General features: G+C 44.6%; 2 pseudogenes; one reads left to right on the top strand and one right to left on the bottom strand.

Moving 5' to 3' along the window:
* The first annotated feature begins 2699 nt into the window (after positions 1-2699).
* Positions 2700-2818, top strand: LOC134913157 (5S ribosomal RNA; annotated as a pseudogene).
* A 48906-nt stretch (positions 2819-51724) lies between these two features.
* Positions 51725-51843, bottom strand: LOC134912819 (5S ribosomal RNA; annotated as a pseudogene).
* Positions 51844-72089: the final 20246 nt, after the last annotated feature.

Raw genomic sequence — 72089 nt, 5'->3', positions numbered from 1 at the left:
GATAGGCCCCGCCCCCTATTTCGGCGGGCTCTTCTCCCGGTGTTTGTGAGACCTGGCAGGGGTTAAATACATCCATATAGCCCCAGGGGCTATATGTGATGTATTTTTAGCCAGAACAAGGTATTATCATTGCTGCCCAGGGCGCCCCCCCCCCCAGCGCCCTGCACCCTCAGTGACCGCTGGTGTGAAGTGTGCTGACAACAATGGCGCACAGCTGCAGTGCTGTGCGCTACCTCATGAAGACTGAAAAGTCTTCTGCCGCCGGTTTCTGGACCTCTTCACTTTTCGGCATCTGCAAGGGGGTCGGCGGCGCGGCTCCGGGACCGGACTCCATGGCTGGGCCTGTGTTCGATCCCTCTGGAGCTAATGGTGTCCAGTAGCCTAAGAAGCCAATCCATCCTGCACGCAGGTGAGTTCACTTCTTCTCCCCTAAGTCCCTCGTTGCAGTGAGCCTGTTGCCAGCAGGACTCACTGAAAATAAAAAACCTAATAACTTTTTCTAAGCAGCTCTTTAGGAGAGCCACCTAGATTGCACCCTGCTCGGACGGGCACAAAAACCTAACTGAGGCTTGGAGGAGGGTCATAGGGGGAGGAGCCAGTGCACACCACCTAGTCCTAAAGCTTTTATTTTTGTGCCCTGTCTCCTGCGGAGCCGCTAATCCCCATGGTCCTGACGGAGTCCCAGCATCCACTAGGACGTCAGAGAAATAAAAGATTATTTGTGCCAGACAAGGGGGCACAGAATGTCATATACACAGGGGTAGGGGAGAACAGGGTGACACACACACAAAGGCAGCGGGCAAACGGTGTCAAACATGGGGGGGGTAGGGGGCACGGGCGACACACAGAGGTGCAGGGGGTGCAAAGTGTATCAAACATAGGGGCAGGGGACACAATGCACCACACACGGGGGAGCACAGAATGTTATACACACAGGAGTAGGGGGGGCACAGGGTAACACACACTCACAAAGGCAGCGGGCATAGGGGGCCACGCAACAATGTGGGGGGGGTAGATGGTGTCACACACACATAAGACAGGGGGTAGAGGGGCCACACACAGGGGATTGGGGGGAAGGAGGGCGCAAGGTTTCATATACACACAGGGGTCCACACACCAGGGTGAGGGAGGAAGAGGGGGCCACACACACATAAGGCGGGGGTACATGGGGCCACTCACAGGGGGGTGGGAAGCAGGAGGGCACAGGGCTCTCTGGTCACTCACCGCTCCAGCGAGGGAGGCCCGCAGAGCCAGGCACAGGCTGAAGAGGCCGGTGGCAGGAGGATCAGAGTGCCAGCGCCAATGCAGCACCATGGCACTGCACGATAGTGTGAGGCCGGAATAGAGGACACTCCTGGAACTGTGCCCGTAACTGCTTCACCCCTCCCCCCCACACAGGGCAGCGGCTGGAGGAGGGAGGGTGCCGGGGCCGCTGGGGCGTCTGTACCTGCCAGGTAAATATCTTAACCCTCTACCCTCCAAACTCTCCCTACCAGCAGTCTAACCCTAACTCTTCCCCCCTGCACTGTCTAATGCACCCCCCTTTAGTGCCTAACCTTAACCCTCCCCGCAGCCTAACCAGCACCCCCTTAGTGCTTAACCCTAACCCTCCCTCTCCACGGCCTCCCCCGAACCTGACAGTCGGGATTCCGGCATCAGCATTGTGATCCATGTCGGGATCCCGACTCATCCCAAATGCCAGTATGCTGACCAGATCCCTATTATAAACACTTACCTTTTCCTACTTCTTCCACTTGATTCCCTGGGGACCTTTCTTCCAAGATGTTGCTGCTGCTGTTGTCACCCCTTAAGCTCCTGTTCTCTCCAGGATCCAGGGTTTTAGCCACTCCTGTGTCACTATTATCCCGGAAGTGAACAAGCCCGCGGGCGAAACGCGTTTTCTACGGATTCCACAGCGGGACCTGCGCATGGAGGCTTCTCTATTTATCATCCACCTGCTGCGTCTGATCTTTTGAGTATTTTGGCTTTTTTGCCAACATCAATAATCGCTATATTATTATTTTTTTGACTAGATGTCTCTATAGGTCCTTATTTTCAACATAAGCCTAGAATGTGCTTAATTTCTAATATAGGCACTCATTGTTGATGCATGATATATTCATATATCTCTTAGGAGGTATCTACACACACAATAATAATGACTCTGTGTGTTTAACCCAGTTCATCTGTCTGGGTGATTAGAGGGTGATCCCTAATTTTTGATACTACATGATTCTATTGGCCTTAAGCAATATACTTTATTATAAGTGCTTATTCCTGTGATCACTTACTTTCTGGTTTTCTTATATCAGCCTCACACAATATTCTTATCAGATGCAGCAATCCCCATTTTCAATCGCGCACGGGTTATTTATCTTTGTCTAATATTGAATGCATACAAAGACTGCATAGTCAGTTTGTTTCTGGTTTTTGTAACTCACTTTGATTTTTTTCTTCGTCATTGTATATTTCCATAATATTGAATGGTTATTTAACTCCATCTATATACTTTCTTTCTTCATTTTTCTAACTGATTACTGTCTAGTGGACTCTCATCCCCGATTCAGGGTACACGGCGCCACGGTGTGACAGTCATTTTACTCTACCTAACGTGGAAAGCAGATCCACCTATTACCTGTCCTATTTTTCTATCTTCTTATACTTTCATATATAGGTGCACTCTCATTGGTAGATATCCCTCCTACTACCATACCACGCCTCTTGTGCCCGATCTCGTCCGATCTTGGAAGCTAAACAGCGTTGGGCTGGGTTAGTACCACGAGGGGAGACTCCCTGGGAATACCCGGTGTTGTAGGACAGGAACTATTCCCCTTCCTCTGAAGGGTGGACACCAACAGCAGTATCACCACTATTTACACTTTCTTCAGCCTCTTCTTATTTTTCTTTCTTTCCTTTTATATCCTCCTTCATGAGGATCTATTTCTCATGAGCACAGCCAGACATCCAATCTGAATTTATGCCATATGATTTCATGGGTAACTAACAAAGTGTTTAGTATTGACCCAATGTATTCAGTCTTTCTATGATAAAATATGTACACCGACCTCCTCCGTGGGTCCTATTAATACAGATTATCTGTACTGGTCAGGAGAAACGGGTGTCAGACTATACAGTGTCTGCGACCTTTCTAAATCTTCTCTTTATGATTTACAGACCAGAACATTTTAACATAATTTTGTAATAAATCTCTTTGCACTCTTTGTGCATTTTTCTTTAGGATCGTAGAAGGATAATTATTCTTAAATAATTAATTAATAAACTTATGTTTTAACATAATCTTTTTCTATCTAAGAATTTTCTTTTTCCTTTTCTAAGAGTGCGCCCACACAAGAGCTTTCTTTTTCTCCCACTGCTAGTCACTATTACAATAGCCCAGTAGTCATCTCACCACTGGTCACGTAAGGGATGAGATAGGAGAGGGGGAGGGATCAATGGGTGCTGTTGTAAAGTCTGCTCTGTTCTATCGCTGTCAGGAAGGAGGGGGAGGGGCTTGTTTGACATGTGATCCTCTGCTGCTGTGGCACGGAGAAAGCCTCTACAGCCCAGCAAAGAAGGAAAGGTCCCCTGAGGTACAGAGCTGCTGTGTAGCCTACAGCAAGAGCTGCTCCACTCTTTATCATACAATATACTGTCAGGCAGCAGGGGATCAGATGCAGCATTGGACAGCCTGTGCTGCCTGTATAATCACAACATACATGCTGCAAGGATTGAGTTTTAGCCATGTGTGAGCTGCCCCCCCCCTTCATATCCAAAAGTGCACCCACCCACGGATGGGGGTGTGGAGGAGGAGCAGAGCACACATAGTTAAAACTCAATCCTTGCACTGCAGCATGTATTTTGTGATTATACAGCACAGGCTGTCTGATGCTGCATCTGATCCACTTCTGCCTGACAGTGTATTTTATGATAAACAGTGACCCCGGCCCCAGAACAAACCCCCCCCCCCCCCGCGGGTGCCCCCCCCCTTCATATCCACAAGTGCACCTACGGATTTTATGATAAAGAGTGCCGGCCCCCGGATATTCCCCCCCCCCCTCTCTCCTCGCTGGCAGACACTGACTGCTCTCTGCTGCCCCCTTCTCTCAATCAGCGGCAGCGCTGATGTTTATGAGGAGCAGCTGAGCTGAGCTGAGCAGAGAGAACTTAGCATTGCTAACGTAACATTCATAACTGATCGCGGGTGGCACCGCCGGGCGGCGCCCCGCCGCTGGGCAGCGCCCCTGGCGAGTGCCATCCTCGCCAAACAATAGATACGCCCCTGATGGCACATTCTTGTAAACTGTAAAATTACAGGGGTGTTGTTCAAATACAGAGATGCTGGCCCTGTCCTGTATGCTGTAAAAGTACAGAAGTGCTATTGTTAAAATAAAAGTACACTGGCCCTGTCCTGTATGCTGTAATAATGCAGGGCTGCAGTTGTTAAAATAAAAGTACACTGGCCCTGACTTGTAAACTGATAAATTACAGGGGTGTTGTTCAAATACAGGGGTGCTGGCCCTGTCCTGTTTGCTATTAAAATATAGGGGTGCTGTTGTTAAAATAAAAGTACACTGGCCCTGTCCTGTATGCTGTAAAAACACAGGGGTGTTGTAAAAATACAGGGGTGCTGTTGGTAAAATAAAAGTACACTGGCCCTGTCCTGTATGCTGTACAAATACAGGGGTGCAGTTGTTAAAATAAAAGTACACTGGCCCTGTCTTGTATACTGTAAAATTACAGGGGTGTTGTTCAAATATAGGGGTGCTGGCCCTGTCCTGTATGCTGTAAAAATACAGGGGTGCTGTTGTTAAAAAAAAGTACACTGGTCCTGTCCTGTATACTGTAAAAATACAGAAGTGTTGTTCAAATTTAGGGGTGCTGTTAAAATAAAAGTACACTGGCCCTTTCTTGTACACTGTGAAAATACAGGGGTGTTGTTCAAATACAGGGGTGCTGACCCTGTCTTGTATGCTGTAAAAATACAGGGGTGCTGTTGTTAAAATAAAAGTACACTGGCCCTGTCTTGTATGCTGTAAAAATACAGGGGTGCAGTTGTTAAAATAAAAGTAATGGGGAAATTTTACAGGGGTCAAGCGCAGTGGAGAATGATTCCGTGTTGTGCAAGGTTCTCCAACCTTTCAAACTTGCCACACGTGAAGTCAGTTCAGAAACTGCCAGCTTGAGTCAGGTCATTCCCCTTATCAGGCTTTTGCAGAAGCAGCTGCAGAAATTGAAGGAGGGGCTAAGACAGAGTGATTCCGCTAAATATGTGGGACATGTGGATGGAGCCCTGCATTCGCTTTGTCAGAATTCAAAGGTGGTCAATCTGTTGAAATCAGAGCACTGCATTTTGCCCACCGTGCTTGATCCTAGGTTTAAAGCCCAACTTGTATCTATCTTTCCAGCAGACACAAGTTTGCAGAGGTGCAAAGACCTGCTAGTGAGAAAATTGTCAACTCAAGCAGAGCCCTGAAGAAGTTAATGGTGAAACGGCCGTAGGCTATCTTTCCGGCAGTTAGCTAAAACTGTGAACCTGACTGTGCATATTAATTATATGTAATCATCACTATAATCTCATAAATGTGTTAGCGCAGCCTCATCTTTACTGCCGGTGGCGGCTATTACATCTTAGCCGCACAGGGATGAAGACTGCAGCTGTGAATACCACACAATTGTAGCGCTCACAGTAGCCGCGCTGTATAGCTAAGACACAGCCTCCGCATCTCCACTGCTGGTAGCGGCAGGCCTGTCCAAGCCGTACCAGTGAGACGGAGACGGAAGGCGGCTTTACAGATCAGCTACTGTGCCTACACCAGCCGTGCTGTTGATAGAAAACTTATGGTGGGCGAGGAGACAAGAGGGGAATGGGAATGCCTTCATTGGTAATATAGGACGCCTGTGAATACACCCATAGTAATATAAGATATTTGTAGATACACCCAAAGATATATAAACTGCCGCACAGTGTACCCCATAAAAAAGCCTCAGAAGGGAATCTAATTCAAGGATATATACGGTATATGAGGACCATAGTCTAAAGGAATAGTAATGTGATTTGGCTGTATGGCATAATTATACATTGATACACAGTGCATCCGGAAAGTATTCACAGCGCTTCACTTTTTCCACATTTTGTTATATTACAGCCTTATTCCAAACTGGAATAAATATATTTTTTCCCTAAAAATTCTACACACAATACCCCATAATGACAATGTGAAAAAAGTTTTTTTGAGATTTTTGCTAATTTATTAAAAATAAGAAACTAAGAAATCATATGTACATAAGTATTCACAGGCTTTGCTCAATACTTTGTTGATGCACATTTGACAGCAATGACAGCCTCAAGCCTTTCTGAATATGATGCAACAAGCTTGTCACACCTATCTTTGGGCAGTTTCGCCCATTCCTCTTTGCAGCACCTCTCAAGCTACATCAGGTTGGATGGGAAGCGTTAATGCACAGCCATTTTCAGATCTTTCCAGAGATGTTCAATCAGATTCAAGTCTGAGCTCTGGCTGGGCCACTCAAGGACATTAACAGAGTTGTCCTGAAGCCACTTCTTTAATATCTTGGGTGTTTGCTTAGGGTCGTTGTACTGCTGAAAGATGAACCGTCGTTCCAGTCTGAGGTCAAGAGCGACCTGGAGCAGGTCTTCATCCAAGATGTCTCTGTACATTGCTGCATTCATCTTTCCCTCTATTCTGACTGGTCTCCCAGTTCCTGCTGCTGAAAAACATCCCCACAGCATGATGCTGCCACCACCATGCTTCAGTGAAGGGATGGTATTGGCCTGGTGATGAGTGGTACCTGTTTTCCTCCAAACATGACGCCTGGCTTTCACATCAAAAGGTTCAATCTTTGGCCCTCATTCCGAGTTGTTCGCTCGCTAGCTGCTTTTAGCAGCATTGCACATGCTAAGCCGCCGCCCTCTGGGAGTGTATCTTAGCTTAGCAGAATTGCGAACGAAAGATTCGCAGAATTGCGAATAGAAATTGCTTAGCAGTTTCTGAGTAGCTCCAGACTTACTCAGCCATTGCGATCAGTTCAGTCAGTTTCGTTCCTGGTTTGACATCACAAACACACCCAGCGTTCGCCCAGACACTCACCCGTTTCTTCAGACACTCCCGCGTTTTTCCCAGAAACGCCAGCGTTTTTTCGCACACGCCCAGAAAACGGCCAGTTTCCGCCCAGAAACACCCACTTCCTATCAATAACACTACGATCACCAGAACGATGAAAAATCCTCGTTATGCCGTGAGTAAAATACCTAACTTTTGTGTATAATAACTAAGCGAATGCGCTCTCCGAACCTTGCGCATGCGCAGTAAGCGACTAATCGCAATATAGCGAAAATCGGCACCGAGCGAACAACTCGGAATGACCACCTTTGTCTCATCAGACCAGAGAATTTTGTTTCTCATAGTCTGAGAGTCCTTCAGGTGCATTTTGGCAAACTCCAGGTGGGCTGCCATGTGTTTTTTACTAAGGAAAGGCTTCCGTCTGGCCACTCTACCATAGAGGCCTGATTGGTGGATTGCTGCAGAGATGTTTGTCCTTCTGGAAGGTTCTCTCCTCTCCACAGAGGAATGCTGTAGCTCTGACAGAGTGACCATCGGGTTCTTGGTCACCTCCCTGACTAGGGCCCTTCTCTCCCCATCACTCAGTTTAGATGGTGAGCCAGTTCTAGGAAGAGTCCTGGTGGTTCTGAATCTCTTCCCTTTACAGATGATGGAGCCACTGTGCTCATTGGGACCTTCAAAGCAGCAGAAATTTTTCTGTACCCTTCCCCAGATTTGTAGCTCGAGACAATCCTGTCTCTGAGGTCTACAGACAATTCCTTTGACTTTATGCTTGGTTTGTGCTCAGACATGCACTGTCAAGTGTGGGATCTTACATAGACAGGTGTGTGCCTTTCTAAATCATGTCCAATCAACTGAATTTACCCCAGGTGGACTCCAATTAAGCTGTATGAACAGCTCAAGGATGATCAGTGGAAATAGGATGCACCTGAGCTCAATTTCGAGCTTCATGGCAAAGGCTGTGAATACTTATGTACATGTGATTTCTTAGTTTTTTATTTTTAATAAATATGCAAAAATCTAAAAAAATACTTTTTTCACGTTGTCATTTTGGGGATTTGGGGCTAATTCATACCTGATCACTGCTGTGCATTTTCGCACAGCAGCGATCAGGTCTGAACTACGCTGGTGCATGCTAGACAGCCGACGGCTGTCTTAGCCCTGCGATTGCCTGTGTCTGATTGACAGGTAGAGGCATTCGCTGGGCGGGAGGGGGCGGCCGGTGGCGTTTGGACACCATTTTTAGGAGCGCAGTCCAGGCAATGCAGGCATGCCCAGACTGCATGGGGGCAGGCCGTGGTGGCTGCGTGATGTCTCATGCAGCCGCTGCGACCCCCAGAGCGATGGGTAGCTCCCTGCCAGCGCGCAGGAGTTGGGCTGGTGGGGAGCTACTCTTCAAGTACAAAAGCATTGCCACCGTGTGATGCTTTTGTACTTGTGCGATGGGAGAGGGCATGACATGCTGGGTGGACTAGCCCTGTGCTGGGTGTCCCCCCGCATGTCAGGGAAGTTGATCGTAGATGTGCTAAATTTAGCACATTTACAATCAGGTCTGAATTAGGCCCTTTGTGTGTAGAATTTGGAGGGAAAAAATTAATTTATTCCATTTTGGAATAAGGCTGTAACCAGGGCCGGTGCTAGGGTGTTCGGCGCCCCCCTGCAAACTATAAATTTGAGCCCTCCCATACTTTTCAAAGGTACAGCAGTGACGTTTATACACATAATGCTCCCTGTAGTAATGCCGCTTACACACGTAACGCCCCCTGTATCAGTGACGCTTACACACATAACGCCCCCTGTATCAGTGATGCTTACAAACATAACACCCCCTGTAGCAGTGACACTTACACATGTAACGCCCCCTGTAGTAGTGATGCATTCACACGTAGCACCACCTGTAGCAGTGACGCTTACACACGTAATGCTCCCTGTACCAGTGATGCTTGCACATGTAACATCCCCTGTAGCAGTGATACTTGCACATGTAACACCCCCTATAGTAGTGACACTTACACACACAACACCCCCTGTACCAGTGATGCTTACACATGTAACACTCCCTGTAGCAGTGACGCTCTCACACGTAAAGCCCCCAGTAGTAGTGACGCTTGCACACGTAACGCCCCCCTGTAGTAGTGACAGTTACACACGTAACGCCCCCTGTAATAGTGACGCTCACACATGTAACACCCCTTGTACCAGTGATGCTTGCACACAAGCTAAGCGACACAAGTGGACAGCACAAACACCTGGCCCATCTAGGATTGGCACTGCAGTGTCAGACAGGAGGGCAGATATGAAAAAAAGGCCCCAAACAGCACATCATGCAAAGAAGAAAAAGAATAGCAATGAGGTAGTTGTATGACTAAGCCAAGCGACACAAACAATTGGCCCATCTAGGCATGGCACTGCAGTGGCAGACAGGAGGGCAGATGTAAAAAAATAGGCCCCAAACAGCACATCATGCAAAGGAGAAAAAGAATTGCAATGAGCTAGTGGTATGACTAAACCAAGCGACACAAACAATTGGCCCATTTAGGCTTGGCACTGCAGTGGCAGACAGGAGGGCAGATATTAAAAAGGCCCCAAACAGCACATCATGCAAAGATGTAGAAGAGGTGCAATGAGGTAGCTATATGACTAAGCCAAGCGACACAAACAATTGGCCCATCTATGCGTGGCACTGCAGTGGCAGACAGGAGGGCAGATATAAAAAAAAAAGGCCCCAAACAGCACATCATGCAAAGATGTAGTAGAGGTGCAATGAGGTAGCTGTATGACTAAGCCAAGCGACACAAACAATTCCAACTGGAATTATACATCCAAATTACTGTAATTATACGTCCAAATGACTGGAATTAATTGGCAAAATCACTGTAATTAATAATTATACATCCAAATCACTGGAATTATACTGCAAAATCACTGTAATTATACGTCCAAATCACTGTAATTAATTGGCAAAATCACTGTAATTATACGTCCAAATAACTGGAATTAATTGGCAAAATCACTGTAATTAATAATTACACGTCCAAATCACTGGAATTAATTGGCAAAATCACTGTAATTAATAATTATATGTCCAAATCACTGTAATTAATTGGCAAAATCACTGTAATTATGCGTCCAAATGAATGGAATCAATTGTCAAAATCACTGTAATTAATAATTATACGTCCAAATCACTGGAATTAATTGGCAAAATCACTGGAATTAATAATTATATGTCCAAATCACTGGAATTAATTGGCAAAATCACTGTAATTATACATCCAAATGACTGGAATTAATTGGCAAAATCACTGTAATTAATAATTATACGTCCAAATGACTGGAATTAATTGGCATAATCACTGTAATTAATAATTATACATCCAAATCACTAGAATTAAGTGGCAAAATCACTGTAATTATACGTCCAAATCACTGGAATTAAATGGCAAAATCTCGCTATCGCCTGCCTAGTGAAGTGGAATCTAGATGGGATTTGGTACCAGGGACACAATACCTCCATCAATTGTCTAAATCCCACTGCACTAATGGCAGATACCGGACGTACGTCTAACGCCAACATAAGTGTCAAGGACTCAGTTATGAGGGCTTCCATCGTCATGTGAAGCTGAACCACTAGTCATGAACATACTGTAGGCCAGCGCCTCAGCCGTTCATTGCCACTCCGTGTCATAAATAGCCTATTGGCAAGTTTATGTTTCTCCTCAGACCATTTAAATTTATTTATTTTTTGGTCTTTTTACTGAACTTTGGCTTTTTGGATTTTACATGCCCTCTACTATCACATTGGGCATCGGCCTTGGCAGACGACGTTGATGGCATTTCGTCATCTATGTCATGGCTAGTGGCAGCAGCTTCAGCACTAGGAGGAAGTGGTTCTTGATCTGTCCCTATTTTATCCTCCAAATTTTGTTCTCCTTTATGTTTCTGGAGTTATATAACACAATATGCGGCACAGGAAATACTGATGGCTAATGGCCAGGACACTACCACTGCTCTGATGCAGCACAACACAGCAACACTGTAAGGGACTTGTTGTTGTTGTTGTTATTATTAGTTTTATTATATAGTAGCAGTGGACATATAGCAGCAGTGTATACCACTGTGACTGCCTGGTCACTGGACTGACTGATGCACAGGACCTAGCACTCGGTTGATGCAGGACATCACAGATCATTATACAGTAGCACTGGGCATATGGCAGCAGATGACACCACCACTGTGAATGGCCACTGGACTGACTGATGCCCAGGACACTACCACTGGTCTGATGCAGAACAACACAGCAATACTATAAGGAACTTATTATACAGCAGCACTGGACATATGGCAGCAGAGGACAACACCACTGTGAATGGTAACTGGACTGACTGATGCACAGGACAATAGCACTGGTCTGATGCAGGACAACACAGCAACACTGTAAGGGACTTATTATACAGCAGCACTGGACATATGGCAGCAGAGGACAACACCACTGTGTCTGATGCAGCACAACACACCATCACTGAACTGATGCAGCACAACACAGCACCACTGGACAGCACTGGACATATGGCAGCAGAGGACACAAGCACTGTGACTGATGCAGCACAACACACCACCACTGAACTGATGCAGCACAACACAGCACCACTGGACAGCACTGGACATATGGCAGCAGAGGACACAAGCACTGTGACTGGACAGATTCAGCACAAGCCACGGACACTGAGGACAGTGAGAGAATGGAGACACTTCCTATCTGTACACTCTCCAATGCCGGAGTGAAAATGGCGGGGACACGCGGCTCCTTATATGGAATCCAAACCCCGCGAGTATCCGATAGCGGGATGATGACGTTTTGCCTCTTTCGGGTTTCCAAGTCAGGCAGGAAAACCCGAGCCTGGCTCGGAACTGGAATGGTGAAGTTTGGTACGGTTCGGTTCTCTGAGAACCGAACCCGCTCATCTCTACTTTATACCAGTAATTTATCCTTCCTTTTTCTCTTTTTGTCTTGCTTTATAACTCCAGATTTGACCTCATACATAATGCCTCAATATGTCATGTAGCAGCAGGGCTGAAACTAGGATTTTCAGCAACCGGGGCAAGGCAGTAAGTTGGTGCCCCCAATCCCCACCTAGCGTGTGACTGTGTGTGTGTGTATACAGAGCCGGCCTTAGGCATAGGCAAACTAGGCAAATGCCTAGGGCATTTTGAATGCCTAGGGGCACAAGCAGCTTCTGCTGATTAAAATTATATGCAGCATGCCTATATTCTGTGTGTTACTGCGGCTCTATCTTCATACGAAATGCAATACTAATGTGCGACATTATGTGTATAAGATGTACTACAGTACTTGGTGGTGAAATGTATAGAAAGGGCACTACTGTGTGGTCTAATGTGGATAAAGATCAATATGGTGTGGTGTAATGTGAATAAGATGCACTACTGTGTGAAGTATCGTGTTAAGAGACACTATTGCATGATATAATGTGAATAAAGTTGCACTACTGTGTGGCGTAATTTCAACTGGGGGTACTATTGTGTGGACATTCCCCTTCCTAGCAAGAACACGCCCCATGTTGGGCTGTGCACCAAATGTATGCACTGTTCCTATTTACAATATAGAGGGTAGGAGCACCAAAAGGAGGACTGCTGCGGGTGAGGGGTGATGGTGCTGGGAAAGGGGTACAGGGTCAGAGGCGGAACTACCGGCCGTGCTAGGGGGCACCAGCCAAAATCTTGCCTAGGGCATCATATTGGTCAGGGCCAGCTCAGTGTGTGTGTATATATATATATATATATATATATATATCCTTCATAAGGGCAAAGGGCTGGTAGCTGCTGTACAGTTTTTTGGGGGGTGATAGCTAAACATTTATTAGGGCTATGGATGAAGAAAAAAAGGAAATAATAACCCATACATTGATACATACTTAAAATCACACACCTATACACATACATACTGTCACACACCTGAGCACATACAGGCACGTATACATTCACTCACATAGATACATATAGTCACACACCTCTATACATACATATATAGTCTAACATGTATACATACAGTGGCACACAAGCACACATATATGTAGTCACACACCTATTCACATACAGTCAGAGGTAAACGCAGGATTTGCAGGAGGGGGTTTCCAGAGGGGGGAGTGGCCAAGCATGGGGGTGGAGACTGAAGTGACCCAATCTATGCTGTGTTCGTTAAACTATTGTAGATAGACAGACATACATGAGTAGATAGATAGATAGATAGATAGATAGATAGATAGATAATAGACCAAATATATTTTGTCATAGACATACAGTAAAGCAGTCTCCATTCTAAAAACGCTTTTGAAAATCACTCAGGCGGCACTCATGGGCTGCCTATATGGAATGAATAAAGGACTACAAAGCCAGCTGTTCTTCCTAATGGTGGCAACAACGAAACATTGAAGTTGGAACTGGCTTGGAAGTCCTTTATTCATTCTGTATGAAGACCCGTGAGTGCCAACTGATCTACATTGCTATACATGGGCCTCGATTAACCCAGGGTGGCACCAGGGCAAATATGCGGACTTAATTTCATCTGGCCTTACATTATATATAGATATATATCATAAATATACATACATACATACATATGTGTGTATGTGTGTATGTATGTATATATATATATATATATATATATATTTGAAAAGATATAAGACCTTTATCGCACTAAAGATGTGAAAGCTTCAACTTAGGAAAGATACCCCCTGTTAGATGGGGTATGAACAACAGATAGTGAAAGAAGAGATTTCCCCAGGGAGCTGATGTCGTACTTTGGTATGTACACATTTTGTATAATAAAATAATCTTAAAAAAAAAAAGAGAGATTGTTTATTTTTTTTAAAAAGCAATATATAAAACTGTTTACAATTTGCCCAGAATAACAATAAACAATGTTTGTACAGACGATAGTTGTGTTGGTAATTCAACAACATCAAAATGATCTTCTTTGTAGAGATGTCAGAGAACAATGTGCTAACCCAATGCGTTTCGTCCTACAGACTTCATCAGGGGTGTATTAATCAAAGAATCACAATATGGACATACATCTTATCGTGTCTTCAAAAAGGCAATGTAACAATGCTTAAAATAGTATCGGACCAAATTTCACCATATGGGGTATCAATTTAAATTAAATTGGAAGTAACCCTTTTCACTGATTATCCACTGGGTATAACCTTTTTGAAATTTAGAGTAATTTTGAATCAATTTAATTCAATTAAGCCCATAAGATGGCAAAGCACTGGATATCTTCCAGATGTCAATTTAGACAAAGTGGACCACTGTAATAGTACCAATTAGATTAGATCAAGCCCATAAAGTGACTGATCACTGAGTGTCGTCCCAGTGTTTATTTGAACTGGGCAAATCAACGCAACAGTGCCGATTCAATTAAATAAAGCCAATTGAAACAGCTAATCACTGGATATCATCCAGATATCAAATTTGAACAAGGCAAACCACTGCAATTGTGCCTCTCCACAGAAAGTGACACTCCTAGATGCAGCAGCTTTGAAAAAGCTGCTAGCTGAACGCAGCGAAACGCGTCAGGTGCACAAGGGACCCAGAGCCAGAGACTATTAATTGGAAGACCGAACCATCCCCCACACAGATTCCGGATTGCTACATACAATTGGAGGACTCAAATAGCAGATTGGACCGACAACCTCTACAATCCGCATTGCATGAGGAGCTCACCATCTAGAACCCAGGAGCATCAATTCCTCTAGCGGTTACTGCCATCCTATGGGACACTGCTTACCTCCTAATCAAATACCTACCGGACTCAGATCGATCTGGGGGAGCAATTTGGAACGGACTCTTCCACTTATCAATTTTTTCAGTTCTGGCCATTTGGGTAACCTCCTTTTTTATTATATCCATATTGTATGGTTTTACTTAATTTTTATATATGTTGCATGCATTTTAATACATATTGATCACAAGAATATAGTGATAATATCTTTCTATAATAAATTGTACCAGTATTATACTAATATCAATATTGTCAGAATATATTCATTTAGCGCAGCCTTCCATTTTCTTTTGTATATCTACTTGTGGGGGTGACTCCCCTAATCTAAGGCAGCAGCTCGGTGAAATACCTTATACTTAAAGCGCCCGAGTACCCCTGGGTAACCAAATATTCACACAGGGGCACTTACAGACTTTTGCCTTGGGGGCTACCTTGGGTCCCCTGGACCTGCTCATTGTAATGTGGTATAAAATGAACTGGAGGGTATTACAGGTTGAGTATCCCTTATCCAAAATGCTTGGGACCAGAGGTATTTTGGATATCGGATTTTTCCTTATTTTGGAATAATTGGATACCATAATGAGATATCATGGTGATGGGACCTAAATCTAAGCACAGAATGCATTTATGTTACATTTTCACCTTATACACACAGCCTGAAGGTAGTTTTAGCCAATATTTTTTATAACTTTGTGCATTAAACAAAGTGTGTATACATACACACAATTCAATTATGTTTCATATACACCTTATACACACAGCCTGAAGGTCATTTAATACAATATTTTTAATAACTTTGTGTATTAAACAAAGTTTGTGTACATTGAGCCATCAAAAAACAAAGGTTTCACTATCTCACTCTCACTCAAAAAAGTATGTATTTCGGAATATTCCGTATTTTGGAATATTTGGATATGGGATACTCAACCTGTATACTGTTACATAATATAAACTAAAGCACTGTAATGTGGCACAATATAAAGTGGAGGCACTATAGTGTGGCATAATATAAACTGTATCATAATGTGAATTTGGGATACTGTGTTGCATAATGTGTACTGGCAGCCCTATAATGTGAATTAGAGCACTACTGTTGCTCATAAAATATACTAGGGCACTACTATGGGCCATAACATTAACTAAGGAACTACTATGGTACAAGTGAGGATCAGACAGTAGGCTGTGTAGTGGCAGGAAGCAGCAGCCAGTGGAGAGACTGAGGCAATCAGAGCAGCTGCCAAGACACACACCAGCACCACAGCTCGGGCAAGTGCTCGACCCACGATTTGCAGGTGTTTGAAGGGGCGGAGACAAATTCCAGAGGAGCGGGGCTTAAATAGTGGGCTGTGACTCCGGGTTTTTTGCTAAAAAAAAATAACTTGGTCTGTCAGGGGGGGTTTCTGGGTACTCAGAAACCCCCTGCGTGCACTAGTGACAATCATACACATTCATACAGACACCCATATCTGGTAATTCAATAAGAAAAAGAAGAGCAGGAGAAACATTATTCTGGATGCACACCAGAACCAATTAAATTGTTACAATTAATTTTCTTTAATGGTAAACATAGTAACATAGTAACATAGTATTTGAGGTTGAATAGAGGCAAATTGCCCATCGTAGGGATAAGAGATTGGAAAAAATCCTGCCGCGCCCTCTGGACTGCTGCGAAAGGTAGGTAAAGGGAGATGTCACACAATCTCCAGAAGGGTAATTAGACAGAAAAAGAAATATTACCACCTAAACGCGCTGTCCAACCAAATTAATTATAAAAGCATCAACATAAACATAAATGGGGATATCCCAGCAGTGAGGAGTTAATAATCAATGTCCCAATTGATGAGAAAAAAGAGTCTCTAGTCTTAAGAGGAAGAGTTCAAAATGAGGAAATTCTTGAAAACGGAGAATTCCACGGGGTACACACCGTACTCACGTCGACGAGGGAAGTCAAATGTTCGTAAAGGTTTCTTTTCACATCAAAGATCCACTGGCGGGATGTCTCTGGAGGAGAAGTCCTTCAAACACGAATGCCCAATTTCCTCGGAAATACAAATGTGAAAAAAACTGATGGTGTAGTATGTTTTAACCAATTTATGGATCGTGATGATGGGGAAATAGAATGGATTCTGAGTATTGAGGGAAGATTTAGCGTACCGAATTTACGTTGGCACATATATGAATCCTCATATAAAGTTATCTTTGATAAATAATTCACAAGAGGGCATGTCCTAAGGTACAGGAGTGTAAGTTATTTCTTGGTACACACCGTACTCACGTGGGTTCTAGATGATTGAAGCTCATAAGGGTTTCTTTTTCCGGCCAGTAATTCATCTGGTTGATGTCCTTTTAATGGTACTTTTTCATAGTAATGGATCTCCCCAGTGGACCGGAAATAAAAGTGATAAAGAGACCAATGATATGGTATATCTCACCAGTGAAAAATATGATAAAATGATGCGGACAGGGGGAACGTACCAAACTCACATAGACAAAAAAAGGAGATCCTCATATAAAGGTATCTTTAACAGATAGATATGAACTAAGCTCCATAAGAACCCTCGGGTGAAGTCCATCAGGACCAGGTGATTTATTAATCTTAATTTTGCTTAGTCTCTCCCGGACTACTTCTTCGCTTAAACAAGTATCTAACCATGAATCATTACTGTCACAATTGTTATGCTCTACTCCCACCATCAGTTCTTCACTGGTGAATACTGATAAAAAGAATTTGTTCAGTATTTCCGCTTTTATTTTGTCATCATTTATCAATTCTCCTAATTCATCTCCTTTTTTAACCTTTTACCGTTTATGTATTTAAAAAACTTTTTAGGATTGGTTTTACTCTCTATAGCAATTTGCTTTTCATTTTCCATTTTAGCTGCTCTTATTGCTTTTTTGCATTTCTTATTACACTCCTTGTAATACTTGAAAGACTCATCCTTTCCATTAGATTTAAATGCTTTGAAAGCCCACTTTTTTTATCCATTTCTGCCTTAACCTTCTTGTTAAGCCACATCGGTTTGAGTTTAATATTCCTGCGTTTACTGCCAATGGGAATAAAGTTATGAATATTGCTATCCAGCAACCCTTTTAAAACATCCCACATTTCCGAAGTGTTCTTGTTATTAAACAGAACCTCCCACTCTATGTCATTAAGTGCACATCTAAGCATACTGAAATTAGCCTTCCTACTGTTAAAAGTTTTGGTGGAACCCCTGTAGCTATGTTTCCTGAAACTGGTGTCAAATGTGATCATATAGTGATCACTGTTACCCAAAGTCTCCCCAACTTTAGTGTTTGATATAATGTCCACATTATTAGTAATTACTAGATCCAGGGTAGTTTTACCCCTAGTTGGGTCCTCGACTAATTGAGACAAATAGTGATCCCTAAACATATTTAAGAACCTGCTGCCCCTCGCTTTAGCACATGAATCGTTACTCCAGTTTATATCCGGGTAATTAAAATTCCCAATGACAAGGATGTCCCCCAATCCCGCAGCCGTTTTGATTTGCTGCAATAGTTGTTCTTCCTCATGTATGCTAATATCCGGTTGTTTGTAGCATGTGCCTATGACTAGTTTTTTTGCATCAATTCCCCCACTTGAGATTTCTACCCATAGTGATTCCACATTATCGCCAGTCTCCTCATAGATAACCTCCTTTAGGTATGGTTTAAGTGATGGTTTAATATAAAGACATACACCTCCTCCTCTTTTGTTAGCCCTGTCCCTCCTAAAAAGAGAATACCCCTCCAAGTTAGCAACCTAGTCGTGAGAGTCATCCCACCATGTTTCCGTAATACCTATAATGTCATACTCAGCCTTTGATGCTAACAGTTCCAATTCCCCCATTTTACCTGCTAGACTTCTTACGTTTCCAAGCATACATTTTAGTTTATTGGTTCTTTTATTTGTTTGTTTTCCTAAAGATTTCCCATCCTGGTTAACTAGTGCATCCATAGAGTTACTGATACAGACTGTCCTTCTCGCTCCCTCTCCAACCCCACCATACTTAGTATTGCCCACCTTACTTTTCTCTTTGGTCAACCCAATGTTCCCATTTAAAATCACCGCCCTGACATAAGTATTTTCCCTTAAGTCCCGTACAACATTTTCTATAGTCTGTAATGATGACACATAATTGTTATTATTTAATGCTTTAGCAATACCTTTCTTAACACCCTTAATAGAACCCATGTAAATATCCTTACCAGCTGCACTTTCCCTCCCCCCTTCTCCACCCCCATTTATCTCACTACCACCATCCCTACTATACTCGCTGCATGACCCATAGTTTCTAGCTAAGCCCTCCCCCCAGGCTCCTAGTTTAAAAGCTCCTCCAACCTACTAACCATACTACCCCAAGCACCGCAGCCTCTTCCTCATTCAGGTGCAATCCGTCACGAGAAAAAAAATGGCGCCTGACTGAGAAGTCCGCCCAGTGTTCCAAGAACAAAAACCCCTCTTTCCTACACCAGTCTCTGAGCCACACATTTACCTCCCTAATCTCCCTCTGTCTCCCTGGTGACAAAGCTTAATATTTATCTTACTTAAAACCCTCTGAAAGGTGAAAGAACACAGTACGCTATTGGCATATGGTATACCGTAAGGGTACGCACGTTGCGTAACAATCGCTTAGCCGTAGTCGAGACGCTCGAGCGTCACGTTCGCTCACGGCCAAGAGATCACAGGCAGGCACGCTATAGGCTGCCGACTAACGTAATGATATGCTACTAGCGTAGCGGACGCTTGGGACCACGAGGAGATCACAAGCGGCGCTGATGCTCACAATGTTAAACCTTTATAACTATACCATAAACAATGTATTTATGCAATAAACCTTGGTGCAGTGTTAGGGTGTAAATGTAACACAGTGTAACCTTATTAACTTGAAAGCTGTACGAGCGTCTCCGACGCTCTGTGAATACTTAAAAATATAATAAATACACAGATACCGGTATTAGGTTCTAACACCTTATATGAACGTTCTATTTGCAAAAGAATAATACAATACAAGTCATACACTACCAAAATAACATTGACTACCTAACCAGAAAACTACACATGAAATACAATAGCAGTACAATAACACTTAAGAGAAAGAGAGAGAGAAAGAGGAGAAGAGAGAGAGAGAGATATGGCTCACAATAACAATAAAGGCAATATGGTTGCGGAGAAACTTACGCTCAAGGGAAACAATCGCATGCGCCTCTGGATATCCAGCTCCCGATTATCAGTGGTGAGAACCGTTGAAGAGAATAGAGAGCTGGCCCAGATCGGCTTGTCCTTTTATACCCTACACATAATACAGTACAATGGTCCCTATATTCTTATTGTTCATTGGACACAGGAATTCGTCTTCGCATTATAACAAAAGGTCATAGGTTGATTCATACAGGTGGGCTGTGACTATTTCCAACTGCTCAGGTGGGTGGGAAACTAGGTTTCCCGCCGCATGGATAATAAAGTGCAAATAATAGCAAATGTCCATAAACTTCTTATGTCCATAACTATTCGCACGAGCGATTAATCCGCTCCAAACCAACACCAGAATATTGCTAATTAAATACTCTTCCGATGGATACTAAACACCACTGTATAACCCCTGTCTGACCCTTTGTATCAAACAAAGAGGGATCTCTTTGTCTATGAACATGCTACATTAACTAAACTTTCAGACTCTATCAAAGGGACCATAATCTACAAAATACATTAAATGGTTAAAATATGTAACGGTTGAGTCGCCCGCTAGACGCACATAAACTCTACCATAAATGCGCATACCGTGCGCCTGCGGGTGCACGCAACAGCGAGTATGCGCACGCACGGGAGAGCTCATGCACTCGCAGCGGGGACACGCATGAGGTGCAAATATGGCAATGTGTAGCGTGATATTTTTCTGACTTTGACAGTCCACCCTTTGGCAGTCACCAATAACTGCCACTTTTCTAAAACATTTCAAAAAGAGAAAAATATATGTCATGTGTAAATACATTTCTATGATTGGGTAGGGGAGGAGAGGAGAAGGTGAGAAAAGGGTATGACCTAGTGAGATAGCAGAAGCATGTGTGTATGAGTCCATGTTTGGAGGGTCATGCATCATCGTGCCGTACGTGTTTTAGATCAAGCTTCGAGGTATTGCGAAGTATACATTTGAATTCCTTCTTATCCCGTGGTACGGGTCTGTGGATGGGCTGTCAAACTTTACCGAGCTCTTTTCGGCTTTTAGTTGCAACAAAATGGGGGAGCACATTTAGTTGATGATACATGAATGGGGGGGAATATGTGAATGCTGATATCTGTGCCTATATTCCCTATCGACTATGTGTGTTATTACCTGAAGGTTGTAGTGATGAAGATAAAGAACAATTATGGTAAATGCAGTGATAAACTATGTGAGTTTAATATACATTTGCCGATTGAGGTCTTGTCTTGTGCCTTGTCTTGTCTCGATGTACATGTTGACTGTAGTCTTCTTTGTGCTTTTGCCAATAAACGCAAGCAAAGCTTTATCAATGTCCATAGACTTACAAAAAGTGTTGGGCTAGCGTAAAATTAAAAGTACTAGGGACATGGGGGGTCTATGGCATAGTCCATCAGTTGTCTGTGTAAGAGGTTGTCAAACTTCTTCTTTAGTCCATCTGTTGTCTGCATACAAGGTCGTCAAATTCCTCTTCCAAGCGGGTCTTTTTACCTTGGAGAAAAACGAGAAACAGGTGAAAGAAACGGACCGTGGAATCACATTTTCATCACAACATTGTCTCTATCGTTGGGTCATAAATCACATCAGTCGTTGTTATTACAGTATCTTCACTCCTTAAACTCATCACTCGGGCGCTACGTTTACACTTTGTTAAAACCCGAACGCATCTAAATATCAGACCGACCAATATGATGACACCCAGAACACACAAAAGGAATTTTCCTACATCCATGATAATACCTTGGGTCCATTCTCCTAAACCAGAGAACCAATTTCGCGGGTTCAACCATGACACCCAACTGGTCAGCTCATTACCCAAAGTGGCAAGGGTGAGATTGTGTTTCCTTCGGAACTCCCATTTTAATTGGAGAATGTCGTCCATCTTTTGGTCTATGACCTCGACCGGGTCCTCGGTGCTGTTTGTGATATACGTGCAGCACTTTATTCCATACTGAGTTGCTAGGGTGATACAATACCCACCCGTCACAGCTGTGAGATAATTGAGAATCATTCTATGCTGAACCAGTTCTGTTTTATATGCTTGGAGCTCCCTTCCAGTATACCTGAATGTGTCATCATACATTTCAGTGATATTGTCTAATAAATTTGCAAGCGCAGATATATATTTATAATTTATCACTCCTCTGGCGGTACGGGTGATATCTAACGCGATTAGGAATTGAATCCCGGTGGATTCACTGATCAGGTCAGAGGCCGGATGCTCTGTTCTCTCTATCAGGTGCCGTTTAACGATGTGCTCGTAATGAGTGTGAGTATAAGGAGCTTGGGCACTGCGGTGAATATCTTTCATTTTAGTATGTGATACAGTCATTACTTCAGGCAATACTTTTCCAATATAACATAACCCTTCTGAATTTGGGGCAAGCCACTTATACGCCTTCCTCCCGCATATGAAATATGCATCGTCGGGGAGAACATATGGGACGGAGTAGGACATAACCATATTACACATTTTCCATATGAAATTCCCTAACCCTAATTCTCCCATCTGTTTAGTACACGTATCGGTTTGTACGATGTGTGCACAGTATCCTGGTGATACCTCTCCAACTCTCATGGTCCTACTTTCTAGGGTATACCTATATCGGAAATATTTTCCACTACCGGCTACGTGGCGTATAAGTTCTGTATCTGTTGGCATTCTATCGGCTCTGTATGAAAAGGTCATGGTTTGGTTATTCCATGACACTTCCCAATTTCCCGGCTTTCGGGGATTGGAAATGTTAAAACATACTAGGGATCTATCCACATGATATTGGTGGAGCTTCAAACTAGGAGGACTGGAGATATTAAACCTCCTGTCCACCGGCCTCCCACCACTTAGCTCAAGTACCTCCCCTATAGTTAAAGGGAAGGGCACTAATCCTGATTTGCTATGGCCTTGAGGTACTTGAGAGCATACCCAACAATCTGTCTGATTTAACACTTTACCCACTAAGAAGTGATAGTCACTCAATGGATGCCGGTCCATGTGGATATTAAAACTAGATTGGCATTTCTTGATACACCCATCCTCAACTACACTGTCACAGAGCCTACAGTTCTCTTCAGCTAACAATCCTTCACAGTTTCTTCTATTGTCAATGCTACCAGATCGTTTTCTGATACTCGCCTTTACTCGGTGATTATGTTGTTCTTGGAAATCTACGCCTCCATCTCTGTCATCAGAACCCATTCCAGAACCTCTCTCGACCTCCATGGTACTCTCGCCGGAACAGACTGCTCTGGTCAACATCATGGTCAACAGGAAAATCCAGATCACAGTCTCTTGGGGCAAGTCCATCTTATTGGAGGAAATGGAGAAGAATGAGAAGGGGGAAAGAAATAATTGAGGGAGATGGGATGGGAAGTGGAGAAAAACAATAAAAGGGAACAGGGGATCGACAACTGCCTCCGATCTTTTTATTCTCAATGCTCAGGTGCCGTCTCAGTCCTCCTGAAACAGACACTCCAGTGATACAACTTCCTCCACCGTCTGTTCTTTATCACGGGACCTCTCTGGATCAGCAACCTTCTTACAATGGGACGAATGAACCCAAGTCTCTCTCTCGGCAACCTTCAATGCTGTCGTGCTAATCAATAAGACTTGGTATGGTCCTTCCCATCTGTCAATAAGGCAACCTGAGCGTAGAAAATTCCGTATCATTACATAATCCCCAGGTTCAATGTCATGACAATTACTATCTGGCAAATCAGGAATCACTAACTTCAGATTGTCATTCTGATTCCTTAGCTGTTTACTCATGTTAACCAGGTATTTTACAGTCACTTCATTGTTACACTTCAAATCATCCTGAGGGTTAATCATAACATGCGGTTGTCGACCAAACAGAATTTCAAAGGGGGACAGATTAAGAGGGGATCTGGGAGTGGTTCTGATGCTGTATAGTACAATGGGTAAAGCTTCTGGCCATGTTAATCCTGTTTCTGCCATAACTTTGCTCAATTTATTTTTAATAGTGCTGTTCACTCTTTCTACTTTCGCACTCGCCTGGGGGCGATATGGAGTGTGCAGCTTACTATCAATTCCCATCAACTTACACATTCCTTGAAAGACATCACCTGTAAAATGGGTACCCCTATCACTTTCAATTATTCTAGGGATACCATATCTACACACAAATTCCTGCACAATTTTCTTAGCAGTAAACATAGCGGTATTTGTGGCCGCCGGAAATGCTTCGACCCAATTTGAAAACACATCTATACAAACAAGTACATATTTCAAATTTCGACAAGGGGATAATTGTATAAAATCAATCTGTATTACCTGAAAAGGGCCGTCTGTAGGTGGGATATGGGATGGTTCTGTTGGTATTGCCTTTCCGATGTTCTTCCTCAAGCAGGTAAGGCATGACATTGCTCTCTTACCTGCATGGGATGAGAATCCTGGGGCGCACCAATATGCTCTTACCAACTTGCACATTCCCTCCTTGCCCAGATGAGTCAGCCCATGTGCTGCTTCAGCTAAACATGGAAGGTATGCTCTGGGTGCCACTGGTTTACCCTGTCCATCTGTCCAGAGTCCTGAGGACTCCTGGCCATATCCTTTTGACCTCCAAACTGCCTTTTCCTGTGTGGAACACAAATTTTGCATTTCACACAACTTCTGTGTGTTGATGGTATTGAATACCATCAATTGTGTGGTGTCTGTCTGTCTGGGGGTACCAGCTGCTAACTTAGCAGCTTCGTCTGCTCGGCTGTTACCAAGTGATACTGGGTCTTGGCTATATGTATGTGCTTTACACTTGATAACAGCCACTCTGTCAGGTTCCTGTATCGCTGTTAGAAGTCTTTTGATGTGAGCTGCATGCGCTATCGGTGTACCAGCTGCCGTCATGAAATTTCTGAGGCGCCATAGGGCTCCGAAATCATGGACTACCCCGAAGGTGTATCTAGAATCGGTGTAGATATTGGCTGACTTTCCCTTAGCCAATTCACATGCTCTGGTTAGGGCAACCAGTTCAGCAACCTGGGCTGAGTGAGGTGGGCCTAGCGGTTCTGCTTCTATGGTGCCTTGGTCATCTACGACTGCGTATCCAGTACACAAGTCTCCCGAGTCCATCTGTTTGTGACAACTACCGTCAGTGTAGAAAGTAAAATCTACATCTTCCAGTGGGTTGTCACTGATGTCAGGCCTTGCCGTGAAATTTTGGGTCAAATATTCCATACAATCATGTGTGTCATCCCTTGTATTAAATCCTCCTTCCCCATCACTCTCATCCTCCACCCTTTGTGCCTGTCTAGGCACACCTGGGAGATATGTTGCAGGATTTAATGCACTGCATCTCCTTATGGTGATGTTTACGGGGGCCATTAATGCCAATTCCCATCTTGTAAACCGCGCTGATGAGACGTGCCTGGTTTGGGCAGAATTCAGCAAGGCTGACACTGCATGTGGTGTATGAATTGTGAGGTTGTGTTCTAGCACTACATCTTCGCTTTTTGTGACTAGCAATGCTATCGCAGCGACACTTCGCAAGCATGTAGGGAGGGATCGCGCTACCGTATCTAGCTGAGCGCTGTAGTATGCTACCGGCCTGCTGGTATCACCGTGCTTTTGGGTTAGGACGCCTGCCGCGCAACCAGCACTTTCTGTTCCGTACAGCTCAAAGGGTTTCCCATAGTCTGGCATACCTAATGCTGGTGCCTGCGTTAGGCACTGTTTGAGTCTCTCAAATGCCATCTCGGATTCGTCTGTATGCGAAATCCGATCAGGTTTGTTTGATGAAACCATCTCCTGCAAAGGTAATGCTAGAATGGAAAACCCTGGGATCCAGTTACGGCAATACCCACACATTCCTAAAAACGTTCTGATCTGTTGCTCGGTTTGTGGCAGAGTCATGTCTCTAATTGCTTGAATTCTATCAGCGGTCAGGTGTCTCAGTCCTTGTGTTAGACAGTGTCCCAGATATTTTACTTAGGCTGGCATAATTGTAATTTGTCTTTGGAAACCTTGTGTCCTGTGTCTGAAAGATGAAACAGGAGCTATTTCGTATCTTTCAGGGACGCTTCCAGTGAATCTGAACACAGTAGTAAATCGTCCACATACTGTATCAATATTGATCCACTCTCTGGTTGGAAAGATTGTAAACAATCATGCAAAGCTTGTGAAAATATACTTGGACTGTCTATGAAACCTTGTGGTAATCGAGTCCATGTGTATTGGACTCCTCTGTATGTAAATGCAAACAAATATTGGCTGTCAGGATGCAGGGGTACCAAAAAGAAGGCGGAGCAGAGGTCAATAACAGTGAAAAATTTCGCAGTGGGAGGGATCTGCATAAGGATGACAGCTGGATTTGGCACTACGGGGAACTGACTCTCAACTATTTTGTTAATCCCCCTTAGATCCTGTACTAGCCTGTAACCCCTCCCCCCACTCTTTTTCACAGGGAAGATGGGACTATTGGCAGTGCTGGATGTTCTTACCAGAATGCCCTGTTGTAGCAAGCGCTCTATTACGGGGTATACTCCTAATTCCACCTCTGGCTTCAGAGGGTATTGTGGGATTTTTGGAGCTATCCTACCATCTTTTACTTGCACAACTACTGGAGCTACGTTTGCCATTAATCCAGTGTCTTGTCCATCTTTAGTCCACAGTGACTCTGGTATTTGGGATGTCATTTCTTCTACCTGGGATGGATTCCTATTTAATATAACAGTGTGGGACATTAATTTTGATGGGGAGTCTAGCATGTCTCGCAGTTCCTGAGCGTGATTCTCAGGTATGTCTAAGAATACACCTTCAGGAGTGCAATAAATGACGCACCCCATTTTACACAATAAATCTCTTCCCAGGAGATTAGTCGGTGCCGATGCTGCCAGCAAAAAGGAATGCTTGGTATGCAAAGGCCCTATTGTAATCTCTGCTGGTTTGCTAACAGGGTAGTGCTGGACTACTCCCGTTACTCCCATGGCTGGAATTGTCTCTCATGCCCACTGTCGAATTTATCACTGATTTGGCCGCCCCCGTATCTACAAGGAAATTTAATGATTTACCAGCTACATCAATTGTGACCTCGGGTTCACTTCCAAGGCTTGCAATCAATTTCACTGGCTGCAGATTACAGGTATGGCCACACCCCTATTGGGTATGGTGACCTCCCTGAATCACGCTGGCAGCAACTACTTGAGAAGGGGGTAAATGGGAACTACCCGAGACTTTCCAGTCTCTTTTTGGGGGATACCTTTTTGTTTCCCCTGCATGTGGCTCATGACTCCGTCTCTGCGGTCCCTGATCCCAATTTCGTGTGTCATGTCGTTGTCTAGGGGTTGATATGATTTTTGTGTGTTTTTCACTCTACAGTCTCTTGCAAAATGTCCCTCTCTATGACAGGAATAACAAGTTACCACATTTGACTTACCCACAGGGTTTGGAGATTTATACAAAGGTTGCCTTGTGGTCAGGGCCTGTATACTTACTGCCATTAACTTATCACTTTGTGACTCTCTGTGTCTGGTGATATTGCGATCATGATCAACAGCGGCCTCTCTCAAAGTAGCCACCGACAGACCTCGCCAACATGGTTGCGTGGTCTGTACTCTTGTCTTTAATGCTTCTTTTAAACCATCCATTAGCACAGATACTGCTACTTCTCTATGATTTACATTTGTCTTAATGTCTTCAATGCCTGTATATTTAGCCATTTCTAGTAGTGCCCTATGAAAATACTCAGCAGCTGTTTCTGACTCTTTTTGTTTAATGGAGAAAATTTTGTTCCATTTAACTACAGCTGGAAAATACTCTTTAAACTGTAAATTTATCCTCTTTACATTATCTTGGTTGTACACATCCGTAAGGGGTACATCTTCATCTAATTTACAGTCAGCTAAGAATTGTGCTGAGTCAACATTGGAGGGTAAACATGCCCTCAGCAATATCTGCCAGTCTTTGTTATTGGGCTCTACCGTATTCCCTAGGTCTCTAATGTATTTCTGGCTAGCAACTAGATCTTTTCTAGGGTCAGGGAATTCAGACACTATTGCTCTTAATTCCATTCGGGAAAATGGGCAGTGCATGGCAATGTTTCTGACAGGAGTGACTCCTGAAGTGTCCGTTTTCCCATTTTGCACTGCTATTACCCTAACGGGATTAAGTCTACTTACATCATTCTGAATAGATTCTACAGCTTGTGGTGAAATGGTTTCAGCATAGTGTATGGTGCCGTACTTACCCGTTGATACGACCTCACCTGTCCCTCCGCTAGGGGCCTTTAATACTAATCTCGGGGGTTGGGACGTGCCTACTGCTGTTTCTGATATGGTGGCTGCTAGAGAGAGCGCCGATATTGTTGCCGATTCGTCCTCTTGATCACACTCCTGGGGAAAGTTTAAAACAGGGTACAACTTGCACGGGTTAATACTTGCATTACTCATCTTATTCATATTATCCTTAACATTTATACAGTTACTAAGTGCCTGTTTATTACACATTAGTGCGTCATTCTCCGCAACCAACTTCTCTCCCGTTATGTGAGGTGGCGGTGGTGCCGTAGCTATCAGTTTCCTGATAGGGTTAGATCCCGCCGCCTGAGCCAATCCTCTCTGTATTTCACCCTCCTGTTGCCATAACTGTAAGTAGTCATAATGTTTGATCCGTCTCTTTGCTGATTTAATGAGACATATCCTTCTCCTTAGATTTAGTAACACATCTGGGCTAAAGCTGCCTACTCTTGGGAACTTCTCCCCGTCATGTACAGTCATTCTTTCCCATTCATCACATAAAACCTCTGTGTGTGAACCGTATTTTTCACACATTACATACCTTGCCGACCCGATTGGTCGGTTTACTGAATCAACCCGAACCGAGGTTGATCGCCCCCTACCTGAACAACTGGCCCCCATAACTTGCAGGTGTTGCTTTCACTACCTCTGACCTTAATCAGGGTCTTCAGCGAACCCTTACAAAAACCAAGATGTTCAAGATAGGCCGACGGTGGCGGTTTACCGAGTACCCCACTCACTCGCCCACGCCGAACAATACGCCCACACACTGCCTTAGCGCTGGCGTACTCGACCTAGGGCCCCTATGAACCTTTATTTACTGGAACATGTGAGTGTGTTCCGCAGAGCATTGACCCTTTCCAGTAACTATTGGTTGTTGGATAGTCCCTGAGTGACCAGCGAACCTCCCTTAAAATAAAAAAAATTACACAAATCACGTTAGAGTGTACAAATAGCGTTTATGACCCCTCTAGCGTACGCAAATGGTACTGGGTCAAATTACTAACTAATGCACACAATTACGTGCGGTACAATCGTTCGGCACATAAGCAACTAATCTTATGTGCGGAGCGACCAGTGGAATCGAAAATTTCGGCTGCGAATTCCTTCAGCCAGAGCTTTAATGGCCTATATGGGTTCTGCACCAACCCCCTGGGTTGTGCTCTTTTCTCTATAGCGGACTTCTTAGTCTGCTGTACCTGGACCTCCTGGTCTGTGCTACAGTAGACCTCCTGGTCTGCTATACTCTAATGCTCAAATTTATGTTTAACAAGGGATGCCTCCCCAGCCACCATGCACGTCACTTACATGTATGTACCTCACGAGAACTCGACTTCTTGTGGTTCAACCCAAAAATTGTAAAAACATATATATACAAACACTCACTCACCACATGTACACTTTACTTTTGTTTCTATTTCTGCGCAGAAATTTCTTTCCTTTAGACCAGATGAGTCGTAAATTTAGAGAAGGATCTATTAGTTTAAATTTCGGACACTAAAATTGACTTGCGCTATTTATCGCATTGCCACCTTTTCGCCTGTTAAAATAATACTATAGTGTGATTTGAGTTACGTGGGAGTACCCAGACGCTCCGTTGCGTAATATACGCTGCGTGCGTCGGCCTTTACGTTGCGTACACTAGTCTAACCCTTTTGTTAGAAACACGTGTATGCCAGCCAGATATGTCCACAGAAATACAATTAACACGTTTATCAATGTAGATGGTCTTCAATCATCTACCGAGCACCACCCAGGTCTTTCCTTGTATCTTAGGCAAAGCTGTGTGCGTGCTTTACAAATTACCCCTTAAATGTATTACTTTTACTCTTTAACTACTAATAGCAACAAATCTTTCTTAGCACGTTATCAATTGTGAAATGGCAAACAGGAGAGTGATATATAAAAATACACGAATGAAAAGAAATGCAGATATATGCGTGCGTGCGTACGCAAGACAGAAATAAACAGTTTTAAAAGACACTAGCGTATTGTTCTTACCTCCGGTTCCGGATTCCTTCAGCACCCTTTACTAAGCGAAGCAGACGCTTATCCGGTCAGCACGACGAGGAATATTACCTCCCGCCCTTTGCTGATGGATAATGTCTGCTGAAATTACCTAGTGCAGATATGTGAAGGACGGACGAGCCGCCAATTGACAAAGCCTAATATTTATCTTACTTAAAACCCTCTAAAAGGTGAAAGAACACAGTACGCTATTGGCGTATGGTATACCGTAAGGGTACGCACGTTGCGTAACAATCGCTTAGCCGTAGTCGAGACGCTCGAGCATCACGTTCGCTCACGGCCAAGAGATCACAGGCAGGCACGCTATAGGCTGCCGACTAACGTAATGATATGCTACTAGCGTAGCGGACGCTTGGGACCACGAGGAGATCACAAGCGGCGCTGATGCTCACAATGTTAAACCTTTATAACTATACCATAAACAATGTATTTATGCAATAAACCTTGGTGCAGTGTTAGGGTGTAAATGTAACACAGTGTAACCTTATTAACTTGAAAGCTGTACGAGCGTCTCCGACGCTCTGTGAATACTTAAAAATATAATAAATACACAGATACCGGTATTAGGTTCTAACACCTTATATGAACGTTCTGTTTGCAAAAGAATAATACAATACAAGTCATACACTACCAAAATAACATTGACTACCTAACCAGAAAACTACACATGAAATACAATAGCAGTACAATAACACTTAAGAGAAAGAGAGAGAGAAAGAGGAGAAGAGAGAGAGATATGGCTCACAATAACAATAAAGGCAATATGGTTGCGGAGAAACTTACGCTCAAGGGAAACAATCGCATGCGCCTCTGGATATCCAGCTCCCGATTATCAGTGGTGAGAACCGTTGAAGAGAATAGAGAGCTGGCCCAGATCGGCTTGTCCTTTTATACCCTACACATAATACAGTACAATGGTCCCTATATTCTTATTGTTCATTGGACACAGGAATTCGTCTTCGCATTATAACAAAAGGTCATAGGTTGATTCATACAGGTGGGCTGTGACTATTTCCAACTGCTCAGGTGGGTGGGAAACTAGGTTTCCCGCCGCATGGATAATAAAGTGCAAATAATAGCAAATGTCCATAAACTTCTTATGTCCATAACTATTCGCACGAGCGATTAATCCGCTCCAAACCAACACCGGAATATTGCTAATTAAATACTCTTCCGATGGATACTAAACACCACTGTATAACCCCTGTCTGACCCTTCGTATCAAACAAAGAGGGATCTCTTTGTCTATGAACATGCTACATTAACTAAACTTTCAGACTCTATCAAAGGGACCATAATCTACAAAATACATTATATGGTTAAAATATGTAACGGTTGAGTCGCCCGCTAGACGCACATAAACTCTACCGTAAATGCGCATACCGTGCGCCTGCGGGTGCACGCAACAGCGAGTATGCGCACGCACGGGAGAGCTCATGCACTCGCAGCGGGGACACGCATGAGGTGCAAATATGGCAATGTGTAGCGTGATATTTTTCTGACTTTGACACTGGGCTAGCGCGTGGCACTGGTAATATTTCGGAGAAATTACCTTAGATGTCCTTTTTTTGGTATGCATTAAAATTATATCAACAAGAATGGTGTAATATTAAAATATAGTGTGGTAGAAAAACAAAGTGTGAAATTAAAACTATGGCCCTCATTCCGAGTTGATCGGTCGCAAGGCGAATTTAGCAGAGTAACACACGCTAAGCCGCCGCCTACTGGGAGTGAATCTTAGCTTCTTAAAATTGCGACCGATGTATTCGCAATGGCCCTCATTCCGAGTTGTTCGCTCGGTATTTTTCATCGCATCGCAGTGAAAATCCGCTTAGTACGCATGCGCAATGTTCGCACTGCGACTGCGCCAAGTAACTTTACTATGATGAAAGTATTTTTACTCACGGCTTTTTCTTCGCTCCGGCGATCGTAATGTGATTGACAGGAAATGGGTGTTACTGGGCGGAAACACGGCGTTTCAGGGGCGTGTGGCTGAAAACGCTACCGTTTCCGGAAAAAACGCAGGAGTGGCCGGGGAAACGGTGGGAGTGCCTGGGCGAACGCTGGGTGTGTTTGTGACGTCAACCAGGAACGACAAGCACTGAAAGGATCGCACAGGCAGAGTAAGTCTGGAGCTACTCTGAAACTGCTAAGTAGTTAGTAATCGCAATATTGCGAATACATCGGTCGCAATTTTAAGAAGCTAAGATTCACTCCCAGTAGGCGGCGGCTTAGCGTGTGTAACTCTGCTAAATTCGCCTTGCGACCGATCAACTCGGAATGAGGGCCAATATTGCGATTACTAACTACTTAGCAGTTTCAGAGTAGGTCCAGACTTACTCTGCCTGTGCGATCAGTTCAGTGCTTGTCGTTCCTGGTTGACGTCACAAACACACCCAGCGTTCGCCCAGGCACTCCCACCGTTTCCCCGGCCACTCCTGCGTTTTTTCCGGAAACGGTAGCGTTTTCAGCCACACGCCCCTGAAACGCCGTGTTTCCGCCCAGTAACACCCATTTCCTGTCAATCACATTACGATCGCCGGAGCGAAGAAAAAGCCGTGAGTAAAAATACTTTCTTCATAGTAAAGTTACTTGGCGCAGTCGCAGTGCGAACATTGCGCATGCGTACTAAGCGGATTTTCACTGCGATGCGATGAAAAATACCGAGCGAACAACTCGGAATGAGGGCCAATATAAATCTCCAGTTGATGTTATTTACTATTAACCTTTTCTATCCTTATAAGGCTATATTGCCTATAGAGTCTGTGTGCAGTTTTATTTCAATTACGGTATCCGGACTCCAGGTCGACAGCACAAAGGTCGACACACCTTAGGTCGACGCCAATTGGTCGACACACCTTGGGTCGACATGGACAAAAGGTCGACAGGAACAAGGTCGACATGGAAAAAGGTCGACATGAGTTTTTCACGATTTTTGTCTTTTTTTGAACCTTTTCATACTTAACGATCCACGTGGACTACGATTGGAATGATAAAGTGTGCCGAGCGAAGCGGTAGCGGAGCAAAGGCACCATGCCCGAAGCATGGCGAGCGAAGCGAGCCATGCGAGGGGATGCGGTGCACTAATTGGGGTTCCCGGTCACTCTACGAAGAAAACAATACCAAAAAAACATAAAAAACTCATGTCGACCTTGTTCCTGTCGACCTTGTTCCTGTTGACCTTTTGTCCATGTCGACCTTTTGTCCATGCCGACCTAAGGTGTGTCGACCAATTGGCGTCGACCTAAGGTGTGTCGACCTTTGTGCTGTCGACCCTCAGTCCCAGACCCTTCAATTACTACATCCTGCATGTGTAACCTTTCAGGTTACAAGCAGAGTGGATAATTCAGACCTGATCGCTAGGCAGCAATTCTTGCTGCCCTGCGATCAGATAGTCGCCGCCAGAGCCGGCCCTGACCAATATGATGCCCTAGGCAAGATTTTGGCTGGTGCCCCCTAGCACCGCCACTATTTCCGCCTCTGACCCAGCACACCTTTCCCAGCACCATTACCTCTTACCCACAGCAGTCCTCATTTTGGTGTTCCTAACCCCTATATTTTAAATAGGAACAGTGCGCACCCAAAAAGGGGTGTGATCTTGCTAGGAAGGGGCATGGTCACACAATAGTACCCCCAGCTCAAATTACACCACACTTGATTCACATTTTATTATGCAATAGTATCCCTAATTCACGTTACATCACACAGCAGTACCTCTTTACCTTATAAACATTATACCTCACAGTAGTGCTCCTACTTCACATTACACCACACCATATTGCTCTTTATCCACATTAGACCACACAGTAGTGCCCTTTCTATACGTTACACCACACAGTAGAGCACCTTATACACATAATGCCACACATTAGTAATGCATTTATACATAATACTACACAGTAATTTCCCTTACACATATGACATATATTATTAATTTCTTTAAAAACATAATACACCTTACACATTTTGCCAACCTTTATTAATGCCCTTATACACATAATGTCCCTTACACATATGCCGCACATTATTAATGCCCTTATACACATAATGACACACACAATGTCCCTTTCACATATGCTGCACATTATTAGTGCACTTATACACATAATGACACACATAGTACCCCTTACACATTTTCCGCACATTATTAATGCATTTATACACATGACACACATAATGCCCCTTACACATATGCCGAACACTATTGCAAAACCAACCCACCCGCACACAGCACTCACATGGCCGCTAATACTGTGGCCTCTGCCTCTGCTTGGATACAGATGTGTCCTCATACATCTTGCTTCTATACGCCATGCAGCAGGAGATGCCTGGCATAAGTCAACTGGCAGCTCTGCTAACATCGAGCGCCTTTTTTAATGAAAATTCATCTTATTTGCATTACTATTTGACTAGGATGCACAAGCAGCTTCTGATGATTAAAATGATATGCAGCATGCCTATATTCTGTTTGTGACTGTATCTGCATATGAGTTGCTACGTTACAGTGATTTCATAGAATACACTGTAACATAGCACTTCGTATTCAGATACAGTCGCAGTCGCACACAGAATATAGCATGCTGCATATCATTTTAATCAACAGAAGCTGATGGTGCCCCTAGGCATTTGCCTATGTTTAGGGCCAGCTCTGGTCACAGCCTATGGGGTGGGGGGGAGAATTCGCTGTGCAAGTGTGCGATCGCATGTGTAGCAGAGCTGCACAAACTGATTTTGTGCAGTTTCTGCTCAGCTCAGGACTTACTCTTCCTGCTGATCAGGGCCAGAGCTGACATCAGACACCCTTCCTGAAAACACCTGATCCCACCTTTGTTTTTCTGGACACTCCTGTAAAACGGGCAGTTGCCACCAAAATGGCCTCTTCCTGTCAATCACCTTGCGAACGCCTGTGCGTTCAGATTTTTCACATGAGCCCGTCACAGGATGCCGATTCCTGTAGCAGCGGTACGTCGCGCCTGCGCATTGCGGTGCATATGCATGCGCAGCTCAGATCTGATCATCCACTGTGCGAAAACGCACAGCAGTGATCCGGTCTGAATTACCCCCAGAGTGCCTGCTATCTTGACATTGTACAGGATTGCAACAAAGTATCTGTTGTTCTAACACTGTTTCCAGTGTCATATTTGCTTTACAGCTGTACAGTCAAAATAATGTGATTCAGTTTTCACATCTGAGATCTTTATTACCCTTTAGATACTTCAATATATTTAATTTAGTATAGGGTTCATAATTCATTCACACATATCAGTGTCATATTGTCCTCACCACATTGGGGCTATTTTTCCTTTTTACTAAAATGATTTGTGTTAATGTGAGAGGTGCGGGGGGGGGCCTGCGAGTGCGTGTGGTGGTGCCTGCTGCCGTGCAGGTGTAGACTCGGTACTCACCAGGCGCCGCTCGCTCTCACCTTCAGGTACCGGAACCCTCAACGGACCTGGAAATCTTCACTCGGATCCGGACACGGCGATTCCCTCTCGGAGCTGACCGACGACCGAGCTGAGGAGAGAATGGTCTACATTAAAGGGGGTATCGACCCTGCTTCCGGTGGAACAGGGGATACCCCAGGGGTGGCTGCGACCTTCACCGGCTGGGTGAATGGTCATCACCGGCACAAAGCCTCAGCTACCCAGCTTTCACACACTCGCGCTTTCGCACGTAGTGTGATGAAAGGGATTCTCACGTCCGTGAGCAATCCTAACTCCGGCGCTCGGGGACAAACAAGGGACAGACGTACACGGATGCTACTCACCGTCACAAGTCTTGCACTCCGATCTTCTCCACTTACAGGTCCCTGTAAGGAGGCAAAGAGAAACAGCCGTGCAGGGCCTAACTCTGACCTAGTGTCACACCCTATACTATCTACAACAGCAGAGCCCTCAAACTAGCTCTGTGGGTGTGGTGCAACACAACTATGCACAACTTACACAACACATACACTTTGCCCTGCACGGTAACAACATATATCACACTATCGGAGTTACAACATAAAACGGTGCTGTCCCTTTATCTACCCGACTCAGAACACCCAGCAGTGGGGACCGCACAGCTCACCCACCTACCGTACTCTCAGGGTGGCCTGAGCCTAACGCCCAGTGTCACCTTTACTCACCTCGGGGAAAACACTGCTTCGATGGGCCTAGCGCCCCCTAACTGTCCACAGGCCGGAGGCCTGGCTTTGCCCACGGGCCTAGCGCCCGCCTACCTTGCTGCCCGTTGGGTGACCTGGGCCTTGTGCCCAAGGTCACCTTATCGTACCTATTTGGCCAAAATCCACTAGGGCCTAATGCCCTCTAATGCTCCCACAGGCCTGGTGCCTGACCGTGCCCCTCGGGCCTAATGCCCGCCTAACTGCGCCCACAGGCCGGTGGCCTGACTATACTTATGGGCCTAGTGCCCAACCTGCGCCCAGGCCTAGTGCCTGCCTATGTGCCCCCACGGGCCGAGAGGCCCGACCAAATGCCCACGGGCCGGGAGGGCCTGACTGTGCCCACGGGCCTATTGCCCGAACACCCGGTGGTCTAGGGAGGGGCGGGTACAGGGGCGCCTGATAAGGGCCTACCTGACCCGCTGGGAGAGGCACCAGGGGGGAGCTTCGGCAGCCCTTTGCTTCCCACCCCTGGTGACCCCTCCGGCGCTGTTCTTCTTCAATCTTCGGCCGCTGGCCCGTCCTGGCCAGCGGCGCCGCCGTCGTCGTCGCGCCGCGTCCAGCCGCCGCTGGACATCTTCTTTCTTCGTGCTCTTCTGCGCGCCCGCTCTCGTCCACTCCCGCCCGTTTCTTCTGCCGCTCTTCGGCGCGGCCTCCCCTTCAGGCTCCCGCCCGGCGTCTGACGTCAGACGCCGGGGGCGGGGCCTATGACGCGGCGAGCGCCGATTGGCTCGCCGCGCCTGTTCCTGATTGGCCGGCGCCCCGCGAGCCGTGATTGGCTCGCGGACGGCGCCGGATTCAAAAAGCCGCGGGCGGCGCTTCTCATTGGCGGCCCCAGCCGCTCTCCGCCGCCGACAGCCTGGTGCAGGGAAACATCCGATCCCTGCACCAGGCACCCGCCGCCGCACACTCCGCGCTGGGGACAGACAAGCTGCCCCAGCGCTGTCCCCAGCTAGGGACCACAACATGGATGTGCCCACAGGGCACATCCTTACATTTCCCCCCCCTTTTTCCTTTGTAGTCCCTACAAAGTTCCTCACGACTTCCATTGTCCGCGGGTCAGGGAATTCCGAGGTCCTTCCGGCGAGGTTGTGTTCAAGTGTCCAGCCCGGACAGGCTGTGACCCCACATCCTTCCACCTCCAGCTCCGGGTTCCTCTTCTTCGTTCCTCCTGACCTCCATCGGTGGATCCTCTGGGGAAGTGGCATCTCCTCACGGTCGCTTGACGCTGGCCACCAAGGGGAATCTTCCTCCACGGGGACAACAGTCACCCACTCTTGGCCTCCGATATCGTCTGTGGCTTCGTCCCTGTCTTCCGGGTGTGGTATCGACCACCACCCAACAGCGGAATCCTCCGGGGCATCCGTTTCCTCCCGGGCAACAGCCACCACATGTCGAATTTCCTCGTGGGGCATCTCCAAAGGTCCTGTCTCTTCCTCTGGAACGGGTCCTCCCACGGCATCACAGTCCTGTCCCCGTACGTCGGTCCATCTCGGCACTCCCGGCAGGTACTCTTGCTCCAGGACTATCTCCTCCTCTTCACGGAGGGCATTCAACTGGGAGCATGACTCCACCCGATCCTGCCAGTCACTCTCGTCGGCGCTTCCGATGCCAGAGTCGTCCTCCATCTGTTCTGGGAGGGATTAGTCGGCGGACAGCTCACCGTAGTCCGAGTCCTCCTCCGATATCTGGACTGGGGTATTACTTTCCTCCTCAGCGTACTTCTTCGCTTCCGCTGGCACCTCTGCTTCCTCAGCGTACTCTTGCGCTTCCGCTGGCATCGTTACTTCCTCAGCGTACTCCTTCGCTTCCGCTGGCATCGTTACTTCCTCAGCGTACTCCTTTGCTTCCGCTGGCATCTCTTGGTACCCAGGACACTCCTGTTCCGCACGTCCTGGTCGTGGACGGTTCCATCGCGGGGAGATTCCGGACGTCTCAGTCACTGGGTCTTCACGCTTTTCTTCGCAGCGTGGCCTCTTCACCTCCCAGTCGTCCACCTCCGCCTCATGCGGGAAAGGATTCTGCCTTACTGGGGTCACTTTCTTGGGACAGAGTAGGCCTGCGGCATCTTCCCAGGGGCACTCACTGGCCGCATGTCCTGGTCGTCGACACTTCCAACAAGGGGGGGCCACTGCCACCTTCTCCAAGACGGGTTCCTGGTCCACCTCCTTCACTGGGGAATCTTCACCCGTTGGTTCCGGCTCAGAGGAAATGGGCACCTGCGAACTAACTTCAAGCAAGGCCTTCCGCTCCATTTCCCTGGTTTCCTCCTCCCATCTCTGGGCGCGACCATCCGCAATCATCCGGTCTTCATTCCACGGACAATCGGGAAGCGCATGTCCTCTCGCCTTGCAGAGCGCACACACAGGCTCTGCAGCCACCCGGTCCCAAAGCTGCTGACGAGACTCCGTCATCTGCTTCACCGTGGCCTTGTAGTCCGTCCTGTTTTCCGTCCATGGGCATTCCAGGAGCTGATGTCGGGGATCTCCACAGCTTTCACACCGGGAATCAACCTCGTCTTCGCTCGACTCTTCGTCCCAGGGACAACTGTTGTGCTCATGCCCGTAGTTTCCGCAGAGCAAACACCAGGACTCCTTCTTCGCTTGGCCCTTCTGACGTCTTCGGTCCGCTTCCTGGACCACCTTCTTTGGGGACGTCTCTCGCCAAGTACACTCGCTGGCAAAGTGCCCTGTTTGCCGACATTTCTTGCAGGGCGTCACAGCGGCCTTCTTGCGCCCCTTCTCCCGGCGCTCTTCTTTTTCACGCTGGACCGACCGCTGCACCATCTTCAGGATGTCTGCCCCAGACACCGTCACCCAGTCGCTCTGGTCCGCACACGTCCGGGGGTGAGTCTTCTCCGGAGCCGTCCGCAGGGAGGTCTTCTTGGTGGCGTTCCACATCGCGTCCGTGATCCGGTCTCTTTGATCCTGCCGACTACGCCAAGTGTGAGAGGTGCGGTTGGGGCCTGCGAGTGCGTGTGGTGGTGCCTGCTGCCGTGCAGGTGTAGACTCGGTACTCACCAGGCGCCGCTCGCTCTCACCTTCAGGTACCGGAACCCTCAACGGACCTGGAAATCTTCACTCGGATCCGGACACGGCGATTCCCTCTCGGAGCTGACCGACGACCGAGCTGAGGAGAGAATGGTCTACATTAAAGGGGGTATCGACCCTGCTTCCGGTGGAACAGGGGATACCCCAGGGGTGGCTGCGACCTTCACCGGCTGGGTGAATGGTCACCACCGGCACAAAGCCTCAGCTACCCAGCTTTCACACACTCGCGCTTTCGCACGTAGTGTGATGAAAGGGATTCTCACGTCCGTGAGCAATCCTAACTCCGGCGCTCGGGGACAAACAAGGGACAGACGTACACGGATGCTACTCACCGTCACAAGTCTTGCACTCCGATCTTCTCCACTTACAGGTCCCTGTAAGGAGGCAAAGAGAAACAGCCGTGCAGGGCCTAACTCTGACCTAGTGTCACACCCTATACTATCTACAACAGCAGAGCCCTCAAACTAGCTCTGTGGGTGTGGTGCAACACAACTATGCACAACTTACACAACACATACACTTTGCCCTGCACGGTAACAACATATATCACACTATCGGAGTTACAACATAAAACGGTGCTGTCCCTTTATCTACCCGACTCAGAACACCCAGCAGTGGGGACCGCACAGCTCACCCACCTACCGTACTCTCAGGGTGGCCTGAGCCTAACGCCCAGTGTCACCTTTACTCACCTCGGGGAAAACACTGCTTCGATGGGCCTAGCGCCCCCTAACTGTCCACAGGCCGGAGGCCTGACTTTGCCCACGGGACTAGCGCCCGCCTACCTTGCTGCCCGTTGGGTGACCTGGGCCTTGTGCCCAAGGTCACCTTATCGTACCTATTTGGCCAAAATCCACTAGGGCCTAATGCCCTCTAATGCTCCCACAGGCCTAGTGCCTGACCGTGCCCCTCGGGCCTAATGCCCGCCTAACTGCGCCCACAGGCCGGTGGCCTGACTATACTTATGGGCCTAGTGCCCAACCTGCGCCCAGGCCTAGTGCCTGCCTATGTGCCCCCACGGGCCGAGAGGCCCGACCAAATGCCCACGGGCCGGGAGGGCCCGACTACATGCCCACAGGCCGGGAGGGCCTGACTGTGCCCACGGGCCTATTGCCCGAACACCCGGTGGTCTAGGGAGGGGCGGGTACAGGGGCGCCTGATAAGGGCCTACCTGACCCGCTGGGAGAGGCACCAGGGGGGAGCTTCGGCAGCCCTTTGCTTCCCACCCCTGGTGACCCCTCCGGCGCTGTTCTTCTTCAATCTTCGGCCGCTGGCCCGTCCTGGCCAGCGGCTCCGCCGTCGTCGTCGCGCCGCGTCCAGCCGCCGCTGGACATCTTCTTTCTTCGCGCTCTTCTGCGCGCCCGCTCTCGTCCACTCCCGTCCGTTTCTTCTGCCGCTCTTCGGCGCGGCCTCCCCTTCAGGCTCCCGCCCGGCGTCTGACGTCAGACGCCGGGGGCGGGGCCTATGACGCGGCGAGCGCCGATTGGCTCGCCGCGCCTGTTCCTGATTGGCCGGCGCCCCGCGAGCCGTGATTGGCTCGCGGACGGCGCCGGATTCAAAAAGCCGCGGGCGGCGCTTCTCATTGGCGGCCCCAGCGGCGTCAAGTTTAAAGCGCCGCCGCGCCGCTCTCCGCCGCCGACAGCCTGGTGCAGGGAAACATCCGATCCCTGCACCAGGCACCCGCCGCCGCACACTCCGCGCTGGGGACAGACATGCTGCCCCAGCGCTGTCCCCAGCTAGGGACCACAACATGGATGTGCCCACAGGGCACATCCTTACATTAAGGTGCATTTAATCCCTTAATCTGCTTTTTTGTAAAAAGGCTTCCCGAGTGTCTCTAGAGGTGTGGTTATTTTTTAATAATTATAGAGGTTAGGGTTGCTCACCATTGTTATGCTACTGTAATTATCAGCCCACATATTATTCACTGTGAACCATGTGATATGAAGCAGCACATTATCTCAGTTATAGTCAACTCCCATATACAGTGCTGCACAAATGGTGTTTAATATCTTTACTGTTAGTGTAAATGTCACAATAATATACAACAGCATCCGCTGCTCTGCTGTATAACTCCCGCTGACGGCCGCAGCGTGGGCAGGAGCTAATGCCGTGACTCCTGGGTTCTCGCCTTCCTTCCTCCGTGTAGTGGTAGTAGTTTTAACAGTTGCCACCGGCAACAGAGGTGTTTTGGGTTAGTGTCCACAGTCACGGATATCAAAGATACCATGCAGGATAGGTATACATTAGTATTTAATACACAGATAGGTTCATAGTTTTTTCATACCTCCCATCTGTCTCGATTTTGGCGGGACAGTTCCCGTTTTTCACGGTCTGTCTCACTGTCCCACCCGCGGGTCGCAGTGTCCCATGGGTGGGGGGGGGGGGGCAGTTGGGAGATCTCCCCCTGTCACTCGCTGCTCTGATCAGAGCAGCGGTGAATAGATGCTGTGCGCATGCAGGTGTCCCTCCTCGGCAGTCCGCAAAGTTGGGAGGTATGGTTTTTTCAACATTAACTGGAAAGCAGCCCACAATCGTTCCACCGTTGGCTTCCTCAGGGCTCTAGCCTGAGCCACTACTTCCGATTCTATAAATCCCAATGTTCATCTCGTCATTGGTTCTGGGACCTGTCAGTCAATTGTCCCTTTCTTTTGGCTTCAATCCATCAAACCTTTTTTCCTCTGTGTGGATTCTGATCTTATACTACTATGTGTATATATATGTTAGAATGGATAATGGACTTATGCAATCCTTTTGTATTTAAATATTTAACTTATTTATTGTACCAGCCCAACATAAATTTTTAATCAGTTCCTTTCTTACAAACTCCTATTAATTAGATCATATTAGGGCCTTCTATTAATTTCCATGAATTACCTGGATATTATGCATGCTTCAATAAATGACATTAACATTTTTACATCCCCCATTAGTATTATTTGATGTGGCCAATATCAAATGGCATTTTTAGTTTGACACAAATCCAGAGATATTTTTAGGTGTATGGTGTCAAATATACTTGCCCAAGAATTTAAATGAAGCCACCTCCTCAATTGGCTGGGGAGGCTGGGGAGTCAGCTTGTTCCCTGTGTCCCCTCTCAATCCGGCTCTGCAGCTGCAGGCACAGCACACAGGGCCGTAACTACCTGTGGGCGAAGTATGCGTTGCACACAGCGCACTTTAGGTGAGAGCGCAATGTGCGCTGTGACCCTGAATGGCCGCCCTGTCTGCTGTAGGCAGCGGAGAAGAGTTCAGAATTCACCGCTGTGCTCATTGGTGTATTCAGGGCGTGGGGGCGGGGGAGCAGAGAGAGAAGAAGCACCCTGTTGTCTGCCTCCCCTGCCAGGCTTGACTAATCAGCCTAGCAGCTCCACCTCTTACATTCTGCTCGGCCAGATAGCAGTTAGGGAGCTGAGGGAGCTGTGCTGGTTCCTGGACGACGACCGGCACTGGTGATGTAAGGGACCCCGCTGCGCTGTGGAGTCAGGTGGGCGTCAGCTGGGAGCCAGAACCCTGGAAGAAGAGGCAGCGGGCAGTTGTGGGTGAGTATTGATGGGGCTGGGAGCGGTGAATGCAGAGCCGGCATGAAGCGTTCAGTGACGGTATGCATGACAGGATGGCGCTGGGTTGTTCCGTTGCGCCAATCTATTTTTACATTTTAAAAGGCCCTTGGGAAAGAAGCCACGGTAATTTTATTTTGGGGAGACGGAGTGCTTTTACACAGTCTCATGGGGCAGCGCGATCATTCTACAGCGCCATAGAGATGGACGAGTTTACAGGGAAACTGCTGCAGCACTTATCTCCTCCCAGCAGCTCCAAAGAGTGACAGTGAGTGTGACTGTGTCAGTGCCATGCGGAGCAAAGGACAGAGGGGGAGCAGAGGCCGAGGGTGGACGCAATAGGTGCTGCCTGACTGGCAGGTAAAAACAAAGGTAGAAGCACAACAGCTGGTTAGATATCACAAATGGTATTTACTGTATAGGGGAGACATGCCATGTTAGATAGATAGATGCACACACACACATCGTGTTACAAAAGGCTATATAGATCCTGTAACACGGTGGTGTGATATAAGCCTGTGAGTATGGGGTCTTTCATCACCTATATACACCAACACAGCATAAGAAGTACAAGTCCTTGTAGTTATTACTGATCTTTTATTATTATTATTTTTTCTTTTTAATTGTAAGTTTTCATTTTTGGATGCATTTGGAAAGATCTGGGGAGGGGACACAGTGCCTGGTTTTTTTTTTTTTTTTATCCCTAATTACATTGCTGTTACTATTATTTCATTACATACTGTACACTAGTTTAGCATCTGTGGTCTGTTGGGAGGTAATGTCAGTCACCATTCAGCTATGTGACTGACAAATTCCTATGACCTCTGATGCTGCTGATTCATTAAAGCAGTGTTGTAACTAGCTGTATGTGCTTGATGAGGGGGGAGGTAGAATTAATTTAAAAACATTATGCGCGGGGGGGGGGCGCCGATGCGGTTTCTTGCACACATCGCTAAAATGTCTAGTTACGGCACTGACAGCACACGTCTACATAGAAGAAACTGAAAGTAAACTACAGCTCCCACAGCAAGGGCTGCTGGGAGCTGTAGTTTAGCTCAGTTTCCTCACAGCGCTGCTTTGTGCCTGGCTCGTTAGTCAGCCGCGACAGCTAGTAGAGTCTGGAGCTTGTGCTCTGTTGGCTCTATGGCACTGCTGCGCACAGGTAGGGGGTGTTAGGGGTATTAAACAGATCATTGAGGTGCCCCCTCCAATCTGGCACACAGGTCACATGACCCCCTAGTCCCCCGTAGTTGTGGCCATGGTAGCAGGATATGCCTGGCGTGAGTGAGCTGACAGGTCCCATGCAATTCCATTAGCGTTGGGTGTCTTTTTTTGTTGAAACTGCGTATCCCATAAGTACAAATGCCCTCTTGTACTCTAAGCTCTTGGCCCCTAAACCCTACAGTATATACAGTACCTGCTTCCATCTCTTTTTCATTCCAAGCCATGGGCTCATACAGGTATGTGAGATACAGGTACCCAGCCTTTTTCCCATTCTCCTGCAACCTACTTTCTTTGCAGTTTATGCCAATTACCCCTCTCGTTTGAATGTATTGGTTATTATATGTATTCGGTTGGGATGCTTGCGGTCAGAATTATTAATATTATTGCGATTATATGCTCTGCATTGCATTCTGTTTATTTCCCTTGCAAACCTTTAATAAAAATTTATGATTTTAAAAAATATGGAGAGGTTTTTTATAACATAGAAAAACAAATGCACACAGGTCTATATTTTAGATATCCATTTGTACTAAAGATTTTTTAATGTATTCTGTACTCTGATGTCTTTCATGCAGAGTAGTTGCATAAAAATGACAGATCAGAATAAAGGGCATACTGTATCTACAGTACAATAGCACAGGGTGTGCAATGCACACAAGCCCAGACCAGGACAGTCCATAAAGGGCACAAGTCGACACATTTCATAGAGGATGCAACCACCACCTCTGACATGGTCGAATCCTATGTGATTGCGGCCTCCTCCTCTACCCCCTGGCATATTAAGGAGGTATTAAGTTCATCTTTGATTTCCTCTTGCTGGTTTGGCCCAAGGCTGTGATGAACAGTAGTTGTCAGTGACCACTGGAATCAATACCCATTTTGTACCCCAGAATTATTATTAATCTTTATTTTAGGGTGCCACAAATGGTCTGCAGCATCCTACTGAGCTGAAACAACAAGACAGTAAATGGTGAAAAATTGCAATACAGTAAACAAATAATGCTACAATTAGTAACACAGCAGTTGTTAGTCTGAGTGGGTAAGGGGTGCAGGGGTTTATTTAGTGAAAGCTGAAACCTGTGCCTATTAACATGGGAGCACCCAGCAGGATTAGAATGAATGAGACAGGTGTGAGGGCACTGAAGGAGTTGAGTCAAGGGTCAGAGTGCCTAAGGAGGCCGTGCTCAGTCTAGCTGATGAGTAAGCATTATAGGTTGTAAGAACAACAGGGAAGATGGCCCTGCTCATTAGACCTTACAATCTAATGGAAAGGGGGCAGACACCAAGTAGACACATAGGGGATCTGATGACAGGAGGTGAGAGTAGGCGATATGAAGGATAAAAAAAGAGGGAGGTAAACTACATGGTAAACACAGGTAGGTTTTCGATGAAAGTTTGAAGCTATTCAGACAAGTGGACAGACTGATAGAAAGAGGGAGATCATTCCAGTGGGGGATATGGGGGAGGGGGGGTGCAGCACAGGAGAAATCTTGGATTCAGGAGTGAGATGTGGTTACCAGAGGGAGAACAGGTGACTGTCATTTGCCGACCAGAGAGAGTGGGAGGGAGTATGAATGAAGATCAGGTATGACATATTGGCCCTCATTCCGAGTTGTTCGCTCGCAAGCTGCTTTTAGCAGCTTTGCACACTCTAAGCCGCCGCCTACTGGGAGTGAATCTTAGCATAATAAAATTGCGAACGAAAGATTAGCAGAATTGCGAATAGACACTTCTTAGCAGTTTCTGAGTAGCTCCACACTTACTTGGGTGTGAAAAACCGCTACCGTTTCTGGGAAAAACGCGGGAGTGTCTGAAGAAACGGGGGAGTGTCTGGGCGAACGCTGGGTGTGTTTGTGACGTCAAACCAGGAACGAAACTTACTGAACTGATCGCAGATGCAGAGTAAGTGTGGAGCTACTCAGAAACTGCTAAGAAGTGTCTATTCGCAATTCTGCTAATCTTTCGTTCGCAATTTTACTATGCTAAGATTCACTCCCAGTAGGCGGCGGCTTAGCATGTGCAAAGCTGCTAAAAGCAGCTTGCGAGTGAACAACTCGGAATGAGGGCCCATATGCACTGCAGGAGGGTCAGATATAACATGTGCAGAGAGAGTTAGATTTGGGTGGGGTGTATGCAAACTGAAATCTAAATTGCAGTGTAAAAATAAAGCAGCCAGTATTTACCCTGCACAGAAACAAAATAACTCACCCAAATCTAACTCTCTCTGCAAATGTTATATCTGCCCCCCTGCAGTGCACATAGTTTTGCCCAATTGCTAACAAACTTGCTGCTGCGATCAACTCAGAATTACCCCCATAGGGAGCAGTGGGGTTGGAGAGGTTCTTGTACATAAGGGTGAGGAGTTTGAAGCAGGTTTTGTTTGGTTAGGATTAGGCTGCGTGCGGAGGGTTAGTAGACTGCAGGATGGGGGAGTTAGGTTTAGGCACCACTGGGGGGATTAGGGTTAGGCTGCATGTGGGGGGGGTTAGGGTTAGGCTGCAGTGAGGGAGGGTTAGGGTTAGGGGGGCATTGTGGTAGGGTAAGTATACTTACCTTGCCCATGTTGGGATTCTAAGCTGCAGTCGGTCTTCTGACCACAAGCATCCCAACCGATGACATTTCCTACCCAATGCGATCTGTATTGTAGAACTGTGAATTCCATATACTTTGGGGTAGATTCAGAAATGCAGAGCTGAACATATCTTTCAAATAAACTATCTAGCCCATTGGAATAACGTGTCTAGATTATTTGTCAGTTTCTGTCTCATTACTCATGTAAGTGAAAATTGTTTAACCACTTGCCTGGCATGGTCGCATCAGATGCGACCATGCCTGCAAGTGCGCTATCTGACCTGGTCGCACAGGATGCGACCAATCAGATAGAGAGTGTTAGCAGCGGCAGGGAAGAGAAACTTCCCTCCACTGCTGCTGTCAGAGGGACCGGAAGGTCCCTCTGCCTCCCTTCACTCTCCCGCACTGATTGCTATGCTGCCGATCACTGATGATCGGTCAGCATGGCAATATCCCCCCCCCCCCCCTCCAGCTGCTTCAGACAATGGCATCCGCTGGGGAGTATAAAATGAACCCTCCCAAGCCACCCCCAGACACCCCCCCCCCCCCCCTCCCTGTATACCTGCAGGCTATCCCAGCTTTCAAAATGAAAGCCGCAGTCGACACAATGTTCCGATGGTCACAATGTTCCCGATCGATGTTTCGATGTTTGGGGGAAACTATTTGTAAGGAAAAAAATTCCCTTTTTTTAACTAAAATCATTTGGGATAGGGTTAAATTCATGTTCTTCACCTAATTCACTAATTTAAAAAAAAAACGACAATTTTGGAGCGGTTTTCGGCAAAATAAATCATCAGTTAAGTGGTTAAAGCCCAAATTTTAAAACACAAGTAAATAATTAACTCAATTTTAGTGATGGTATAATGTTCATTAAGCTGTTGGTGGACATCCTCACACACTCTATTTAGGGTATAAGGAGTTTATTTTTTTTTATATAGTTAATTGCAATATGTTAAAATGAATGATTACATACTACTGTATATGTCGTAGATGATTCTGCTGCAGTTTAGGTACTTACTATATATGATTATTGTCTTCTCTTTGAATCCATTATTTAAACTGACATTGTTAAATATGTTGTTTGTGTATTCATTAGGGTTAAGTGAAATGACGTTTGCTGCATGCTGCTTAGCCTCATGATCAGGATGCAGAGAATAAATGTTCTTTATGTGCTAGTAGATGCTATTGTGTGCACATTCCTATCTGCACACAATGCTGTACTGTAACTTTAGGCATAATGTAACCAACATCTTTCTTGCAGTCTTAAAATACTATTAATGCCAATGTAATTGTGTTTCTCCAAACTATTTGTATTTGACTTAAACGAACACTGGGTAATGTGTTAAATTATCAATTGTTCAGGTTGATACTGTTCACAATATAACTAAGAATATACGCATATTCACTTATATTGTCTCCATAGGAATTCAACATTATTTTGGTATAATAAACATCCTTTATTGTCTGTTCCTGTTCTAAATTCAACATTACATTGAGTTGGTAAACAATCATTATAGTCTGTGTGTATATCAGATTAAGCAGTACTCTCAAATAACAATCATCCCTTCTTCATTCCTTGGTTTACAAATATCAGTTAAATGTTTTAGCTTGCAAAATATTATGTTTTGGTTTTTTTGGTACATTTGTTACATTTTTTCAACTTATTTTTTAAATAATTCTTGTCTAAACTGGATTCTGGAGTTTATTTAAACACTTTCTGTGCTGCTGTACAGTACAACAGGTTCCTGACTGCCATACCTAATACATTTACTGAGTAACTAAATGTTACAGATAACTATTTGCTGCTTTACTTGTCTCACGTTTACCAGAGTGGAAATTATTAGTACTTGTTGCTGTTTGTTGAGTTCTTTTTTATACCGTAGGTGCTACTAATCTTTAGATGAATTTGATATTATTAAGAGGGTATTGCACAATATATGGGAGTAGAGATATAAAAACTTTTCTGTGATACAATTGACCCAAATTCAGCCTAAAACTGTATGACCATGCAAATCTCTAATTTTCCAATGCATAGGAAATACATAATAAATGCGTAGAACAATAAGCTATTATCCAACAATGATTTACCCAGTCTGTGTCTAGCTAGACATTTTAAAATCTCTGTTGCAGAAAGTTGTTAAAAATACATTATATACAGCAGCTAATATAACAAACATTTGTCTTTAGGTTCATAATATCACTACCTGCACTATGCCTGGTACCTTCCCATCTAAGATAGTACATCTACAGTATGTGCACTTTAAATAACTAAGTATGGCTACACACCAGGATGATTTGGCCTCCATTCATCGATTTTGACATGTTGTACTATCGATTATATGGAAAAAGTGCAGAATCGTACCTGTTTTGACAACAATTAAAATGGATGCCTATCCTATGCGCGCCCCGCCACTCGTATGTCAGATTGGGGATTTTACCTACTGCAGTAAAGATTCGTCAATCCGACCTTCGATTGGGTGCCGATCGTGTACAAATTGTGTGTGTTTTTATCTCCAATCATCGTGCGACCATCGTGTGATCCGCACTTTGAGTGGCATTTCCTGGACACTCTCACCCACCGCTATCTTCTCAAGCATCCTGCAGGCTTCAAGCGCAGCAGTAACCTTCTTTTTGGATCCCATCACAATACAATTGCATCCTGGTATGTGTACTACTGCTCTCCTATGCCCTTGCTGCCCACTGATGCCACTGATATAGTGATATATGGCCACACTGGCCACCAATGTTACGTGACCACTGTTTGCTATTTTTATGGGGACCCAGGCCCCTGATTGCGTTATATATGGCCGCACTGGCCACCAATATTATGTGACAGACATTTCTGTGAGTTTCCTTTAATAAAAAATTAACAACTATAATGTGGATGAAAAACATTAAATGTGATGTATGTAATAAGATTTTATTAAAACCTTAACATTTTAGAATATATCAACACACTATAACTACATGAATTGAACTAACTAAACTACATGAACAGAACTAACTAAACTAAAATTAACTTACCAAATTATATAAGTCAACATAAAAAAACTTTTTTGGGAAATTTACAAATATTAATGATTGTTTTCCTTTCTCCCAATATAAATGTCTCTGGCACTGGCAAAGGAGCACGAGTCTGTCGAAGGATTTATTGATAAATATCGTGAGTTCGAGTGTCTTAGCCGCACAAAATGCAAAGATTACAGTAATAAAGTGAAAAGGGCCAAAGCCATTGAAGATTTGGCAGACCATAGCCGGGCATTTCATCCGGATGCCAATCTGGATTGGGTGCTTAAAAAAATTAAAAATTTACGCAGTCTTCCTAAAGGAACATGAGAAGATTGAGTCTTCAAAGAGATTGGGTGCCGGAGCCGACCACGTGTATGAGATCACCCTCTGCTATTACGAACTCCTTACGTTCACCCTGAGTCAGGAGTCACAGAGGACTGCAGTCGTCCTAATGGTGGGGAGCGAGGCAGAGGACATGCTGCTCACTGTGGATGAAAGTTCGCAGCCAGTTTCGGCAAGTAGAGACACAGTATTTAAAAATGTGCTTGTGCAATGTTCAAGTTTGTTGTTACAGGAGAAAAGGTGTAGTCCACTCTACTTTATCTAATGGATTCCTCCTGCCAATGGACAGCACCCACTCCGTTAAAATAGGCCATGTACCGGTCCCTGACCTGTTTAGCTCGTGCAGTCCCCCTATACTGTTGTGCAGGTGTTTCCATGGAGGATATCTGCACTACATCCTCTGGCAGATCTGGGTCTTCTTGTGGTGCTGTGCCGGTAGCCCTTTTCTGTGTGACTTTGTGGTTGAGTGAATTGTGCAGGACACAGCACGCCGTGACGACCCAGTCTATTTTGTCCACCCTTAGGTTGATGGCAGTGTGGAATATGCGAAAGCGGTTGGCCAGGATTTCTCTCCACAATATGGCGTACCCTGGATAGCCTGTAGTTGAAGATCCTTTTGTCGTGGTCTAGGCACATTTGCGCATATGGCTTCCTGATGTGCTCAAGCAGGGCGAATGCCTCGTCTGTCAAGAACACAAAACTTAACCCATGTTTTGTTTCCTTGACAGACGGCAAGTGAAGGGTGTTGAAGGTGAGTCTCTGGTAGAATTTGGTATTCTTTAATGTGCCACTATCTGAAGCATGCCCATTACTGCCGACATCCAGGAAGATGAACTCGTAGTTCGCATTAACCACTGCCATCAGAACGATACTGAAGTAGCCCTTATAATTGTAGTAGTAGGAACCACTGTTGACAGGCTGGGATATGCACTAAAAGGGTGTTAATCTGCACAGGATATAATATAGTATTTTTTAATCTTATAGTTTTACAAAACCAACATTAAGCCTCAATAACAATTGGTTCAGCAATAAGTTGGTGGTGTTCACAGAAGATAGTTAAATGAACTATGAAACAAAGATATGACCTTCTATAAGAAAAAAAGGCCAAAAGCAACTATGTGTCTTTTCCAGGGCACACTTGAAAATAATATGAAAAAATTAATTGATTAAAATTACATTTTTATTGGTATATACTTTAAAAAGAAGGAAGCAGACATTATATATATTTTGATATAAGCACAAATGCTATAATCCTAGGCGATAATGTATTGGTAGGCAAAAATATACAATTCCTTAATCCTCATAATAGATTGTCTACCCTTTTGATGGGGATTAATTGTAAGAATCGTTAGCTCATGTTGGCTCAGCGTAATTCAAATGCTGTCTATACTGAAAATTGTGTCTGGAAAAGACGGACTACTGCTAGAGTGTGGATGAACAAACTACCTATGGTACCTGGTATTCTCTGGTGGTCTCCCTCCTAGGTACTAACCAGGCCCTGTAGTGTATAGCTTCCAAGATCGGACGAGATTGGGTGCACTCAGTGCGGTCTGACTGTAGGTAAATATGTTCTAGTACATAACATCAATTCCAGCACATTGTTGTTAAATATTAATTAAATTGAATGTATAGAGCCGTGCAAATGCTGATTGATTGATTGATTGATTGATTGATTGGATTGATTGAGTGAGGTGTATGTATATACTGATGTGATAAGATCAGTGATCTATAAATCCAAAGTAATAATGAAAATGAAAAGGCTGGGATATGCAGACATGTTTGCCGTCAATGGCTGCTCCACAATTCGGAAAATTCCAACGCTGGTCAAACTCCTCTGTGATGGCTTTCCACTCTTCCACGCTGGTAGGGAACTTAAATAAAAAAGAAAATACATTTGATTAGTAAATGTTTCTCTTTTTTGTCCCATAGCATCACAGTGCCGAGCCAGAACAACCTCCGACTCCGGACCTCTCTCTATTAGCGGAGTCTCCAGGCTCATCGAAAGAACCTGCCACTACACCCACCCCGCCACAACCACCCTCTAAAAAACTGCACTGCAAGGGCAAGAAAACAGCCACAACAGAGGAGGAATTTATGAGCCGGGCAGAGCATGTTCTAAGAAGACCTCCTGACCAATATGATGCATTTGCAACCTATTTGGCAGATGGTTTATTCCAGCTGGCTCCAAACCAGCAAATGGCATTTGAGCGACTAAGCAGCGAGCTCTTGTTTCAAGGGCGTTTATGGCGCCTTAAAAATGACAGCCAAATAGTTGGCCTTAGACCTTTACCTAAAACAGCAGAGCCTACTCACCCATCCTCCTGTCTGAGTGCCTCCTCGCCCCTTGCTGCAATGACCCCCTTTCCACCCCTTCATCATTTGCTTCTCCCACAACCCCCTTACCAGTCCCTTCCTCATGCCCAGATCCATCACCACCCATACCAGCATCCTCCTCACCACCTGCTCATCCACCCAGCTGCAGCCACCTGTATAGGTCATTCCTGGAGGAAGACCAGGAGTCTCCTCTTTTTGAAGACCTATGAGCACGTATTCCCCAATTTGACCTTTCCTAATAGGTATGGAGCAGTATGACAGACGGTGTCTCTGGAGCAGATATCTCAAGGCCCATGCCCACATGGTGCATAGTGCAGATCAATGGGGCTGGGCCCATTGCATTTGCACTTTGCACCACGTGTGCATGTGCCTTTGAATATCTGTGCCAGAAGCACCATCTGTCATACTGCTCCATACCTATTGCGAATGGTGAAATAGGATGAAACAAAATGTTTACATAGTTTTATATATTTTTGCACTTTTGTACAGTTTTATACAGTTGCTATAATGCTTACCTCATGTTTCCGCAGTAATCAGCCAGTTTTACCATTCGCTCAGGTATGGAGGGGTATGAGATACGCTGTTTCTGGCACAGATATCTAAAGACCCATGCACACGTGGTGCATTGTGCAGATCAATGGGACCAGGCCCATTGCATTTGCACTTTGCACCATGTGTGCATGTGCCTTTGAATATCTGCGCCAGAAGCACCGTCTGTCATACTGCTCCATACCTATTGCGAAAGGTAAAACTGAATGATACACAATGTTTACAAAGTTGAATCTATTTTTGCAAACTTCTATCTTTCATAAAGAAAAAAAATATTCCAAGTGTGTTAAACAACAATCAAACAAAATAAAATAACAGTTTAAAGTATTAATAAAACAGATTTTCTATTTACAAAAAGTGTGTGGTGTATTTTTGCTTACCTTGCAATACTGGTACTGCAGCACCTTTATGATTGCTTTGTACATCTCCGCGATGATGAGACCCAAAGCTTGTGGAGAGATGAGGGAATCAAACTTTAGGTCAGCCGGAGACCGTCCTGTTGTCAGAAACCTCAGGGTCACCACCAGCCGGGCCTCAGCAGGGATAGCCATACGATACTTGGTATCTTGCTTCTCTATGTTCGGGGTCTCCAGACACAGCAATTACCGGAAGGTGGCGTCATCCATTCGCAGGAAGTTGCGATAGTCATCAGGATTGTTCTCCATAATCTTCATGAGTAGCGGCATGTGAGAACGAGTATGACGACTCAGTAGCCACTGCTTCGTCCAGCATGATCTAGCTCTCCTACGCTGGGCTCTCTCACGCCTCAGCCTCAGCAGAGCGTAGTACAGCAGGTAATCTTGCTGGTAATGATCCATCACTACAGAATGCATAATGGACACAGGAAAAGCACACTTTGCAATGGCAGGCAAAATAAAGCAGAGCAAAATAGCTATGTCTAGCATTCAGCAGGTATACACCAAGCCTCACTAGTCACAAAGCACAAATGCACAGATCTAAAATGGCTGCTGCTATTTATATCCCCTCAGCTATTCCTGCCGATTATTTAAATTTCAAAGGCCAATCTGCAAGATGTACTGTGTAAAACACAATGCACCGGATCCGACGCTCTAACGACCATCGGAATTGGATCATGATCGTTTGACACAAAATCACAATTTTTAATAAATCATGAGCCTGGGACTGCCGGGAGCTCGTTCTGGTATGTAGCCACCCTAATAAATAGCTCTACATATAATAATAATAAAACTGTAAGGGTACATAGAATTTTTTTGAGATATATACTTCTAGGGACTGTTTATGAACTAAGGAGATGAAAAAAAATGGGAGGGATTTTTGACTATTCGTTCAGGCATCATGCAAAAGCTACTGGATGAATTTGGATTGCATTTTAACTATTGTATATCTTAGTGACCTAGAAAGAAACTGAGGCATGTATTATTTAAATGTGACATCATGCAGAGTGGCAATAAAGGAAAAAACAGATGCTTGACACTCAGCAGGTGCAGTATGTAGGCTCCTCAAGTCCAAAATGACTACATGTATTTAAATATATATATATATATATATATATATATATATATAGCACACCCCATATGCAAGGAGTTATATATGTATGATTATATAAACACATCAATAAATACAGATATAGATCCAACTATACTGTATATCAATCACTAATAAGGCAGGTTATCTTGACTCATGAAGTTTCAGTTAACACGTCAGTCCAGTAGATGGCGCACCAAGACAAATATCTCAGTACATGCTATGGTTCCACACAATGCAAGTAGATAGATATAATAAAGTCACTGGTCATGGTAGGTGGAGTAGCAACGGATTTTTGATCTATAAGATTATATTTGTTTTACTAAAGTGAACTTAACTGGACTGTAATATTGATTTCCCTTATGCAGCTTTATGTGGCTTGCTCACACATAAGGAGGTCAATCCTGTGATTGGCGTGATCCCAGGATTCTGGCCCAAAAATGTTGGGATTCACGGGATTAGGTTGATCATGCGCAGTTTTGCAGGGCAGCGCTGAGCACTATAACACTTGGCTCAGATGATGCCCAGCTGTGCAGCCCAGGTGGCAGCGGGGTATTTGAAGCTTAGTCTGGCAGCCATGGACACACTGACCTCACCAGCGGCATTTCAAATGGTAGTGCCAGCCGCCAGCCAATCGGAGCTGGTGGACTGGCAGCAGCGGCTCCTGATTGGCTGCTAGACTGCCAGTTCTGGCAGCCAGTGCTACATTTGAAATGCTGCCAGCACTGTCAGTGTGTCCATGGCTGCCCGCCTAATAGTAAGTATGCAGCATACACCTGAATCCACCCACCATCATTGCTGTCTACTCCCTCCCTCCATCACTGTTTCCTGCACCATTTCTTCCTTGCCCCATACACCCACCGTCCCTCCCTACTCCCTACACCCACCCTTTCTCGCTGCTCCCTACATCCTCCCTGCTCCCTACATCTTCCCTGCTCCCTACAACCACCCTCCCTCCCTGCTCCCTACACCCACCCTCTCTCAGTGATCCCTACTCCCATCCTTCCGAAGCTTCTCCCTACACCCTTCCTCACTGCCCTCCACATCCACTCACCCTGCTCCCTACACCGATCCCTACTGCAATCCTGGGATCCTGGGAATCCCAGGATTGAGCCTTTTTTAATCCCGAATCCTGGGATTGAAAAAATGGCCCAGGAATTGGCCTCCCTAAATTCTCACAATTTAGTAGTTCCAAGTATCTTTTTGTGTTAATCCCTGAAGAAAAAACTGCAAATATTGTTTTCAAACATAAAATTGTAATCAATGTGAATAATATACAATATACATCACTCTATTAGATGCCACTACTGTCTTTGTAAAATGAGTTCTGATGAGCAATAACTGATATCCATGCAAGTGAAGCCACTGGCAAATGCTAGGAACTTTTAAAACTGAGCTCTCTATATATTATTGTACAACAATGGAAAGGAAATCTAATTAACATTTGGTCTAAAAATGCTTTATTCATTAATCCTAAAGAAGCAGGAAAATATTTTCATTTATATCTGTAATAAAGTGTTGCTCAATTTTTGGAAATTATTTCACCTCGACTTCCCAGAATCAGCAGTTAGACAATCCTTTTAAATCCAATCCAATTAAAGAGGTGTGTGCACTATGCAAATTGGTGAGGAGAATCTATTTCAGATCTAGTGCTGCTCAGAGATGTCAAGTGACCTGTTGTACCCAGACAGCTTTCACTGTGCAAGGAAACATTGTCCAGGACTCTAATTCTTTGAACCATGAAATCAAAAGAATGTGAAAACCATCGTGCAATAATTAATAAGGGTCAGGATAATGAGATGGTGAGTATTACCGGCAGCATTTGTTTGCCAATTACAAGGAAATGCTACTACTGTAACTCATGACATAGATTATGTAAATCTCTTTTTAGTTAAAAAAAAAATACGGTATTCCAAATTTTGTGCAAAAAAATATATTTTAAAGGAAAATATTTACTTGCTTCAGTCTCTATAAACTGCAATATTACCATAGATGTATACTCGGAAGTTAAGGTGATAATAATACATGACACACACATCTTACTATAGTTATTTAATAAGCATATAATTTGTAATGTTCTATATCTAACACATGATTTTGCTGCATATATACTTTTTGGTTTACAAATTCTCCATGGGTGACACAATACAATAGAGCAACTGTAGAATAATCAGCTTAAAGGTCTTATTTTCTCAGGTACAGTTTTTCTACAGGCTTGGAATAATCTGTACAGATGTTTATCCTCAAATTGGGTCATTTTGCACGCCACAGATTTAGCTGTGCCTAGTGCCCCACAAGTGTTCTTCATAACATATGCATATTATTCACATCACTTATGTGACAAAAGTACAATGTAAGGGTACCCTGTATGTTGGCGCTGGCATATTATGCAGTTTCTGTGTGTCACTCAATCGCTAATCTGGGTAAAAAAGCAAAAGACTGATAGAAGTGACCCACGCCATGCCCTGTGTCATGCATTGTTATGCATAATGTGCTACTATTTTTTTGTAACCAATTCCTTTGGCATCTAGAGAGCCTAATGCACTATAAGGGGGAAATTTAAATCTTAACGCAGCACCTATCTACCATCTAAAGTGACGGGAAATAGAGGGGCGATATTCGAATGGCCCCCGTTAGTGCCCCTATCGTGTCCAGTACAGTCGGGTTTAGCACTTAAATCTGACTAAACTAATGGACTCGCTACCTCTGGGAGTAGCCAGCTGAAATTAACTTTTCGCACCCATCGGCAGTAACATTAGAATACTGCCGGCGGGCGCGATCGCGGCCAGGAGGATGGGGTAACATTTGAATCTGGCCCTAAGTGTATATGGTTCTGATGCAAATAAGATGCAAAATCCAGGAAATTACAAAAGTACAGGGATCGCAATCCATGGGGGAGCATCTAAGTCGCACCAAGCACCTTGCACTTTATGTAGCAAAAAAGCTAGATTATACTGTAGGTTCTCAAACTCGGTCCTCAGGACCCCAAACAGTTTTCCAGATCTCCTCACAGTGAAATAATCAGCTCCACTTGTGGATCTTTTAAAATGTATCAGTGAGTAATGAGTATACAGTATCTGTGCACATGCTGGGTGATCTGGAAAACGTGAACTTTGTGGGGTCATGAGGACTGAGAAGCACTGCACCAGATGAATGGGTACACATCTGTACTTCATAAAAGAAACAACAGTGGCCCTCATTCCGAGTTGTTCGCTCGCAAGCTGCTTTTAGCAGCATTGCACACGCTAAGCCGCCGCCCTCTGGGAGTGTATCTTAGCAAAGCAGAATTGCGAACGAAAGATTAGCAGAATTGCGAATAGAAATTTCTTAGCAGTTTCTGAGTAGCTCGAGACTTACTCAGCCATTGCGATCAGTTCAGTCAGTTTCGTTCCTGGTTTGACGTCACAAACACACCCAGCGTTCGCCCAGACACTCCCCCGTTTCTTCAGACACTCCCGCGTTTTTCCCAGAAAATGGCAAGTTTCCGCCCAGAAACACCCACTTCCTGTCATTCACAGTACGATCACCAGAACGATGAAAAAACCTTGTTATGCCGTGAGTAAAATACCTAACTTTTGTGTAAAATAACTAAGCGCATGCGCTCTGCGAACCTTGCGCATGCGCAGTAAGCGACTAATCGCAATATAGCGAAAATCGGCAACGAGCGAACAACTCGGAATGACCCCCAGTGTCTCTTTAAAAAAAAAAAACATTCATATTAATAGCAGTAATGACATACAGTACACTCAATTCTGATTTCCTGTAATGCTGGAATGTAGATCAGAGCAGCTAGCATTAACCAAAAAATGGAAAGGACAAGTAACTAATTAATTTGTTGACAATTATGAAAACTGTTAGTATTGCTTTTATAACTGTGCATTTACTGTGTCTGGTAGTTAAACAAAATAGCAAGTTGTCTTGAGAGCTTTAATATAAGTGGCTGCCAAAGTTTTTGCGGTATCCGGTCTAGGTCAACCACACTTAGGTCGACAGTCACTAGGTCGACCACTTTTGGTCGACATGCATTAGGTCGACATGGTTTATATGTCGACATGGTCACTGAGTCGACATGTTCTAGGTCGACATGACAAAAGGGCGACTTGAGATTTTCATGATTTTTTTCATTTTTTTTTAAACTTTTTCATACTTTACGATCCACGTGGACAACAATTGGGAATGGTAACCTTGCCGGAAGCATGGTAAGCGAAGCGACACTAATAAATTTAAAAAACCTCATGTCGACCTTTTGTCACGTAGACCTAGAACATGTCGACCTAATGTTTGTGTCGACCTATTTTGGGTGTCGACTTAGTTACTGTTGCCTAATAGTGGTTGATCTACACACTGTCGACCTACGTGTGGTCGACCCTATGAACCACACCCGTTTTTGCTTGCACCAGCCACACACACTTTCCCACCAGCAACCACTATTTATTATTTCACTCCTTTTGTGTCCAACGTCCTCTTAGAGACCTACAAATTACATAATGTCCACTTTATATAAAAAAAACACAATATGAGATAATACGGCAGGTGTAGGCCACTCTGGCAGATGCGGATGATGTAATAGCTAGCATTACTGCCCCACAGCACTGAGGCCATGGGTTCAATTCCCACCACAGCCCTAATTGTGTGGTGCTTGTATATTCTCCCCATAATTGCATGGGTTTCCTCTGGGTACTCCAGTTTCCTCCCACACTCCAAAAATATACTGGCAGGTTACTTGGCTCTCAACAAAAATATTAACCCTAGTGTGTGCATGTACATGTATTTAGGGCAGACTAGATGGGTCAAGTGGTTCTTATCTGCCATTAAATTCTATGTTTCTATGCTGTGCTGCTTAGAAGTGTTTCATGTGCCTCCCACCTGGAACACTTTTAAGCAGTGCGACATCTGTGTGGCTCCAACTTTGAGCAGATGTAGGCTTTTAAGGTTGTATGGAGGATGTGGGGAGGTGCTGTAGGTGCATCACATGAACTACTCCTCGGCACAATACATGCAGAGCCGGCCCTAACCAATATGATGCCCTAGGCAAGATTTTGGCTGGTGCCCCCTAGCACCACCGCTGGTTCCGCCTCTGACCTTGCACCTCTTTCCCAGCACCATCACCCCTCACCAATAGCGGTCCTTATTTTGGTATTTGTACCCCCTATATTTTAAATAGGAACAGTTCGCACATTTGGCGCACAGCCCAAAAAGGGGTGTGTTTTTGCTGACAAGGGACATGGCCACACAATAGTAACCCCAATTCCAATTACACCACGCAGTACTGCAACTTTATTCACATTTGATCATGCGATAGTGTCCATAATTCATATTACATCCCACAGTAGTATCACTTTACCTTATAAACGTTACTTCTCACAGTAGAGCCCCTTATTCACATTACATCACACTGAATTGCTCCTTATTCACATTACACCACACCCTATTGCTCTTTATTCACATTAGATGACACAGTAGTACCCTTTCTATACGCAATGCCACATTGTAGAGCACCTTATACACATAATGCCACACATTAATAATGCGTTTATACACATAATTCCACACAGTAATGCCCCTTTCACATATGAGACACATTAATAATGTCCTTAAACATAATGCGCCTTACACATTATGACAACCTTTATTAATGCCCTTTTACACATAATGTCCCTTACACATATGCCTCACATTATTAATGCCCTTATACACATATTGATACACATAGTGCCCCCTACACATTTGCTGCACATTATTAGTGCCCCTATACACATAATGACACACATACAGTAATACCCTGTTACACATATGCCGCACATTATTAATGCCCTTATACACATAATGACACACATAGTGCCCCTTACACATATGTTGCACATTATTAATGCATTTTTGCATGACACACATAATGCTCCTTACAAATATTCCGAACACTACTGCACAACCAAACCACTCACATGTACGCAGCACTCACATGGTCACTAACACTGTGACCTCTGCCTCTGCTTGGATACAGATGTGTCCTCATAAATCTTGCCTCAATGCTAATGCCGGGCACCTTTTTTTATGAAAATGCATCTTATTTGCATTGCTGTGTGGCTAGGATGCACAAGCAGCTTCTGCTGATTAAAATGATATGCAGCATGCCTATATACTGTGTGAGACTGTGGCTGTATCTGCATATGAAATGCTACACACAGAATATAGGCATGCCGCATATCATTTTAATCAGCAGAAGCTGCTGATGCCCCTAGACATATCAAATGCCCTAGGCAATTGCCTAGTTTGCCTATGCCTATGGCCGGCTCTGAATACATGTAAGTCACTGCCAGAGTCAGTGCCATCCAGGGGCACATCAGGAGAGGAGAAGGCCTGTGTGGAGTCTCTGTCCGAGCGTGCTCCTCTATCGTGACAGTGCAATAGACACTGGGATATAGGGTCAGTAGGAAACCCTAGCACTGTCACTAGTGCACATGTGCATGACTCCAGGAAAATGGCATGGCATACATTTTTCCCCAGTGATTTTCCTACTGTGTATGCGCAAAATATTGGAAAATGGCCACTGTAACATTTTTCATATGGTTTCTTCAGCACTGCTGCAGCCGACATGGGACTCTGGAGGGTAAGTATTGGAAAAATGGATGCAGAGTGTGCTGTCTGGGCTCCGCTGGACACCATGTGCACCGCACACACTGTACCCATTATAGATCCGCCAGTGGTGACATCCCACTTTTCTGCATAGGCTCCAGTAGCAGAAGTAACTAGTTTGGGAAGGTGTGTGTGTGTGTGTGTGTGTGTGTGTGTGTGTGTGTGTGTGGGGGGGGGGGGTTCTGTTGGCTTATATGGATTATAAGGGAATGCGGAGAAGTCTGATGGTATATAAGGAGCATGTGGAGGGCCTGATGCCATATACAGTAAGTGACATCTGATAGGTCTGGTGGCATATAAGGGCATGTGAAGTAGTCTGGTGGCATTGGCATTTTCTGGTGGGATCTTTTAGAGGTCTAATTACATATTAGGATCATATGGAGGGGTCCAATTGCATATCACAGGCATTTTGAGTGGTCTAGCATACGGAGATTAATTATATTTTACCAGGCACACTGATAGCAAAAGGTTGCCTACCACTGGAATATGGGAACATAATTACATTGAGAAATACCTAGAAGTTGTTGTTTTGTCATTTAATGTAATCCAGAGTAAGGTTGAACATTAATGCTTTACATAAGGAATGATTGTAATTGCATGGTAACAGGTCCAGTCTGGCAATGTATTTGTCATAAGTGCGTGCTGGCAACAGTTACAGGGTCCTGTCTCGGGCTGTATATGTATGAATATGGGTGAAAGATAATGAATGGAAGTATAAAGAAAATAGAATAAAAAGAATAAGTTTTAAGAAATGAAAATGAAGGGAATAAAGGAACAACTAGAACTCTGTGTGCCCCATAGAAACATTTGAAGAGGCCCCCAATTCTTCTAGCAAGACACCTCTCTCAGCAATGCCCAGAGTGGGCATGCCTAGTGCCAGTCCTGTCTTACAGTTAGAACAAATCACCACCTTCATCAAAGTGAAAGTAAAAACAAAACTGCAATCTGTTAAATAGAAATATGTAAAAAGTAAATGATATTAATGCAATGCACACTGCTGGAAAATAAACGCATGAAATATGCCATACAGTAGTGTCTTTCTGTTATAATGTGCCCCATAGCAGTACCCTAGTCAGTGGCGCTTTACGGGAGGAGGAGGCTCATGCGCAGCCTCCTCCATTCAGGCCTCCTCCTCTCTATGTCGGCAGCGCTGAGAGTCTGAGCACTAGAGGGCTTAGACTCTACTACACAAGAGCAGATCTCTGGGAAAATGGTGTGGCGGCCATTTTCCCATTGTTTTCTCTACTGTGCATGCGCAGAACTCCGTGAAAATAGCTGCTGCGCCATTTTCACAGTGATTAACCAGCGCTGCTGACATCAGTGTAGGACTCCGGAGGGGTGAGTATTTATACATGGGTGCAGTGTGTGTGGTGTGGGGCCCCTCTGGAGTCAGGGGCCCATGTGCACCGCACACACTGCACCCATTATAAATAAGCCAGTGACCCTAGTTCAGTTCATACCCTATAGTAATGCTCCCTGTGTATAGTATGCCTGACAGTAGAGGGACATTTGCAGCATCTCTCTTACAGGCTATACCCTGCACAATGCTACAGTACAGTACAGATGAGAGGGAAAGCTGGAGAGGTCAGGCAGGACCCATTAGGAGTGGCAGTGATGGACATAAACAGATGATGGGTGACACCACCCCCCGTAGAATAGCACTTGCAAGCCCCACCATGGGCGTCTGAGCAGAATATGTTTTTCAGATTGAAGGCTCAGTTAGCAAACTACTTTTGCCCTCATCGGTTGATATCAATGAGCAGAGAAGTCGGGGGAATGAGGAGGTTGCCATGTGAGTCTGACTAGGCCACCCTGCTATTTCAGCAGGACTATCGGGAACAAGGCAGGGGATGCAGGCCCCTTTAACCTCCGGGCCCATAGCAGTAGCACATCATGCTATAGTTAAGCCCCTGGAAGGGAAAGAGAAATAGAGTTTAGTAAGAGAGATAACAGCGAAAAGAATAATTACATTTAAAAGTGAAACAAACAGATTATTGTAAAAGGAGGAAGGTGTAAAATATAGACAAAATAATACAACAGACAGTGGAAGAAACAATAATTACAATGGATTAAATTAAAGTCCTGAGGTGGCGCTTAGAACTAAACCAGTACCAAGTTCTAATTTGTTATTTGTTGTTACTATCGGAAGAAACAAGACTACACAGTTATAATATCTTTGTAAGAAATATAAGGAAAAATACAGAAAAATATAACAATTATGGGATAAATTAAGTTTAGGTGATTAATGGCAGTTTTAGTATTGTTTTCAAGCCATCAAACATCACCAGCGGCTTTAGAAGAAAACTCTATGGTTTACAATCCTGCAGTTTGGAGGGTGAAATCTCAAATCGCTGGTGATATACAAAACCTCAAAACCTCTAAATACATGTATTTATACTGATACTAATTTCTTTTTGAGTCAACACACCAATACCACACTGTACATTGGCTTTCAGACTAGTGCTACTTGTCATCAAACTGGTCCTTTAGAGAGGAACATTGATAAAATATCTTGGCAGATGGGTACCTGGGTAATACAGTAAAGATGATTGAAAGTACATGTGGAACAAGTTCCAGCATGCACTCATCGCCCATGACTATAATTGCATACAGACAATTGTAGTACTGCAAAACCCAGCATGCACTATAAGTGTTGGCTTCCTTAGCATAATATATAATTAACAGTTACAGTACCACTTTAATATACTAAATATCTATATACAGTAGTTCCCCTTTCTTATAATTAATGCTATCTTCTGTGCACTTAGTATAATAAATAAACAATTGTGTGTCCTTAGTGTAATAAATTAATAATTGTGGGCCAATGCTATAAAAAAAAGGGGTCTATTTACTAAGCCTTGGATGGAGATAAAGTACAAACCAACCAACCAGCTTCTAACTGTACACAGCCTGTGACATGGCAGTTAGGAGCTGATTGGTTGGCACTTTATCTCCATTGACTTTATCTCCATCCAAGGCTTAGTAAATAGACCTCTAAATTACTTTATGCCCTTATTAAATAAATATATAAATATGAGCCCTTAGTAAAATGTATTAATGATTGTGGCATTTAAGGGTAATAAATAATGTGTCCGTATTATTAATCTTTATTATAATACTGTGATTTTTCCCTTGAAAAAGGAGTTAATCTCTGATAAATCTGTATACGTACTAGTCTGGCAGCCAATCAAGAACAGTCTCTTCTATGATAGGCGGATGGGATGTGGGATGTAATACCGCCCAAGTCCGGCAACTGTGTGGGATACCGGCCGAACTCGGGTGTTTTTTCGAAAGGGCAATCACTTACAAGGCATGGTTTTACCTTGTGATTGCCCCTTTAAAAAAAGAGTACGGCCAGCATCCCGCACAGCCACCGGACTCGGGTGGTATTACATCCCGCCTCAACTGTTAAAATACACATAGATAAACAATAAGAAACAGAATTTAAACATTGGTACAGAAAAAAACTGTCTTTTAGGGCAAAATCTTAGTTCTGGCTTCGGAGCTGGCCCTAACCAATTTGATGCCCTAGGCAAAATCTTGTCCGGTGCCCCCTAGCACCACAGGCTAGTTCTGCATCAGACCCAGAAACACTCAGGCAGTGGGGCCCACTGGGGGTTTACCCTGTGGGCCAGTTCAACCCTGCATAATGCCACACAGTAATGCCCATAATATATATTATTCTACACAGTAATGTACCATACACATATGCCCCACATTAGTAATGCCCATAATACACATAATGCCACACAGTAATGCACCTTACACATATGCCCCACATTAGTAATGTTCATAATACACATAATGCCACACAGTAATGCACCTTACACATATACCCCACATTAGTAATGCCCATAATACACATAATGCCACACAGTAATGCACTGTACACATATGTCCCACACTAGTAATGCCCATAATACACATAATGCCACACAGTAATGCACCTTACACATATGCCCCACATTAGTAATGTTCATAATACACATAATGCCACACAGTAATGCATCTTACACATATGCCCCACATTAGTAATGCCCAGAATACACATAATGCCACACAGTAATGCACTGTACACATATGTCCCACACTAGTTATGCCCATAATGCACATAATGCCACACAGTAATGCACCTTACACATATGCCCCACATTAGTAATGATCATAATACACATAATGTCACACAGTAATGCACTGTACACATATGTCCAACACTAGTAATGCCCATAAAACACATAATGTCACACAGTAATGCACTGTACACATATGTCCCACACTAGTAATGCCCATAATACTGTCAAAGTCAAAAATATTACATAGAGAGACCATATAAACTGCACACATATAAGTCGCTATACTTGCAAATATGCGCAGCGAGCACAGCAATATATGGAAACACACGCATTTGCTCGGACATGGCACAGAGATGGATTCGGCACTTGTTTCATACAGTACATGGTTATAATAATGAACAGCACCAGACATCATGGAGATTTAGAATTGGCTAATGAATTAATGTCATGGATGTGTATCATTCGAACCGAACCAGATAAACACATCATGTTTGGTATTGAAGCAAGCAGAATGAGGTGTGGGTTAGTTTGAGGCCTGTTGTGTTGTTGTGGGACATTGCAGCGGATAGATATGATTATATGTATAAAAGCTAAGATCATATTGTTAGAACAATGGATGCTCAAGACAACCTTTTACTAAGTTTTCAGGGCTGAACCTGATTAGCATATACAAAGAGAATGGTGACTCAGTACAAAGGAGAAAGAAAGACCCCTCCCCCAGGTACTGGTCAAACAGGAAGGTAGTGGTCAGGTGTGGCCTCAGAGAACAGATGTAATGTAGCTACACTCACAGACACACACACAGCTACCTGGCACCAAGCAGCATGGCAGCTAAATCCCCAGGACATCTTCCAAACTAAAGGCTAAGTATTGAACTTCACATGGCTAGATAAGGAAACAGACAGATTGCTTTCTGGTTTAAATAGGATATTGTAACTTGGTTGTGTGATTGTTGGGTGTTTGTGGATACTCTGTGAAGTCTGTGATAAATTGGAACAGTATACAATCTGTAGCATAGTATTTGTGGTATTTGTTTGCCTATGGAGATTTAAAATAGATTGTGCTGGTTAGTTATAATATATATCCTGTTAATCATAAATACCACCATGCAGTTACGTTTGTGTTAATTACATTGTGATCTGGTCTTGTGATGAATATGCTCTGGTTATTGAGATACTGAAGTTGTTTGGGATGTGGAATTATGAGATGGTTCTAGGAAGTTGGATTACATTGTGAAAGGTGATTTAGATGGTTTGGAATTGTAAAATCAGAACATATGCATTGTTTTGAGGCTTGGACATTTTGGAATAAAGTGCCATGTGTTTGGACCTGCAAATCTAAAATGGCTGCTGCTGGATGTCTTCCCCTCCCCCTTTCAGCCATGTGGTGTGGTCTTTGGAATCAAGTGGAGGTTTCTCAAAATGGAGTCTAGCTTCCATCCCATGCTGTATTCAGCATTGACTAACTGCGCAGCGATTGTCTCTCACATGTGTAGTTTTATCTGCAACCATGTTGTCTCTTATTTAATGTTATCATGAGCCATTTCTCTCTATCTCTCTCTTCTTCTCTTCCCCTTCCATTTTCCCATAAATAGTAATTGTATTGTATTGTATTGTATTTCTAGTGTAGCTATTTTGGTTAGGAAGTCTTTGTTATATTGTAGTGTATCATTTGTACTGTTATCCCCTTTTTACCAGTATATTAGATATAATACAGATAATAGGCTTTGGACCCTAAACCAGTATCTGTGTATTTCCTATAGTGTTAAGTGTTCACTTGAGCGTCGGTGACGCTCAAGCAGCTTTGTTGTTAGTCAGGTTACACAAGGTTGCACTTACACCTTGTATTCACATTAAGGTATTCTGTGTATTTCATTGTTAAAAGGTTTAGACATAAAGGTATAGCGTTGTGAGCGTCTGCGCTGCTGGTGATCTCCTCGTGGTCTCGAGCGTCTGCTACGCCATAGCGAATCATTACATTAGTCAACAGCCAATAACGTGTCCTGTGATCACTGGGCCGTGAGCGAACGTGACGCTTGAGCGTCTCGCCTACGGCTGAGCGATCGTTACGCAACCAGCGTACCCATACGATACTTCTTAAGTAAACAGCGTACAGTGTTCTTAGACTTCATAAAGGGTTGTTTATACGACAAAAGTATTTAGCATTGTCAATTGGGGGACTCGTCCTATCCTTCACATATCTCTGCTAGGTAATATCAGCAGACATTATCCATCAGCAAAGGGCGGGATCATATTCCTTGCAGTGCTGATTGGATAAGCGTCTGTTTCGCTTAGTAAAGGGTGCTGAGGGAATCCGGGACCGGAGGTAAGAACAGTACGCTATTGTCTTTGAAAATCTGGTTTTTATTTCAATTTGGTGCCAACTACACACTCAGGCCTAGAATAACTTTAGGAGTTTTGAATGATGACTTTCTTTGTGACAAGAGGCCGCATGGTCTGTCCACCATTTTGTGTGACCCTCATGGAGGTGGAAGGGGGAGGAGCAGCGGCCATTTTGGGAAGGTCAAATTTTTTATTTTTTTTCTGAGCGGCTGGTTTTCAGTTGACTCAGGAAACAATCAGCCATCCACTGTCAAAAAGAAATCATCATTTAATGAGGGTTTTTTTTATGCATTTATTTAATCTATATCATAGTCAATCATAAGTAATAGTGATTGGTACTTATATGTAATTTCATATGCGTGTGCTTACATCAATGTATGTTATTAGATTAAATTTAGAATTGCATTTTCATCTGTGTAAGTTTCACATCTCACCTTCCTGTTTGCCATTTGCATTGATAACGTGCTGAGAAAAAACAAGCACACAGCATAGAAGATACTGCGTGGTGTTTGGTAAGCGTTTATATAGTGAAATATCGCTTATAGTAAGGCGATACAGAAGCCACAAGACAATAGCACACATTTGTTCAGTTTCCAAAATTTAGTTTAAATACCTTACTTTACTGTAACGCCTCTGGGGAGAGCTATCAGACTACGGGAAATGATTTTTCTGATCAGAAAACTATAAGAACGATAGTGGGTTGAAAACGGTATGAGTGTATTGAATCCCACTTTGTGATCTATGTGATAAAACGGTATTGAATTCCGCTTTGTGGACTTTGTGATCTGTGTGATCTATGTGGAACGTGATGAGCACGATCTGAGTGAAAACGTGCAACAGAGTGTGATAAAGTTTTCGTTGTATTACGCTCTGGCTGTTTTGGAGCACAGTAGGGAGACTCCAATGATCCTACCATTTATGGGCAACAAGTGTCTATAAGTGGTACGATTGGACCGCACGGTTGTATGTGTGACCAATAACGCAACGTGATATGAGGTCGTATATCCATGCGTAAATCTTGCCCTCATACGTGTTGTAGGGAGCACATGCAAGCGTGATTTGTGTAAAAGAAAAAGGAAGGGAATTTTCTCAGGAAAATCTCTAGAGATAGGGCCTGCAACGGCTACACGTGTCTGCTAGAAGGCGGAACGGGGATACCCGGAGCAGAAGAAGTTCAGTGGAAGAGCTTTAAGGATTTCCAACGAAGTTCTGTGTTTGGTGCATTTTAGGAAGTTTTTCTGTGTTAAAAAGGTCCACAATGGCAGCCAAGTGCACAGCACAGAGACGGTCGGAGGTCAGGATTCAGACTCCAGAGGCTTGCAGACCCCGAGGGTCTGCTCGGTTAGTAATGTGGGGGAAATATGGTCCCCACACTGAGACCTTTTGTGATGAATGGACACGAATGACTGCGGGGGATAAGGCACCATTTCCCGGGATAGGTAGTTTTGACTTAGAGGTGTTGCATAATTTAAGGCAAAGGATCAGTCTCATAAAATCCTGGAAACAACGAGTTAAACATGATGATTGTTTGCAGTTATGGCAACAGGAAAGTGAAATGCAAAGAAATGTAACTTACATATCTAACTTTCATCTTGAGAGGAGAGACATGGCATTGAAGAGGATTATGGTTGCAGAGAAATGGCACAATGTTGTACGATAAAAATGCACTTAGTAACTGTATTAAGAATGAAAGTGTTAAATGTAATAATGTTTATGAAAATGAAAGTGTAAAAATTACAAATGTTAACCTGTGCAAGTCGCACCCCATGTTAAACTTCCCTCAGGATTACCAACAAGAAAGTGAGCCCAGAACGATGTCGGCACCTCTTAAAGAAGCCATCCTACAAGACATCCAGGTGGACGCGACCAAATTGGTAAAGGCAATAATCAAACCCCCTAACGGAGGGTCAGGTGAGGTCGTGTCCACAGGTACGTACAATGTTTTATATCACGCACAAACAAATGTACCCCATATTGTAAGACCAAAACAAGGTGATGTAATTGAGTTTAGTCCTGTCAGGGTGATCACAGTCCCCAATGGGAAGACTGACGATCAGGGAACCATTCCCGTCAAGGACAGTGCAATGCGCCATCCCTGGTCCCGGACAGAATTGAGATCAATCATGTCTGATTACCCAGATCCTAGGAAAGATCTAACTGTATGATCAAAGATTCACAGAAGGTATATCAACTCCCTAGACAACGACATAATCATGGTATCCAAGGAATCAGGTAGGTACAGGGAAAGTGGTTGATGGTGATGAGCATCCAAGCGTTTGAGGAGGCATCAAATCAACCAAAACCCCAGGCCATTGGCACATGGAGGAACTTAAGGATTTGTGATCTGTGCAAAAGAGAAGGGCATTATGCCAGTAACTGCAACAGCCCACATAAAATCAGACCCCCTAGACATGAAAATGAGCAAAAGTTATGACACACCAAATTACAAGCAGGGATCACATAGGAAGAATTTTGAGCCACACCCATGATAGGTAGTCAAGAAAGGTGATCATACGACTGATGGTAAGCCTGAGGTAACGGTTAATAAATTGGGAGGTCATTCACTGAAAGACACAGGAATGACCAGGTGAAACGTTGTAAATGTATCAGTGAAATGTTTTTTCTCTCTCTCTCTCTCTATCCCCATCTCTGACGAGTATTGGTAAGAATTCACACATTGCATACCCACTTGGTCCTTGCAGAAGTCTACCAAACCCCAGCATGACCTCCGCCACAATGTATTTCTGGTCAGATACAGACAGTGGAGTAATGCAGGTGCTGGTGGGGAGGGACTGCTCAAGGAGACCATTAGACACGTAGATATGACAGCCTGATAATCTGACAATGTTTTTCTAATGCTAACAATGTTTTCTTAATGTTGACAATGTTTTAAAAATGCTTTGTTTCTCTTTTCCTATTGATGGTTAATGTCGAGTTATGTAATATATATATGCATATGAATTGTTCTCTATCTCTTGTTTTTTTTTTTTTTTTTTCTCTCTCTTCTCACTCATGTTTTCATGGTTTAAAGATGGTATGTCACCCCTCAGTTGGACCAATGGTAATGCCAGATTTTTTCTCCTTACAGAAAGATCGCCGGTTAGGAAGGAATATTGCATCACCAGAATGTTCGTTTGGAAGACTGAGAGACAGCACCTTTGAGAGGACAGCAGAACAAGAAGAACAACAAGATGAGAGAACTTATTATCGTAACAAGTTCTCCCCCCCTCAAGCTGATTTCTTATACCCCCTTTACAAATTTCTTCTTTTCTCCTCCTGTAAGATGGACTTGCCCCAAGAGACTGTGATATGGATTTTCCCGTTAACCATGATGTTGACCAGAGCAGTCTGTTTCGGTGAGAGTACCAGTGAGGTCGAGAAAGGATCCAGAAAGGTCCTGATGACTGAGACGGAGGTGTAAATTTCCAATAGCAACCCAATCACCAAGCAAAGGCGAGTACCGGGCACGATCTAACAACCATGTTATTTGTAAACAATTGTGAAGGATTGTTAGTTAAAAAGAAAACTGTATCTGTAGGCTCTGTAACAATAATGCCAATCCAGTTTTAATATCCATATGGACCGGCATCCATTGAGTGACTATCACTCCTTAGTGGGTAATGTGTTAAACAAAACAGATTGTTGGGTATGCTCTCAAGTACCTCAGGGACATAGCAAATCAGGGCTAGTACCATTTCCTTTAACGATAGGGGAGGTACTTGAGTTAAATGGTGGGAGACCGGTGGACAGGAGGTTTAATATCTCCAGCCCTCCTAGTTTGAAGCTCCACCAATACCATGTGGATAGGTCCCTATTATGTTTCAACATCTCCAATCCCAGAAAGCCGGGAAATTGGGAAGTGTCATGGAGTAACCACACCATGACCTTTTCACACAGAGCAGATAGAATGCCTACAGATACAGAGCTTGCACGCCACATAGCCAGTAGAGGAAAATCTTTCCGGTATAGGTACAGCTTAGGAAATAGGATTACTAGAGTTGGAGAAGTATCACCAGGATACTGTGCACATATCGTACAGTCTGATACGTGCATTAAGCAGATGGAAGAATTAGGGTCAGGAGATTTCACCTGGAAGGTTTGTAATATGGTCATGTCCTTCTCCGTCCCTTATGTTCTCCCCGATGACGCATATTTCATATGCGGGAGAAAGGCGTATGAGCGGCTTGCCCCAAACTCTGAAGGATTGTGTTGTATTGGAAAAGTACTACCTGAGGTAATGAGTCTAAGGAGTGAGGAAACTGTAATTAACCTGGATTTGGTATATGACCCAATGATAGAAACCATGATGTGATGAAAATGCGATTATACGGTCCGTTTCTTTCACCTGTTTTTCTGCTTTTCTCCAAGATA

Source organism: Pseudophryne corroboree, chromosome 4 (assembly GCF_028390025.1).
Source record: "Pseudophryne corroboree isolate aPseCor3 chromosome 4, aPseCor3.hap2, whole genome shotgun sequence".
Classification (NCBI taxonomy): Eukaryota; Metazoa; Chordata; class Amphibia; order Anura; family Myobatrachidae; genus Pseudophryne; species Pseudophryne corroboree.
Note: the sequence above shows the minus strand (reverse complement) of the source record. Positions and strands in the feature narration are given on the sequence as shown.